Genomic DNA, 72,089 nt, shown 5'->3' with positions numbered 1-72,089 from the left:
ATAAAAGAAACCACTTTAAGGACACTTGTCATTATATTAGACCATCTCTTATAGATAATTATTAATTTAGTTTAATCTTTTCTAATTAATTATAAATAACTCTCCTACTAAATATTATTTAATTTAATATATTATATTATAGATAATCCTCCTACTAAATATTATTAGTTTTAATCCTCCTACTAAATATGTAAATTTTTATTTAAGAAAAGATCTACTTGAAATCGAATCATATTAAAATATTGGTACTTCAAAGTACATAATATTGTAGTTTGATGCACCTAATTATGCACCACCACCTTAGGCTTATCATTTTCACAAACCAAAACGTATTTTTAATAGAACAATGATACAAAGATTTTGAGTAAATGTTGTATAGATTTGTATTTGTAATGGTTAATATTATAGATAATTAATATTAATTAAAAGATAATTATAAAATTAAATTTAATATAAATTTAAACAATTCATATAGGATATAATATAAATATATAATATTTTGAAATTTTTGTTAGATTTTAAAATTATTTATTCCGAAATTAACAAAAGACGTACACTAAATATAAATTAATATAATGTAAATGATTTATAAGAACCATCACCGCAATCACCTCATTCATCATATATCGAGTATATCCGTTAGTTTTTTAAAGATATAATTTTTTATTATATTAATTCAACGCGTGTAATAAACGAGGTTTTTTAAAGATATAATATTTTTATTATGTACTATACAAAATTACATACGAGGTTTTTAACGATATAATATTTTTATTATTTACTATACAAAATTACATTTATGCAACTCGTGTAATACACCGGGTTTTTAAAAATATAACTTTTTTTTTATTATGTGGTATATAAAATTAGATTTATTCAATCCGTATAATACACATAGTTTATAAAGATATAACAACATATAACTTTTTATTGATTGGTATATAAAATTACATGTTCTCAACCCATACAATACATGAGTTTCTTAAAAATGTAAGTTTTTTCATTTTAATATATAAAATTAAATTTACTCAACCCGTACAATATACGGAGTTCTTAAGGATATAATTTTTTTATTATTTAATATATAAAATTACATTTATTCAGCCCATGTAATAAACGAGATTTCTAAAAATATTTTTTTTATTATTTGGTATATAAAACTAAATTTATTCAACCCATGTAATAAACGTGGTTTTTAAAGATATATTTTTTTATTATTTGGTATATAAAAATACATTTATTCAAGCCGTGTATTACACGGGGTTCTAACCTAGTAGTATATTATAAGTAATGCTTGCACTTAACGAAGTATTTATTTTATTTAATCTATAAAAATTATCTGTGTATTTATGAATTGTATATTTTACATGACTTTCTACAGTTTGATACATCACACGCATCTTTAAGTGGTCGCTCTATGAGTAGAAACGGAGCGCTTATGATACGACCCGACTCTTGACCCGACCCATGAGACCATAACACATTCAACTGTTGCACGTTTTATTTGCATGCATGTAGGAGTAGTTTAGTTACCCATGTTTCCACTTTCTTGTAACTTGCATTATTTCCGATTAGTTAGGATTGCATGATTATTTTCATCCTTTAAATTGTAAGTTTGATTCCAAGAAGGAGAACAGAAAAAAATGGCAAAAAGTTTCATTTAGTTTATGTTATATTTACAGTCTCGTTATTAATTTGTTTGGGAGACCGCCGATCTCGAATCCGGCTCTATCAGCTTACAATCTACTTGAAGAACCTTAGCAAATACAATATTCCCTTCCGTTCCCTGATTTTCAATGTTATTCTAGGTTGGAATGAGAAGCGTAAAATCAAGAATGCTCTAATCTTGAGTAGTAAAAGGTTAGACGTTACTAATATTTTTTTGTGTTGTAAAGTTGAAGTTGGTGAAGCACAATGCAGGATCGGAGACATCAATACAGAAGCCGAAAGCAATGTGCATTTGACAATGAGAAGTCATTTCGTGTTAAAGAGTAGGGGGTGTTAAACTATGTTATTAATCGTAATACGGAAACCAATTGTTGTTAAAGCAGCATCTAGATTTATGTGTAATTTATGAAATTAATAGATTTATAAAAAATATTTCCTTTATACAACCCGTATAACACACGGGAACTTAAACTAGTTAATCAATATATTAACTAAATATTTAGAGCCACCTTAACCAATATATTACCAATTTCACATTTAACATGCACCACAATACACCCTAACCGGAGTGAAAGGTGAAAGCCCCTCTTGCTCATGTGGTGCACTTTGAGGTCACCTTTCACATGTACCAAGCTCGAGTTTGAGCTCTTATAAATTAAATGTGAGTTCAGACTTCACTTAATTTGTTTACAACCATACGGTGTACTTCAATTCTTCAATATACAAAATGATTTTGGCTTTGTGTTATTATGCCATTTGTGCCAAGTGATTTATGTGAAGTGCAAATAGCCGGTAGTTATTTTTAGAGAAAAATGCTTGGATATTCTGTGTGGTTTGTCCATTTTTCAACTTTAGTCCTTAACTTTCTAAAATTACACCTATAGTCTCCAAGTTTTTGGATTTCGTTCGCAGATAGTCTCTGACGTGGATGGGAGTTAGTTTTTGGTGTTAGGTGCGTGTGAAATGACGAAAATACCCTTACCGTCAAATTAATAACTAAAAAGTTAAAAGAAATATAATTAATATTTTACAATTTATGTGGGACCCACCACCCACCCTACCCACTTCATCTTCCCCAATCCCCACTCCACAACACCACCACCATCTCCACATTCAACCACCACCACCATCTAACACCCCCCCCCCAACTCACCGTAATCATACACAGAGATGACGTGTACTTCAATTCTTCAATATACAAAATGATTTTGTCTTTGTGTTATTATGCCATTTGTGCCAAGTGATTTATGTGAAGTGCAAATAGCCGGTAGTTATTTTTAGAGAAAAATGCTTGGATATTCTGTGTGGTTTGCCCATTTTTCAACTTTAGTCCTTAACTTTCTTAAATTACACCTATATTCTCCAAGTTTTTGGATTTCGTTCGCAGATAGTCTCTGACGTGGATGGGAGTTAGTTTTTGGTGTTAGGTGCGTGTGAAATGACGAAAATACCCTTACCGTCAAATTAATAACTAAAAAGTTAAAAGAAATATAATTAATATTTTACAATTTATGTGGGACCCAACACCCACCCTACCCACTTCATCTTCTCCAATCCCCACTCCACAACACCACCACCATCTCCACATTCAACCACCACCACCATCTAACACCCCCCCCCCCCAACTCACCGTAATCATACACAGAGATGACGTGTACTTCAATTCTTCAATATACAAAATGATTTTGTCTTTGTGTTATTATGCCATTTGTGCCAAGTGATTTATGTGAAGTGCAAATAGCCGGTAGTTATTTTTAGAGAAAAATGTTTGGATATTCTGTGTGGTTTGCCCATTTTTCAACTTTAGTCCTTAACTTTTTAAAATTACACCTATAGTCTCCAAGTTTTTGGATTTCGTTCGCAGATAGTCTCTGACGTGGATGGGAGTTAGTTTTTGGTGTTAGGTGCGTGTGAAATGACGAAAATACCCTTACCGTCAAATTAATAACTAAAAAGTTAAAAGAAATATAATTAATATTTTACAATTTATGTGGGACCCACCACCCACCCTACCTACTTCATCTTCCCCAATCCCCACTCCACAACACCACCACCATCTCCACATTCAACCACCACCACCATCTAACACCCCCCCCCCCCCAACTCACCGTAATCATACACAGATGACGTTTTTCCTAAGTCGAGCAAAATATTTGTCTTCTTTTCCTAAGTCGAGCAAACGCACAAACATATCCACACCAACAACCTATAAATATAAAGAAAAAAAAGTAACTCATATGAATATATAGTCGAACTAATTCCTTACCTAAAAATAGGCCAAGAAACCCCAGTGAAATCGCAAGTGTCTCCAAATGCAAACTCCTCAACGCTTTCCTTGAATTCTTTGATTACTTTTCCAGTTCTCACATCAAATATGTTAAGCACTACTCTCTTATCACGAGGGAATCTTACAGTCGTTAACGAATAAATATCATAATAATCATTAAAATTTGGAAAAAAAAAATGGCATTCTCACATGAGTGTCGCAAGGATTGCTTGGTTCTTGACTATTGCAAGTCACCAAATATTTCTCACCAGGAGAGAAGTCAATAAGTTTGACCTAAAGTTAAGAGCACAGTTTCAGGATCATATGCAAATAATCAGAAGAATAATTAAACTTGAATGGTGGTGGTGGTTACGGTGAAGTGTGGTGGGGGTGGTGGGGGGGTGGGGGAGGGGGGTAGATGGTGGTGGTGGTGGTTGAAGGTGGAGATGGTGGTGGTGGTGGTGTGGAGTGGGGAAGATGAAGTGGGGAGGGTGGGTGGTGGTTCCTACATAAATTGTAAAATATTAATTATATTCTTTTAACTTTTTTGTCATTTCACACGCACATAATACCAAAAACTAACTCCCATCTATGTCAGGGACTATCCGGGAACGAAATTCAAAAACTTGGGACTATAGATGTAATTTTAGGAAGTTATGGACTAAAGTTGAAAAATAGGCAAATCACAGGGGCTATCCAAACATTTTTCTCTTATTTTTATGTATGTAAACATGGGGTGAGAACTTTGATAAGTAGTTAGATTTATATGACTACTTGGTTTGAAGGGGCTGAAAAGAGAACATGAAGCGTCACGTGGTAGTCACGTCAGCAAGCGCATTTAAGAAAAGCACGAGGTGGAAAGGGCTTGAAAGAGACGTTTTAAAAAATAACAATTAAAACCCAAACGTCAATCAAAAAAACCCAAACAACAACCAACTACACAACACCACGTCACCAACCACCAAGCCCCCACGCCACCCCACGGGGTGGTGTTCCGACGTGGAGAGGGCTTTCACGCCCATTTCAAGCCTCTACGTCGTCCAGTCTTGTCAGATATTATGTCTGGTTCGATAAGTCAACGCTGCCGACCGGGTCTTGACCCGTAAGAGTTACACCTTGGGCAACGAACTAAAATCCACTTAACTTGTTTAACAGGTAATTACGAACAACATACGAGACAGATCATCATTATATTTATGATCATAAGCGGGTATTAACTGAGAGACGGGTACATGGACCGGGTGACACGGGTATACTCACCCATTGCCACTTGTCGCGCACCAAACCTTTGGCCAATTACAACACATGCATTTTTGCATGTATACCACTTGGCTTGCATGCAAAAAGGGTTCATGTCTTTTAAAAGTGTGGGTCTTGCATTTTGGTAGTATAGTTAGATGAACAAAAGGTAGAACACAAAAAATGCTCTCAACAACACCCACATACACAACCGGCCACCAAGCCACCTCCGCGGGCCGCCGTCGCCGCCCCCGACTCCGCCGACCTGCCGCTGCCAGCAGCCACCTACCGTCGCTGTTGCCGCCGGCTGTCGCTGCCTTTTGTCACCGCCTCCTTCTTCGCGTTTCGTTAGTTCGTAACACTAGCCCTTGTTCGTTGAACCTTGGTGTCTCGACCGGTTAGTCATTAACCGAGGTATATCTTTCTCATCGTTAGTTAAATATATAATTTCACTGTGCTCGTACTTGTATGTAACTGGATCCTGTCGGGTTTCGTTTACGTTGATCATTAGTTTATATTTCCGCTGCATTTTATTAATTAACTCGTTTAATTAATTAACTATTATTTATTGAACCGGGCTTTGATAAATAAAATTTTGACCGATCACCACGGAAACCCAACAGTGGTATCAGAGCCTTGGTTACAACATACGAGTCGGTACCGGTCTTTTAACTGGAATTAGAACACAAACTTTAGTTATTTAAAGTTTCTGATCTAAGTATTTTTTTAAGGGCACTTTATTTTTGGTCAATATTTTATTTGTTTTGCTTGACCAAAACATTGCCCGATTTATTTTGTGATTGTTGTGCGATGTGTAAATCCGGCCCGACCTTATTTTTTGTAGTTGTATATTTTATTCGGTTTTGTAATTATTATTTTTGGCCACTGAGATGGCTCAAAGTTGTAATAGATTAGTTTATGGTTTTCGCCCGTCTTGTGGTTCAAAGTTGTAATAGATAGGCCTTTTGTCTTTGTTGTATTTACTCGTTAAATATTGTTGATACGAAGGCCCGAAGCAAAACGGAATGTCAAGAGTAGTCTTGGAGTTAGTGGGAGTTGCTCAAGACAACAAGATGCACTCAAGTCCATCCTTGTGGTTGTTTGTGTGCTGTGACCCCGTGACCCGTTTGATCTTGCTATTAGGCTCTAGCAAGATCGAACAATTTTTGGCCATATGGATTTACATATTTATCTTGCTATTGTAGTTGCTTTTATCTTATAAATTGTTATAACGTAACCAACCTAAATACCAACATGATTTTAAAAGGAGTTTTAAAATATTAAAAACAATCACATTATAACAAGTTCTAAATTGTTTTTACAACTTGTTAAAGTTTTTGTTATAAAACAAAGGTTGTTTTTGAAACAAATAATATCCAATTAAGTTTTGCAAATTAAACTAGTTTTTATTTCTAAAACTATTAACTTAATAGTTTTCTATTAACTTAAAATTGGTTATTCCAAGTCGTGACAAACTTAGTTTTATAGGTTATCTAAAACTAATTGTCCCGAGAGGTGAAAGGTTTTTTTGGTTATGTCGCAAATTTAATATCTAAATTAAAACCGACTATAACGACCCTGTTTTGTAAAAATTAAAATCAATAGTCTATGCCATCCTACTACTAGTAACACTTGGGGCATAATGCGAACCATTGGTGTTGGAGCCACAGCACGACACTTGGTGTCTAGTTTATCCTTCCAAGGTGCAAGGGCTTCGTCGACACATCCGACCCTTCCACATGTGACCATTTTAGGATGACTATTACTTTTCTTCTCGTGTTTACATGCCCCAGCTGTCTCGAGAACAAAAGTGACATAGATGAGGCCAAACATGTCAATGCAAGGACAATAGGTTATTCTCGCAGCCTCATGAACCTCGGGAGTTGTGCTTTTCTCACAATTGACAATCGTTGTCAGTCCGCTTGAACCTCTTGCTAATGTTGCGTGCCCCAGCCGCCTTTAGAAAGAGGTTCTAACCGGATTCTCATTCCTTATCGTCTCACTTCACGAAATAAGGAGATATACATCGAAAATACTAATTAAAATCACCTTGCTTATATAACAAATGTCTAATGAAAACAACTCCTTCATTTTCAAGTCTATACTTGAAAAGGAAAAGAAATAAAAAAAATGTTTTGAATAACACCATCCTTCTTGAATGGCACCGCAATCTGAGAATAGTTCTCAAGATGGAGGAAAAGTTGTATATCTTAGATGGCCCAGTCCCTACCAAGCCTGAAAGTAATTCTACTACTGCTCGCAAGGCACTGGAGAAACATAACAAGGATGCCATTGAGGTAGCCTGCCTTATGAAAGCCACCATGTCTCCTGATCTTCAGAAGAACATAGAAGATATGGATGCTTATGACATGATCCAGCAACTGAAAGGCATGTTCCAGAAAACAAGCCCGACAGGAGCGATATGACACCATGAAACAACTCGTAAGCTGTAAAATGCTGGAAGGATCATGTATCTGTACTCATGTGCTAAAGACGGAAGGATACATTGACCAAATGAACAAACTTGGTTATTCCACAAAACCAACCATGTTCTAATGGTCAAGTCTAGTGGTGTTAAGAAGCCCAATAACAAGAAAACATAAGAGCAAAGGCAAGAGAAAAGTTGTTGTCGATGCCAGAAATGCCACCAACAACAAGCATGTTGCAAAAACCACCCCCTCCTAGGAGTGTCAGTGCTTTGAAAGCAACCAAATAGGGCACTTGAAAGGAAACTGCCCACAGTATCTAGCCAAGCTGAGGATGAACAAGGCCAATAACATTGGCACTTCTTCTGATATTCTCATTTATGTTATCGAACTTTTCACTATTTCTAGCAACATATGGGTATTTGATACCGGATGTGGTTACCACATCGTCAGTGTCTTGCAAGAGCATGAAAAGTGGAAGAAACTGAAACAAGGCCACATGGAACTCATAGTTGGTAATAAGAGTTCCAGTTCTGACAACTGGAACAATTGTTTTTCATGTCCCTCGGCCTTGTAGTTACTTTAAATAAATGTTTATATGCACCTGGTTTGACCAGAAACATTATTTCAGTTTCTTCACTGTTTGAACAAGGATTCAAGTACGTTTTAATGGTTTTTCTATTTTAGCCTACTTGAATGATGTCTTTTATTTTGAGGCTAAACCTCGAAATGGTATTTATGAGATTGATGTTCAAACAAGTAATAACATATATCATCTTTCTAAACGTAACAAAGCTGGCATAAATGAAATATATTTATGGCATTGTAGACTTGGCCACATAAGTAAGGCACGCATAAAATGGCTCCAGTCCAAGGGGATTCTTGAATCCACTAGACATGACTTTTTTGATGATTGCGAATCTTGCTTAGCTGGCAAACTCATAAAGCACCCCGTCACCGATGTTGGTGAACGGATCAATAGTATTCTAAAACTCATTCACATGATGTATATGGCCCATTCAGAACCATGACTAGAAACCATGACTAAAACCAGCTTGATTGAAAGATAAAAGTACTTCAATCAGATCGAGGTGGTGAATACCTCAGCTTTGAATTTCTCAATCATCTGAAAAAGTGTGGAATAGTTTCACAACCCTCTCCACCTGAGACACCCTAACTTAATGGCGTGGTTGAAAGGAGAAATCGAACTCTACCTGATATGGTTTGATCGATGATGTGTAGAACTAACTTGCCTCACTCCTTTTAGGATCATGCTCTTATGATCGCTGCCCGCATTGTCAATTTAGCTCCGACTAAAAGGGAAACAAAAACGCCATATGAGATATGGCATAGGGGTAAACCCAATTTGGAATACCTTAGAGTATGGGGATGTGATGCATACATCACAAGTAATTCTGATGATAAGCTCGATCCTCGAGGCGAAAAGGTAGTTTTCATCAAATACTATAAAAGAAGCGGATATTATTTCTACCATCCTGATGCAAATGTGATTTCCATCAAACGGAAGGGACACTTTCTCGAGGAAGAACTTCTTAATCGAGAAACTGGAAATAATGTGGTTGATCTTGAAGAAATTCAAGAACCACAAACAATCGCTAATGTAGTCGGACTGTCTAATCAACAAGTAGTTGTTGCCAATGAATCAGACATAAAACACAAGCGTTTGCAGAAGTAGTAGAATTCGCATGAATCCGATAGATGTCTATGGCGTCTGAAAGGTCCCGAAGTCCTATTAGTAGCTGAGTCTAATGATGAACCTGCTAACTACAAATCTAAAATCTTAGATTCGGAATCTGAGAAATGGCAAGAAGCCATGAACGTCGAGATGCAATCTATGCATGATAATCAAGTATGGGACTTGGTTGAGTTACCCCCCCCCCCCCGAATCTCGGGCAGTGGAGAGCAAATGGATTTTCAAGAGAAAAACCGATATGCATGGAAATGTACACACCTATAAAGCACGGCTAGTTGCGAAGGGTTTCACTCAAACTCAAAGTATTTGTCACACCCCCAAAATCCACCATGTGGAGTATCACTGCTTGGAGGCATGACATGACCAGGATCGAGCCACCAATCATATTGAACAACGTAATTAAGTAAATAAAACCAACCACAATACAATTGGCGACCAAAAGCTAGTTAACCAAGTTCAAATTAAACAGCGGAAGCATTAAAGGTAAAACCCAAAAAATAAGTTCATAGTTCATAAGCTTAAAGTCCAAAACGTAGGTTTAATAAGTTCATAAGGATTAAATGTTTAACACCGATCATAACAATCCATAATCCACAACAACCGCCTCCTCGTGCAAGCTCCATAAGCATTCAACGACCTGTAAGGCATGCAACAACGAGTCAACAACAAAGTTGAGTGAGTTCACGTTTGGTTGTTTAGTTTTAAGTTGTTTTCGAAAATGTGGTTGTCTTTCGTTGGCTTATTTACCGTGGGGGTTACCCCATAGTTGAAAGTATGATTAACCAGTTCCTTCTTTATTACCCAAACCATATCCATAATCAGTGGGGGCTTCCCCATGTGAACTACTAGACCGTACCATATCGACAACTGACGAACATTAAATGTGCCATACGTCAATGTCTATCATCATTGACAGTTTGCCATAGTCCATTAGTACACGCCCGTCCGAACGGCACGGTGTGAGGTTTGTTAAACCTAATATCGCTATTAACTAATGACCCGCTCGCCATCGGCCTCGGCGATTAAGTCGATATAAGATGAGGGACTGAATGATAGAGTTTTGTCTAGTAAGTTTTAAGGTTGTTGTCCTACCCAAGGAGGACGAACGTACGTATTCTACCCAAGGAGAATACGCAGAATTATTATTGGCATCCTACTTATGGAGGATGGCCGTACATATCCTACCCAAGGAGGATATATAGATTCTGTTTTAAATTCTTTAACCCATTCCCAACCACCGGGAATCCCATGCCTTAGAAAGTGTGTGAACTCACCTCGGTTTGCTCGGTTAGATTAATTACTCAAATAATCAGGAAATCAAGCACGTCCTAATAATGTACAGATAACAATCAGTTTCTCATGCACAACACGTATCCTACATACGGTTTAGTTACTCATTACTTCTACCACATACCACACAATTCAAATGTCAAATTATATTGCTAAGTTGCATTATTTTACCCTAAAATGATATAACTGTCTCACAAAATAAACAAGTATCCACACAAGTGTTCTAGTATAAGATATATATTCTAAATATATATATTTACCTATTTTTATTTATAAAAACCAACCTCCGACACTTTGTATTTTGTTACCAAAAATTATGGCGAAGTTTATATTCGAAACACAAGTTATAAAATATACTTGTAATGCTTGTTTAGAAAAATATTTTCTAAGTGTTGGATTTTCAGAAATTTCGCCAGAGTTTCCTTTGTAAATGGAGGTGTCCATGCTTACTAGCATATCATTTTCTTTTCAAAAATTCATTCAAACAATTCTCATTCAACAATATGCAACCTCTACTTACCGAACTTGCCAAAAACAAGCATAAACTATAAACTTGTGAACCTGAAAGTTTATAAAAATATGTAGTAACTTACTAGCATACTTAGTAAGTCTTGTTACCTTTTAAAATGTGATTAGTTCTTTAAAAACTTTATTTTTAAAGAGTTTAAGTGTTTACAACTTCCACCATATTTTCTAAAAATATTTCTTCATGAAAGTTTCTAGTTACACAAGTGTTTCTACACTTGTTTATCCACCAAAAATGTGATTAGTTTATGTAAGATCCAAGTTTTAATGAAACTTATATTTTTCACTTGGTTGTTTTGAAAAACCACTCATGGATCTTTAGATCTACAAGATTATCACCTACTTTGATCTTTATTTTTCAAGAAACCATTCATTCATTCATTCATTCAAGTTCATGGTTTATGTGTGGATGATTCCATCATCCTACAACATTCTCACTTTCTCATCTTGCTAGATCATGTTTTTAATCATGATCTAGCAAGACCATATGATGATCCATATCAACAACATGAGTAAACAATAATCAACAAACATCACAACACATGAATATCATGATTTCTACATCTAACAAGTTTATGTTCATGTCTTCTACATAAGATTCATTAGGGTTCTTAATATTTTGATCAAGATACATCATTAACCACTTAAACAAGATGAAAATACAAGGATCTAAGTTCTTACCACTAGTTCAAGACTAGGGAAGTTCAAGTGAAGAAATGCGGTGGATAAAAGAAGATGAGAGTAGTCCTTCAACTTCCGAACACACCGAGCTTCGTTGTATGCACTATAACACCTATGTATGCCCTTAGTTTGGTTGAAGATGATCAAGTGATGGTGGTGAGGGTGGTGGTGGCTCACGACCGAGCAAGAGGAAGAGGGAGAGAGTAGGATGAAGTGTTATTGTGTGAATGATGAGAATGATGGTGAACTTTTGGTTTTATAGAAAATCCTCCAACATGTTAAGGACTCTTGGATAACATGTTTCAAATGGTGAGACAAGATCTATTATAATATGCAAATAAAATCATGGTGTGTGGGCTACCTTGTAGCCGTAGGATGGGTGGGGGGGTATAGGGTTGGGTTTCAACTATGTAGTTTGTGATCTTAGTTAGATTCTAAGTATGTAGTTAGTGTTATAAGTGGGTTATGTAATATATAGTGTGTTAGGGTGTTCGGAGACCCTAACTAGCTTAGAAAAATAAAACAATGTGTTTAACAATATTTTTGTGTTCCGGGTAATGTCCGGTTGTTCGGTTTGATACTGTTCCGTTAAAGTGCTTAATTAATCCGTAAAGTGTCCTATATATATATTTTTGTAACATTTTTAATTTTCAACACTTCTGTACACTACTAGTATGTTAACAAGCACATGTAAGTATAACACAGTAATCAGAAAGCAGTTAAGTGATTCAGCACAGTCATCAAGCACTTTAATTATCATTAATAATTTGTACGGATACATGGAATTATGAGGGTTGTCACATTATTGACTATGATGAGACCTTCTCGTCCGTTGTTATGATTAAATCAATCAGGATATTGCTTGCCATAATCGCGTATTGTGATTACGATATATGGCAAATGGATGTCAAAACTGCCCTTCTAAATAGACATCTCTCTGAAGATGTCTATATGGTTCGGCCTGAAGGTTTCGTCGATCCTAAATATCCAACTAAGGTGTGCAAACCCAATAAGTCCATTTATGGACTCAAGCAAGCATCTTGTAGCTGGAATCTTCATTTTGACCAGAAGATCAAATAGTTTGGTTTTGTCAAGAATGAAGATGAGTCTTGTGTTTACAGAAAGGCTAGTGGGAGCACCATATCATCCTGTATGTGGATAATATACTAATCATTGGAAATAACATCCCTATGCTTAACGAAGTTAAACACTATTTGGGATCTTGCTTCGCAATGAAAGATCTTGGAGAAGCTGCTTGCTTTCTAGGAATGAAAATCTATATGGATAGATCTAAGCGGCTTCTAGGGCTAAGTCAAAGAACGTACATACACAAAATGATGATACACTTCAAGATGGAAAACTCCAAGAATGGAGGTGTTCCTATGACTAAAGGAACCGTGTTGAACAAATCGCAATCTCCTTCAACGGACATTGAAATTAAGCAAATGGAAGTAGTTCCATATGCTTCAGCGATTGGTTCAATCATGTATGCTATGTACTAGACTTAACGTCTCGTATGCTTTAAGCATGACCAGTCGTTTTCAGCACAGTCCTGGCATTGCCCATTGGACTGCAGTAAAAAACATTCTAAGGTACTTGAGAAGAACCAAATATATGTTCTTGGTGTTTGGAGGAGTGGAAGAGGAGCTCACTGTAAGGTGTTACACTGATGCTGGCTTCCAAAGTGACTGAGATGATTCTCGCTCACAGTTAGGATTTATATTCACTCTCAATGGAGGAGCGGTCTATTGGAAAAAGCTCCAAACAGAGTATAGTGGCGGATTCAGACACCGATTTTGAATGTATAGTTGCATCAGATGCTGCGGAAGAATCTGCTTGGATGAAGTAGTTCGTCAACGACCTCGATGTGGTTTCAAGTGTTCAGAAACCGATCTAGGTATTCTATGATAACACAGGAATCATTGCTCAAACCAAGGAGCCCGGATCACAGGGTTAAGCACATTCTAAGAAAGTTCCACTATATACGGGAAATACTGGAACAAGGAGACATCTTAATAAGCAAAATAGACACAGATCAAAATCTAGCAGACCCGTTCTCTAAACCGATGACTCAGGACAAGCTATCGGTCTTAGATTGGATAACCATTTGTTTTGATTTAGCATTTGGATGTACAAACATTCAAACAGTTATACCTTTTGAATTCACCTTTGATTTACTAGGCTAAATACAAAGTTTGAATCTTATAGCTGTGTTCGATTTTGATACGTTTAATCCATGAACTTGTATTCTAAATTATCCGTAGTCGGTCAGACTCGTGGGAACGACTCTGAATTAAGACTATTCTGGCTTTGGACTCAAGGAGTTGACTTCCAAATTCACAGGCCTCATTGTGAAGGACGCTGGATGTAACTCGCATCAAATCATCTTCATGGTTCTTAGTCATAAGATGTTTTGATTTAGGTATACTCATTTAGTATCCTCTGACCTGAGATACATACTAGAACTTTCGTTTACTAAAGACTATTCTTTGATCAGTGTTAGACGCTGTCGCGTAACTGCCAGTCATAAAGGCATTGGTTGGGAGTGGTTCTGAAGTTCAGTGGGAGTTGTATGTAGTCAAGATGGGATTCTGTACTCTTACATTATATGTAACAGTTAGACATTTGGGCGCCCTCTTTGATTCAAACTGGTGAAGTGTAAGGCCTTACCCAAACTTACTGTGTGTTTGATTGGACCACTTTGATTCTGTAAATGAGAACGATAATTGTTAAGCCAAACATTTAATTGTCATAAGTTAGAGGGTTGTTATTGTAACTAGTAGAATATATATAAACCCCTTTGTATTCGATATTGAATTAATGAATGAATTATGAGTTGATATGGTATCAGAGCCAATCAACTTGTAAACCCTAAACAACCCCTACTCGCCGTCAACCAACCGCACAAGAAAATCAACCAACCGGCGATCAACCAACAAATCATCAAACTGTTGTTGTTACCGTCAACAATAATAATTGCTGTCAGCCAATAATTATCCACTGCCTTTAATGTTTCTCGAATTAAACAATAATAATTGCCTTTTGTTGGAGAAAATAAATTGCCTTTAATGTTGGAGAATTCAACAATTATTTGCTACCGTTAAATTGTTGTTGTCGCCCCCACTTAGTGTTTTCTTTTTTTTTTTTTTGAGAAAATCAATTGCCGTCAACCAGCCTTCTCGACGAACAATAGCCGACGAACAACCCCCGTGGAACGAACAATCAGCCAACCTTCGAAATCACTGTTTCTATCATCAGGTATCAAAATCACTGCCTTTCTCATCATGACAACGATTACTGCCTTCAGTATTCAAGAACGTACATCCCATAATTCCCACAAGTTTGCATTCAAATCTTACACCAAACAATTATGGCTACTGGAAAGCCATGATGGAACCGTTTTTAAAGGCCAATAGATTATATTGTTATGTTGAAAACACGTTATCTTGCCCGGAAGAGAAAATTACAACCGGTGATGCTACTACTACAAACCCTAATTTTACAAACTGGATTGCTAATGATGCACACGTTCGCATGAATATTATCTCCACTGTTTCCGAGTCTTCGTTTCAACACATCCAAGGTGACACGGCTCGGGAAGTGTGGTTAAGTCTAGCACGTGCATATGCTCCTTCGAATTCATCTCATGAGTTCACCCTAAAAACACAACTTTTAAAGATTTTAATGAGAGATGGTGAAAAAGGTATCGATTATCTCAGTCGTGCTCAAGAATATGCAACGGCTCTTGCAAATATTGGTGAACCCGTCAAAGACAAAGATCTTGTCATGCTTACTATAGCCGGTTTACATGAGGAATACCATGGTTTGAAAAGCAATCTTTTTGCCCGCTCCCCACCGGTTCAATTTAACGAACTTCACGGCTTAATTGGTGATCATGAATATATCACTCGGTCCGCTTTTTCTTCATTATCGGCCTCTCGACAAGTCTTCAATGTTCCCACTGCCGCAGCAACTACTTCCCAGGCCCCCGATTTGGCTTCGATTCAGCAGCAGATTACCAACCTTCAACTTTTGGCAAACCAACTTGCTTCCACAACTCAACCATCGGCATCACCATAGGTTCCTCAGGCAAAATATGCCAATCGGTCTGCTTCTTCAAGATCGACCCGTGGATACGGTCGGGGCCGTACGTTTTCTCGCGGGGGCTGTGATCGTGGTGGTTCACAAGGCTCTCACCAATTTGCTTGGGCGTCCACTCAAAATATGGTTTACGGTCATTGCAATAGGTGAGGTATTGGCCATATTCCCTCACAGTACCCGAATCACACTGGTTCTTCTCGTGGATCACCTCAAGCGAATTATGCTAACTCTGAAGCGGGCTCATATACTACTTGGACATCGGATACAGGCGCTAATTCCCATGGTACTCCTGATCTTGCTAATATGGACAACTCGGGCGTCTATTACGGTAATGACTCCCTCTATGTTGGTAACGGTAACTCTCTTCCAATCCTTCATGTCGGTTCGAAATCCTTTTTTACCTCAAACAAAAACTTACAACTTAATCACATACTTCATGTCCCGGGCCTACAACGTAACCTACTTTCCGTTCAAAAATTTTGCAAAGATAATAACGTTTTCTTTGAATTCACACTTCCTTTTTTGTTGTGAAGGACGAAGCTACCAGGGCTATCCTCCTCATGGGCCCCAGTGACCAGGGTCTCTACACCATTCGCCTACCTTCCTTTCAACCGGTTTCCAAGATGGCGTTCACTGCTTTTGAGCTCTATCTACTATGTGGCATCAACGACTTGGGCATCCTCACTTTCGAGTTTTTCAACATATTGTTAAAACATTTTCTTTACCTGTTTCTAACAAACTTTGTTCATCTTTGTGTACTTCTTGTCAATTGGGAAAAATGTCGAAACTTACTTTGCCTATTTCATCTTTTCGTAGTAAAAACATACTTGATTTGGTTTATTGTGATGTTTGGGGCCATACTACCACGTCCTTTGACAGTTATCGTTATTTTTTGTTATGTGTTGACCATCATGCACGCTATACGTGGTATTTCCCGCTCATGCAAAAATCTGACCTTTTTACCACCTTTACAAATTTCGTTCGCCTAGTTGAACGCCAATTTAACACCAAACTAAAAAGTGTTCAAACTGATTGGGGTGGCGAGTTTCGGAACCTTACTCAGTTTTTTACATCCCATGGTATTTTACATCGTCGCTCGTGTCCTCATACGAGGGAACAGAATGGTATTGTCGAGCGTCGCCACCGCCACGTCGTGGAAACCGGTCTCGCCTTACTAGCCCAATCCAAACTACCTCAAACTTTTTGGTCATTCGCTTTTCAAACCGCCGTCTACCTCATCAACTGTCTACCTTCTCGTCTTTCCTCAAACAAATCCCCATATCAAGTAGTTTTCCAACGTCCTCCCGATTACCCATTTCTTCGAGTATTCGGATGTCTCTGTTTTCCTTATTTACGTCCATATAACTAACACAAAATTGATTTTCGTTCTAATCCTTGTATATTCCTCGGTTATAGCCCATCTCATCATGGATATCAATGCCTTGATCAAACTACTCACCGAATCTACATTGCTCGCCATGTCCGATTTAACGAGCATGTTTTTCCCTTCGTTACTGAACCCTCCATCGACCCTCCTTCACCCACCACAGCCGCCACTTCTTTTTATACAATTCCTGATCCACCATTAACCATATTTGATAACCCATCCACTACTACAACCGAACCATCGCTACCCACCCCTCCTATTTCCGAACCTGTCCAAACCACCCCTATTCCACAGACCACCACCACCCAACCTACTTCCTCTCCTTCGCAACCATCCACGCCCCGATACCGACCTCCTCACCTTCGGCCCCATCCTAAACCACGATAATTTTTTGACCCTTCAGCCAATATCGCCACTGTTAGGGCTGGATTTTTATTATAGGTGATCCTTATACGTGATCCTAACCAGTGATCCTTGTTTCTTTGACAGACAGTGATCCTCAGCAGGACTTCAGGATCAGGATCACGGGACATTATAGTGATCCTCATACTAACGGCCACTTCCGCTTAATACAATATTGTTTTGCAGGAACATCTAGCAGGATACGCTCTAGGCATCATGATCAAGGGACGCGTCTACACAATTATGGCAAGAGCTTAATTGAAGATAGACGTTGCACATGATATGGAAACTCGGCTTGATTTATGGGCGGCTATTTAGGCTAGATTGTATCTCATTTCTAAAGGGGTAATGAGCTGAATATTAGTTTAGCTACCTAAAATAGGTCACCTACACTTGTATAAATACCACTCTCCGTCATTTGGAAGAGGACACACGACATACAACACAACTCTCACACACTTAGACACTCGAAACAATAGTGATCCTTGTACTCAGCTCATTATCATCCAAAGTTGTAACTATATTTTTCTTATATTGAAGTTGGTGATCGGTAGTTGCCATCACCCGAGGTTTTTTATGCCGGAGATCATACATTGATCAAGGGCTTTTTCCTCGTATAAATCATTGTGTCTTTGCATCTTTATCACAGAAGTGATCCTTTACTTTCATAATTAACCAAGCATCATACCCCGTTTACATAAAGTTTGGTTACATTATCCTTGTGTGATTTTTGACCAAAACAGTTTGGCGCCCACCGTGGGGCAATTGGTGCTTCATTCATAAGAAAATCTTTTGTTCGAAATCATTTCAAAGAGTTACATGGCTTCATCATTGAAGAACACGTCCACGACGATGTCTGCAGTCACCTCATCACAGACCACTTTGCCTCCTCCACCGGCAGGATCTCAGAAAAATACTGAGAAGAGATCAACTCCCACTTTCTCTAAACCTCTATCTTCTTCTGCTATGAATTCTTCTATTCCCAGTACTAGTGATGTATTTGCTTTAATTTTGCAGATGAAGGATTGTATGCAGCGGCAGGATGAGACTAATGACAGGATCCTCAGGGAAATTGGAGACCTCAAAAGACAAAAGAAAGCGGCAGAGGATCATTCCCCACTGATGCCCAAATCCTTGAGCTTCGATACTCCAATGATCACTTCCCAGCCATCAGGGATCCCGGACGTGCAAATCATAGGGGAGTCAAGAGGATCACATCTCAAGTCGGCAGCAATGACTCAGACATCAGGCTCACATTTTCAGCCAGTAGGATCCTATCCTCAGTACATGGGATCCTTCATGAATTCAGGAGCCTATCCGGGGGCACAGCAGTTTCAAGGATCCTACCTTGTTCCAGGATCATTCCAGGGCCAAGGATCCTCCTTTGTTCCAGGATCATCCCAGGTTCAAGGATCCTCCTTCGTTCCAGGATCATCCCAGACACCAGGATCCTTCCAGATACCAGGATCCCTAAAAAGTTTGCAAACAGGAAGTCTAGATGTCCATCAAGGGGACTTCATTCCAATGCAGACCATTGCTTCCACTGGTCCCTCCGTTGTTCCAGAATCCCAGCAATATGGGTTCCCTAACTTGAACCCAATGGGAGGTAACACTTTAAATAATTATCCTACCACTAACCATGGATTCATGCAGGATACAGGTACCAATCATGCTATGGCCAGGGAGTTGCAGAAGCTAAAAGAGATGATCTCAAGTGTTCCAGGGGTAGTCAAGCCTATCCCAGAGATTGCAGATGGGAGCCACAAAGTATCTCGCTTTGCACCACCAATTTGTGATGCAGAGGTACCCAAAAGGTTCCATATCCCTACCATGAAGCTGTATGATGGCACAACGGATCCAGAGGAGCATATAGCACAATACAGGGAGAGGATGGAGATCAATCCTATCCCAGAAAAGTTGAAGGAAGCATGCCTATGTAAAGGATTTGGATCTACTCTTACTGGATCAGCTCTTAAGTGGCTGCTAAGTCTTCCCCCCTACTCTATTACTTCATTTGCTAATTTAGTTAATTTATTCAATAACCAATTCTCTTGTAGCAGAAAATTTGAAAAATTAACTAGTGATTTGTACAGGATAACTCAAAATCATAATGAATCATTAAGGGATTATATAACTAAATTTAGTAAAGAATCCTTGGACATTCCCAACTTGGATATGGCTACGGCTGTTGAAGCCTTCAAGATGGGACTGCTTAAGGATTCATTATTCTATGATGATCTTGTTATGACACCATGCAGGAATCTAGATGAAGTAAGAACTCGAGCACTCAGGTTCATCCGGCCAGAGGATGACAAGAGGATCCAGGAGAGACAAGTAGGATCCTCAAAACAGGAGAAGCAAGGATCCTCCTTCAAGAACAACAAATTCAAATCCTACCATAGAAATGAGAACAAGAATGTGCATGCTGTTGACCAAGAAGAGGATGATGAAGAATATCCTCCAATCTCAGAATATTGTTTTTCCGTTGATAATCATGAACTAATCCTTGCAATGCAGAATCTAGGTGAAAAAGCTAGGTGGCCCAGGAAGAATGATAAACCATCCGGGACTAAAGACAAGTCAAAATGGTGTGCATACCATGAGGATTTCGGGCATCTAACTGAAGATTGCATAGCCTTAAGAAAAGAAATTGGATACCTGCTAAGCAAGGGGCATCTAAAAGAATTATTGGGAAGAAAAAAGCAAAGGACTCAGGATCCTGAAAGGATCCCCGAAAAAGCTCCAGCACCTCCGGCAAATGCACAAGTGATCAACTTTATATCCGGAGGATCAGACATCTGTGGTACATCCTTCTCGGCGGCCAAAAGACATGCAAAAGAATCAAAAATGGATAATGGTGAAAGGCCTATTAGAACATCAAGTGTCTCAGAAGGGAAGATGATAACATTTGATGAGGATGATCGCATTAACATTCAGGATCCTCACCATGATAGTTTAGTTATCACTCTCTTTATCTCTAACCATTTTGTCCGCAGGATCCTTATTGATGGAGGGAGCTCAGTGAACATTATCCAGCTTGATGTTCTGAAGAAAATGGGTATCCCAGAATCAGACATCACACCGAGATCCTCCGTGCTTGTAGGATTCAGTGGAGAAACGAAGAAAACTCTGGGGGACATCAAACTCCCAATCTACGTGGAAGGGTTACATAATTATCAGAAATTTTGTGTTATTGACTGTTTATCTTGTTGCAACGTTATCCTTGGCAGGCCTTGGATACATGATATGAAAGCAGTCCCATCCACCTACCATCAATGTGTGAAGCTCCCTAGCCCATGGGGGATAATCAAGATCGACAGTGATCAGCAGGAGGCTAAGGATTGTTATACCTCATCTATGAAGCCAACCTCGAAGCCAAGGGAGCAATAGCAATTACAGTATCCTCCGAGGAATGTCTTGGAGGCAAGGGAACAAGATGTGGATGAAATCCTCTTGGATCCTAGTGATCCTGAATCAAAAATCTATATCGGATCAGGGATCCTTGGCAAGATGAAAGAAGACATGATATCCTTCCTCAAAAGAAGAAAATCTACCTTTGCTTGGAAACATGAAGATATGACAGGTATATCTAAGGATATTATTACTCACAAACTTGGCATTGACAGGTCTATCAAACCAATCCATCAAAAAAGGAGGAAGTTTGCACCAGAAAGGAATGCCATTATCCAAGAAGAAGTAGAGAGACTACTTCGAGCAGGTATGATCAGAGAGGTAAAGTATCCAAAATGGTTAGCCAATGTGGTTGTTGTCCAAAAGAAAAATGGAAAGTGGAGGGTATGTGTCGATTTCACTGATCTGAATAAGGCATGTCCCAAGGATCCTTTCCCATTACCCCACATTAACTCCATGGTGGATGCAACAGCGGGGCATGAACTGTTGACCTTTATGGATGCATCATCTGGATTCCAACAAATTCAGATGGAACCATCTGACCAAGAGGATACAGCCTTTATGACCCCAACAGGTTTGTATTGTTATATTGCCATGCGTTTCGGATTAAGAAATGCAGGTGCAACATATCAAAGGCTGGTGAATATGATGTTCAAAGATCAAATTGGACAAACTATGGAAGTATACATAGATGATATGGTAGTCAAATCAAAGAAAGCTAAGGATCACCTAAGGGATTTAGAAGAAGCATTTGATATCCTTGATAAATATAACATGAAGCTTAATCCTTCAAAGTGCCACTTTGGTGTTAAGGCAGGTAAATTCCTAGGATATATGGTAACTCAGAGAGGCATTGAAGCAAGCCCGGAACAAATCAAAGCATTAGTAAATATCAAATCTCCTGCCAATGCCAAGGATGTTCAAAGACTGACAGGCAGGATAGCAGCTTTGAACAGGTTCATATCGAAATCCTCAGAAAAATGCAAAGAATTCTACGATATCCTAAGGAAGAATAAGAAGTTTGAATGGACTGAGAAGCATGAGAACGCTTTACAAGCTCTTAAAGAATATATGTCCTCAGCACCAGCATTAGCAAAACCGGAAAAAGGAGATGTGTTATCCTTATACCTGGCGGTATCCTCAACCGCTGTAAGTGCTGTCCTTGTCAAGGATCATGAAGGTACACAATATCCTATCTACTATGTAAGTAAAAGTTTACTTGATGCCGAATCCAGGTACTCACACCTCGAAAAACTTATTCTTGCATTAATCATGGCATTCACTAAGTTAAGGCATTATTTTGAAACCCATACTATTGTTGTTAAAACTAATTTTCCAATTAAGAATGTCCTCGGGAAACCGGAGATGTCAGGGAGAATGGCTAAGTGGGCAGTGAAGCTTAGTGCCCATGATATAAGATATGAACCAAGAACAGCCATTAAATCACAAGCCTTAGCCGACTTTGTGGCTGATTTCAGTAGTAACCTACAAAGAGAAGCAGAATTGGAGGTCCAACAGCTGGATGAGACCAAGGATCCTTAGATACTACACACTGATGGATCCTCAAATGTTAAGAGCACAGGGCTCGGGATACTACTAAAATCGCCACAGGGGGACATAATACCCCACTCCATAGCCTGTGAGTTCCAAGCAACTAACAATGAGGCTGAATATGAAGCCTTAATTGCTGGCTTACAAATTGCTAAGGATATGGGGGTAAAATATCTTAAAGTATATGTAGACTCATTATTGATCACCAATCACTTTAATGGATCCTATGCTGTTAAAGGTGAAAAACTAACCAAATATTTAGAGATAGTCAAAGAATTGGCACTCTCTTTTGTTTCTATCAGCTTAACACAGGTACCAAGGGAGGATAACACGGAAGCTGATGCATTGGCCAACTTAGGATCATCCTTAAAAATTCCAGAAGACATAAGTATCCCTATCATCCACATCCTGGCTCCTGCTATTGAAAGTCAAGTGGCCATGGAAATAGAAGAGGATACTGCAGTAATCCCTAGTGAAGAAGCTCAATCTTATGCAGGATCATGGGTCTCACCAATCATGAAATACTTGCAAGACGGAGAGATTCCAATGGGAGAAAATCCTAGAGCTTTCAGGATCAAGGTATCTCAATTTACGATCTTAAATAATGTGCTATATAAACGATCCCTTGCAGGACCATATTTAAGATGTATTGAGGATCCTGAAATTGAAGAAGTGTTGAGAGACTTCCATGAAGGAGATTGTGGAAACCACACTGGGGGCAGGGCATTATTCTCAAGGATCCTTAGAACAGGATACTACTGGCCAACCATGAAAAGGGATGCTGTAGAATATGCTAGGAAATGTGATCCTTGTCAAAGACACAGCAATATCCTTCATCAACCAGCTGAATTACTACACCCCATACCATCCTCTTGGCCATTCATGAGATGGGGAATGGATATAGTTGGCAAGCTCCCTAAAGCACCTGGTGGAAAAGTATTTATGCTTGCCATGACTGACTATTTTTCTAAGTGGATAGAAGCTGAAGCCTTCGCCCAAGTCAGAGAAAAGGAAGTCATATCCTTCATCAAAAGAAATATTATAACTAGATTTGGCATTCCCTCTGAAATTGTATGTGATAATGGCTCCCAATTCATTGGAAGCAGAACCACTAACTTTTGTGACAGTTGGGGAATCAAGATGATAACATCAACACCAGTTCATCCACAAGCCAATGGTCAAGCAGAATCATCCAACAAGATCATCATCAACAATCTGAAGAAGAAGCTAGGATCCAAGAAGGGGAAATGGGCAGAGGAGTTACCTTATGTGCTATGGGCTGATAGAACAACTCCCAAGAATGCCACTGGTCAAACACCTTTTTCTTTAGTATTTGGGGCAGAAGCAGTGATCCCAACAGAGATGGTGATCCCAACTGCTAGAACAAGTGCTCGTGATCCTGAAGAAAATGCTGCAATCCTGGCTCAGGATTTGGATACTATTGAGGAAATCAGGGATCTGGCTAGGGTAAGGATGGCTAGCTACCAACAAAGAATGGCTGGTGCCTACAACAAAAATGTTAGGATAAGGAAGTTCCAAGTCGGAGATATGGTGTTGAGAAAAACATTCCAAAACACTATTAATCCTGCTGACGGGAAGTTAGCACCAAAATGGGAAGGCCCTTACTTAATTGAAGCTGAAGCAGGAAAGGGGGCATACAGATTGCTAACTATGGAAGGAAACTTGTTACCAAGAGCCTGGAATGCTGTTCACTTAAAGAGATACTTTATGTGAACATGATCCTTCAAGCATGTGATCCTCACACTGAAGTATCCTCGAAGGATCCCGATGATGTCAGTGATCCTTACTCTGGTAATGTCCTTATCTTAAAACATTTACATTTCCTTACTTTTTACCAAAGGATAAGGATCCTGTATCCTTCATCCTCTTCTCACGAACCATTTGAGTTATGATAGTTCAGGTATCTTCAGCATATCGTCAAAAGATCTTCAAGAGCAACGCAGATCCTTGGGCTTGTCCCCAGTTATCCTTGGGATTATCCCCAGTTTCCGCCAGCAGCGCACGATGATCCTGATATAGTTCACGTCTTTGGGACCAGTACCCACTTCCGGGGCTGACAACCTCATCGTACTGGCTATACCCAGGATCCTCCGTATAATGGTAGACGTACCATACATCCGTTCCTAAGGTTTCTAACGTTTTCACGTTAGCTAAGGTTTTGACATTTTCATGTCACTAAGTTTGGATAGTCGCCAGTAAGGGCCATACTCCAGTTTACATACGATCCTTTGGGCTTGTCCCCAGTTATCCTTTGGGCTTGTCCCCAGTGATCCTCCGGGATCATTCTCAGTTATCCTTTGGGCATGTCCCCAGTTACTAATTTATTTCTTACATTGGCTTAGTCCCAAGTTGTGCTTCGTTTTTCAGGATTGTCAAAGGTGAAACACATAAGGATCCTTAATCCTTATTATCCATCAAAATCTTATCTACGATTGTCTCGATTGAAGGTTAGGATCCTAACTTGGATCCTCAGGTATGATCCTTGACTATTTTGATTATACTCATTATCCTAACCGACCCTTATACTTTGACAACCAAACCTATGGTCCTTGAACTAAAATACTTTGAATATTTTCAATATCAGGATATTTGATCTAGGATCATATCCTAACTTTATTAAATATATTTCCAACTCTTGCCACTTTAAACAAATATACTACAAAAACAACTAAGAAACAAGAAGATAAGGATAACAACACGAGATAAGCCAGAAAAGTTAAAGTTATATTATTAAACAAAAGGATCATTAACCCTTTCAAAAAGTTGTCAAAATTGCCAACCCACATTTCTACCAGCAAAACGTGGCCCGTCCACATGGGTTGGCAAAGGGTGTCCATTGTCTATGCGGTCTTAGCATTGTGCAGGAAAGTAAAAGCGGCAGGATCACAAAGGCTTCATCCCCCAAACAGAGGATCCCTCCACCTTTTGTAATCCTACCTATTGTTCGAAGGATCCAGGATCCTTTACCCTAAAAACTATTGTTCGAAGATTACAGACCATAATTGTTCACAAACACCACTACCACAAAAAACCACTACCAATCCTAAAAAATTGGGCTCCGGCCTAGTCAACAATATCCATCATCGCCCAATCATGCAGCCTACTCCTTCGCTGCTCCATCACCACCAGCCTCTCCACCCTGATCCTTTTCAGCATCACCGCCTTCCAGCATGGGAATATCCTCAGCCTCATCCTCGTCCTCCAGGTCCGCCAGCCTTGCCTTCCAACCTTCAACGTCCCACGAGCTTTTGTCAAAGGTAGGATCCTGAGCCTCCTCAGCCATCTGAAGTTGTATCTTGTACATAGCAATTGCCGCGGAGACCTTGGCATCTTGGGTGATCTCCTGCTTCTCGTTATCCATATCGATCAACCTCTGAGCAGCCTCATCCTTCGTGGCCCGGAGTTCCTTCTCAAGATCCGCTATCTTGAGATCCTTAAGCACGCCCATTTGTTGGAGGTCGGCAATTTGGCTCTCTTGATCCTCAACATGGCCAAGATAGGTCTCGATCTCGGCAAGTTTCTGCAAAGAGGGAAATAAGGTAAGTTCAGAACCGGATGATCCTCAAAGAAACAGGATACACAAACAGGATATTCGAAACGGATAACCAACAGGGGCAGTGATCCTTACCTCATTCACGTAGTCAAGGAATTGCTGACGGAGGAGGGGAAATCCTTGGAGATCTTCAGAGGTTTTCCTCTTTTTTCCCTTGCCCCGGATAGGTGCCTTGGGGGCTGAAACTGAAGGACTGGCAGCAGGAGCCTTCTTCCTCGAAGACTTGACGGTGGTGAGATCATCTATTCCAAATTTAGAAGCAGATTTGACAGACCTGGCAGACTTTCCAGCACCTACACAATCAAAAAACAAGATAAGTTGCTTTATTAATCAAACAATCCTACATATAATTTATTTTCTATAAGGATACTTACTTGACATAGTGGCAGATGCAGAGGATACTTCTTGAGAATCTTGGACGGTGACTTGGAAACTTCTGACTTCAGGATTAAGCTTTTTAAAAGCTAGGACTCTCTCTTTTGCAGCAGGGCTTAATTTCAGATGAGCAATGGATATAGCTGCACAAGAGATAAAAAGAGATGTTAGTGATCCTCATTATATGAGACAGGGCCGATAGTGATCCTTCGAGGATCCTCTATCCTACCATGAGTGGCCCATTCCTTGGGCAGATCCTTCCCATCCGGGATGGAATCCCTCCTAACAAAGAAAAAGCGACGCTTCCAGTTTGTATCGTTCTTAGTGACCTTGAAGACAGGATGATCCTCCCCGGCTTTCCGTTTCAACAAATACCGGTGAGAACCAAAGGTGGTGAGATCATAAAACTCAGCTAACTCCGCCATCCCCAGATCAATCCCTTCCTGCTCGATGATCCTCTCAAAGGTATACAGAACCCTCCAGATCATCGGCATAGCTTGGATATATGAGATGCCGGTTAAGGAAAAGAAAGATTGGGTGAACGATGGAAAAGGATATGAATACCCTATGGTGAATGGAGTAGCAGGAAAAGCCACCCAGGTATTCGAAACAGAGTCACTCAGAGCGGTAGGTGTGAAGGACTTGAAAACAGCATTCGCCGGAAAGCAATGACGAATTTTGTCTATGTGAACATCAGTAAAGCAGCACCTCTCCGTAGGAGAATCCTTGATAATCCCCTGGCTTTTTAAGGGACTATCCTTCTTGGAATCCTTGTGTGGAGAATTCCGGAGCAACATATTTGTGACGGGACGGAAACAGAGTTGGAGCAGAAAACAGAGCAAAGAGAAAAAAGAGAGAAAGAGAAGAATACCTGATCAATCTTCGGTGCAGAATATAAAGGGAGTGTATCTTGAATTTAAATACAAACTGATCCTCACCCTATCTCCTATTTATAATCATGATCTGCAGGGATTGTCACATCTATGACGTGATGATCGGAACGGCTAGTCCATGTGTAACGGCTAGTTATTCGGAGTCGCCCGTTAGAGATAAGATCGAAACAAAATATAACTCGTCTATTTACAATTAACTCCTTATATTTTGGGGGCAATTGTTAGGGCTGGATTTTTATTATAGGTGATCCTTATACGTGATCCTAACCAGTGATCCTTGTTTCTTTGACAGACAGTGATCCTCAGCAGGACTTCAGGATCAGGATCACGGGACATTATAGTGATCCTCATACTAACGGCCACTTCCGCTTAATACAATATTGTTTTGCAGGAACATCTAGCAGGATACGCTCTAGGCATCATGATCAAGGGACGCGTCTACACAATTATGGCAAGAGCTTAATTGAAGATAGACGTTGCACATGATATGGAAACTCGGCTTGATTTATGGGCGGCTATTTAGGCTAGATTGTATCTCATTTCTAAAGGGGTAATGAGCTGAATATTAGTTTAGCTACCTAAAATAGGTCACCTACACTTGTATAAATACCACTCTCCGTCATTTGGAAGAGGACACACGACATACAACACAACTCTCACACACTTAGACACTCGAAACAATAGTGATCCTTGTACTCAGCTCATTATCATCCAAAGTTGTAACTATATTTTTCTTATATTGAAGTTGGTGATCGGTAGTTGCCATCACCCGAGGTTTTTTATGCCGGAGATCATACATTGATCAAGGGCTTTTTCCTCGTATAAATCATTGTGTCTTTGCATCTTTATCACAGAAGTGATCCTTTACTTTCATAATTAACCAAGCATCATACCCCGTTTACATAAAGTTTGGTTACATTATCCTTGTGTGATTTTTGACCAAAACAGCCACCACCGCTACCGTTCCTTCTGAACCGACTTCTTTTACTGTTGCCAAGGAATCCGCGGAGTGGCGTCAAGCCATGGCAGCCGAGTTGCATGCACTACACAGAAACGGAACGTGGTCGTTAGTTCCTCCTGTTCCAAATTCTAATGTTATTGATTGCAAGTGGGTTTACATGTTGAAAACTGATCAGCATGGGAACCTGACTAGACACAAGGCTCGATTGGTAGCAAAGGGTTTTTTACAGCAGTCTGGCATTGATTATCATGAGACGTTCGGCCCCGTGGTCAAACCAGCTACCATCCGCATGGTTCTTTCTCTTGCCATCACTAATAATTGGTCTCTCAAACAACTTGATGTGCAAAATACGTTTTTACAGGGTGATCTACATGAAACGGTCTACATGCGTCAACCACCGGGCTTCGAGGATCCTAAACATCCTCATCATGTTTGCAAGTTGCACAAATCCCTTTATGGCTTAAAACAGTCATCCAGGGCATGGTTCACCAAACTCTCAAACGTCTTACAGCATCTTGGTTTTCATGGTTCCAAAACTGATCCATCATTATTTATCCTTAACCACTTGGGTACATAGGTTTATCTACTCGTTTACGTGGACGACATCATCATTACGGGCAACAATCCCAACACAGTTAATCGCATTATTGCCTCACTTGGTCAGCAGGTGTCTCTCACTGACATGGGTCGTCTTACTTACTTTCTTGGTATTGAAGTTCTTCACACCCCTTCGGGTCTTATCCTATCTCAAAGGAAGTATATTCATGAACTTATTGATCGAGCTAGGTTAAAAGATTCGAAACCGCTTGCAACACCTACAAATGCCAAAGCAGATACGATAACCAAGGACGACCCACTTATGCCCGATCCTACAAGATATCGTCATTGTGTTGGAGCACTTTAGTATGCTACTTTATCTCGGCCCGACATTGCCTACGCTGTCAACAGGGTCTGTTAGTTCATGCATGAACCTCATGAATCCCATTGGATGGCTGTTAAACGTATAATTCGCTATCTCAAGGGAACGTCTCAACTGGGCCTTCGTTTTACATCGAGCACAACGTCTACATTACATGCCTTTGCCGATTCACATTGGGGTGAGCGGTTGGTTCCTATTACAGCATATTCGGATTCCGATTGGGCTGGTTTCCCGGTCGACCGTCGATCCACGGAGGGCTATGTTATCTTCTTGGGTTCAAACTTAGTATCATGGTCAGCTCGTAAGCAGAAAACTGTCTCTAGGTCGTCTCCTGAATCCGAATACAAGGCTATTGCTGATACGGTTGCTGAACTAATCTGGCTAAAGTCTCTTCTACAAGAACTGGGAGTTAAGTTGAATAAACCCACTCTATGGTGTGATAATCTTGGAGCCACGTATCTTTCAGCAAACCCGGTGTTTCATGCTAGAACCAAACAAGTGGAGGTAGATTTTCATTTTGTTCGTGAGCAAGTCAGTCAAGGAAATCTGAAGGTTCAATTTATTAAAACAGATGATCAAATTGCCGACATCTTCACGAAGCCGTTATCAACTCAAAGATTTGAATTTTTAAGATCCATGTTGCAGGTCGTTACCCGCCCTCAACTTGCGGGGAAATGTTAAGCCAAATATTTAATTTTCATAAGTTAGAGGGTTGTTATTGTAACTAGTAGAATATATGTAAACCCCTTTGTATTCGATATTGAATTAATGAATGAATTATGAGTTGATAATAATGATTGAACGCCATGTGAGATTGAATCTGATCCATGTCTCATTGTTCAATTAATGTCTTTTACAGAAAGGATAGATGATGAGAATTGCCATAAGTCTACTGTCTTCATGTATCAAGTCATTTCTAAAGAGAAGATACCTTGGATAATGACTTTAAAGTGTCATGACCTGTTGGGGGCAACCATGTGTAGCTAGAACACCGTTGGCTGTCTGCGTTGAGATCTTATCAGAGACCGTCCAAGTGGGAGCTGTTAGATATTATGTCCAGTTCGATAAATCAACGCTGCCGACCGGGTCTTGACCCATAAGAGTTACACCTTGGGCAACGAACTAAAATCCACTTAACTTCTTTAACTGGTAATTACGAACAACATACGAGACAGATCATCATTATATTTATGATCATAAGCGGGTATTAACTGAGAGACGGGTACATGGACCGGGTGACACGGGTATACTCACCCATTGCCACTTGTCGCGCACCAAACCTTTGGCCAATTACAACACATGCATTTTTGCATGTATGCCACTTGGCTTGCATGCAAAAAGGGTTCATGCCTTTTAAAAGTGTGGGTCTTGTATTTTGGTAGTGTAGTTGGATGAACAAAAGGTAGAACACAAAAAATGCTCTCAACAACACCCAGATAGACAACCGACCGCCAAGCCATTGCCGCGGGCCGCCGTCGCCGCCCCCGCCTCTGCCGTCCCGCCGCTGACCGCCGCTGCCAGCCGCCACCTACCGCCGGCTGCCGCCGCCTTTCGCCGCTGCCTCCTTCTTCGCGTTTCGTTAGTTCGTAACACTAGCACTTGTTCGTTGAACCTTGGTGTCTGGACCGGTTAGTCATTAACCGAGGTATATCTTTCTCATCGGTAGTTAAATATATAATTTCACTGTGCTCGTACTTGTATGTAAGCGGATCCTGTCGGGTTTCGTTCCTGTTCCTGTTGATCATTAGTTTATATTTCCGCTGCGTTTTATTAATTAACTCGTTTAATTAATTAACTATTAACTATTATTTATTGAACCAAGTTTTGATAAATAAAATTTTGACCGATCACCACGGAAACCGAACAAATCTAATATATTTATAAACTAAATTAGTAATATTAATTTTAAAATGTTGGCTAATATGAAAATGGGTTGAAATTCAATGGAAGTATAGTGATATGTTTTGGAACTCCATTTTTTATTAGACTTAAGTAGTGTTAGAATTTTAGACTAACTAGTTAATTTTCTGCCCGCGCGTTGCGACGGGGACCCAATAACTACAAAAGGCGTGTTAACAACGGCAAGCAGATACCGAATATTAAAATATAAATAAAAATGACGTGGTAAGAATAGTTACTCCATTCTAAAAAAACGATTTAAAATAACCTAATATATAATAATAGGACCCACACGTTGGAAATTCGGTTGTTTTTCAGTTCAGTTATTACGGTGCTAACACGTTAAATATGGATGAAAGCTCGGTACCGGTAACGCCACCGAAAGTACCAATCCGGAAAATCATCGAAATTAGGTACTGGCAACGAAAATGCTCGGTACAATACGGAAATGTATTTGAAGGTAAAAATCAATAAATACAGGTATGGTGCTAGACCAGTGTCGAACCGAAAGTAACGATTCTGAAAACGCTAAAAGGTGGGTACCAAATTGATACCAAAAATGATTTGGTATAGTAAATTTGGTACCGATACGTTACCGGTTTGATTACAGGATTTGATACGATTTGCTCAACAATAATCTAAATATCCAAGTGAATTTTGCATGCTACAATTCATTCATTACAGAAAAAGACAAAAAAGAAAACAAAATAAGTTGTTGTGTATATAAAACCTCATTTAAACGAAATACAGATTACTTACTGTGTGTATGAAAAGTAATCTAAACGGTGCAATTACTTGCATTGTTGCGTTGCTACAGGATTTGATGAGCTCGGTACCAACCGGTACCAAAAATACCGTTACCGAAATCCCCAAAAGTGGGTACCGGTGCCGAATATACCTGGTACGGTACGGTTCGGTACCGGTTGGTATTGGTACGGCACCGGTATTCGAGGGTAAAAAGTGATGAATACCGGTGCCGAACCGGTACCGAAATACACCGGTTTGATAAATTTGGTACCGGTACGAGTACCCAATACCATTTGCTCATCTGTTAGTTTTTATTTCTAATTTCAATATACATATATTACTGTTCATTCCTTTCTAAATTTAATATATAAATATAACTAGTTTTGCCCTCCCGCGTTGCGGGGCACTAAGCCGAATATTTCTCTCATAACATATACGTCTGTATTTTGGTTACTTGTACATGCTACTCATAACACGATCTCAAAAAAAATTACATCGAGCCAACCAATTGAAACAAAACATTACCATACTTTTGCTAAAAAAACTAAAACGATAGAAAGACTATAATTTTAAACTGGGGACAAAATTATAGTTTTTCATGACAAATGAGTGTGTGTTAGGCAGTCACCTGACACGAATAAAAATTACACTGAGTCAAACAATTAAAAAAGCACTACCATAGTTTTGTAAAAAGGAAAATCAAAACGATGGCATGACTATAAGTTTACACTTGTGGCAAAATCGTAATTTGGCAGGGAAAAAAACAAAAACGATGGTAAAACTGTAAATTTGAACCAAGGGCAAAATCGTAATCTAGCTGGGAGGAGAAAAAAACCATTGGTAAAACTGTAAATTTAAACGGAGTAAAATTGTAATTTAGCTGGACCAATGGAGAACTGCAGGCAGCTAGTTGCCTGACACTGTTCGTCTTCATGCTCTTTGTAGGTATATAAAATAGGTAAAGGTAAAATATATAGGTAATTCAGACCTCAAAGTGAGCCTTTTGAGAAGTATATCGTTGTGATTAAAAGCATCAAATGGCTTGTGAAACCATGTGTTGGACTCGTAAGGTTAATGGTGAACGCTTAATCTTGATAAGTCGAGAGAATTAAAGGGTTGAACCTGTCATTTGATTAAAAAAGATTTGAGTTAGAAGGCTAAAGGGTATGGAGAGACTCATCCCCAAGGGGATGGGCCGCCACGTAGGCTCGGCTTGGAGGGGATGGACCTAGGGGGTAGGGGATGAGCCCCTTTATATATATATGTATGTATGTATAGGTATATGTGAGAGAAGGAGAGAGGAGGCACGGCACATCCGGCTGTGGGGAGCCGATGTTGCCGAGCCGACTCTATGGGGGGCGGTGTGAGGGACCGGCGCCGGTCCTAGCCGGGCCTCAGCCGGCCCCCATACCCTTCAGTCGAATAGGTTTATTAGTTGCGTGAATTATCTATTTCAATTGGTTTGTGTCAAGGTAGGATTAGATTTAAGTTACTTGTTCATCAAAATTGTTTTAGTATAAATAGATTGACAGAGTATTGTATTTTTTTGTTTCAGTTTTTCGTTAGATAAATAAAATAATAAGAGAGGCGTGAGGAGTTCTCACAAATGCCAATGATCTCTAGATCAAGTGGTAGAATGTTTGCATTTCTCTTGAGAGATGCAGGTTCATCTCTCACTCGGTGCAGAATGAGGCGCTGGTGTGGGCAATGATAAGATAATAAGGACACTCGCTCTCTGCAATGTAGGGGTGTTCATGAGCCGATCCGATCGAATTTGCAAAACCGAGCACAAAATTGATGCTCATGCTCGGATTGAATTTGAATCGAGCGGATCGTTTTCGCTCGGTTTTCCTCAGCACTGAAAATTAAAACATGTGTAGCAAAACAAAAAAAAACTGAAATCAAGACTATTATAAAGTTACGTTCAACAAAAACAAATTCTAACTTAATTAAAACATATCTTACTAACAAAAGCAATACATAACTAAAATCATGATTCTAAAAATGTTCTTAATAATATCAAGAAGCACAAAACAAAGTGTGATATGTGATTGTGTAATAGAAAGGACTTTAGCAAGTTATACCAAGGACTTCACCCTCATCATGAGATCGAATAATCAGATTATGAGATTGTTTTAGGAATTAGGAATTTAGGGTTAGATTTTGGTGTGTGGCAATGCCGAGATATGCAGATCGAACATTCGAACAATCAGTTTATGTGATTGTTTTAGGAATTAGGAATTTAGGGTTAGATTTCGTATTAACTATTAAGTTGTGCTGATATATTTTTTGGGCTTTTAATTTTTCTTGGGCTAGTATATTTTTTGGGCTTTTAATCTTTAAAATCTATAATATATATATAGGTAAAGAGTAAAATACAAATGCGCTTATCGTACGATACGTACGCGATCATCCCAGCCGTTCGATCAGGTGCAGATCTGGTGCGAATTCAATACATATTGCATGTGAAAAAATGGTTAGCATAGGGTAGTGTGAAAAATGGCATGGGGTGTGTAGATGGACAAAATCGCATGTGGAAGATTTGAATATCGCATGTGAAAAAATGGCATGGGGTAATGTGAAAAATGGCATGGGATGTGTAGAATCGCATGTGGAAGATTGAATATCGCATGTGAAAAAATGGCTAGCATGGGGTAATGTGAAAAATAGCATGGGGTGTGTATAATTGCATGTGGAAAATTGAATATCGCATGTGAAAAAATGGCATGGGGTAATGTGAAAAATGGCATGGGGTGTGTAGAATCGCATGTGGAAAATTGAATATCGCATGTGAAAAAATGGCATGGGGTAATGTGAAAAATGGCATGGGGTGTGTAGAATCGCATGTGGAAAATTGAAAATCGCATGTGAAAAAATGGCTAGCATGGGGTAATGTGAAAAATGGCATGGGGTGTGTAGAATCGCATGTGAAAAATCTGTGTGTGTGTTACTGTTCATCTTCTTCGATTGTTGGTCGATCATTGTCAGTCTTCTTCCATTTGACCCTTACAACTCCCAAATTAGTAGTTCTTATTATCGATATCGCACTAAAAGGAACGAAGGGAGGTTGGGGAAGAAGATTTTCAGGTTTTTGAATTTAATTTAGGGTTTGATTTTGAACTATCATCGGTCAATTAAAGAGATTTATGACCTCGCAATGACGTTTAACCTTCCTGGTATGATTTAGATATATTAAAATGATTAATTTAATCATTTTAATTAGTTTCGCTCGCGTTTGATCGATTGAAGATCGTACGGCTGAGGGCATCGCGTACATAATGTAGGATAAGAGGTATTGTACGTTAAACGGCCTCTACATATATATATATATATATATATATATATATATATATATATATATATATATATATATATATATATATATATATATATATATATATATATGAAAAGTGTAAAATACATTACGGCTTAACGTACATCACGTACGACAACGTGCGTGATTATGTGTATAACGTGCGTGATTAATGTTTACATCATGCGTGATTAATGTTTTCTAACATGCGTGATTTGGGTTTTTTAGTTTATAACGTGCGTGATTTTGAAATGAACGTGCGTAATTACCTGTCGTACGTGATGTACGTTAAGCTGTAATGTACGTTAACTGGCCTCTATATATATATATATATATATATTATTTAATAAAAATAATTCGAGCGAAACCGAGCGATCGACGAGCGAGCGGACCTTTGCTCATGCTTGGATTGAATTTGAATGGAATCGATCCGAGCGGCTCATTTACAAACTAAGCAGGAATCGAACGAGCATTTTTCGAGCGATCGTCGAGCGATCGTCGAGCGATCATCGATCGTCGAGCAGTTTGGACAGCCCTACTGCAATGTACAAAACACTATAGGTAGATCAAATAGGAGGAAACACTCTAGATATGAATACATGTATGCGAGTAATTTTTATAAGATGCAATATTTTTCATATTTTACTTTGATTATACGATAAAACATACAAAAAAGTATAAAGATGTGTCACATAATTTTGTGTAACTTATGGATTTGCAATTGTTTTATAGACGAAAAACTATACATGATTTTAGAGCTTAACCACTGAAACATCATATACAGGTGTATTATTTAATGGGTAAATGGTAGTTTGAGATACCTATTGCCGTATAAATATCCTAAAAGATGTCGGTTTCAAAATTCGTAGAATTTGAATATATCTTATGAATCGTGAAATATTTCAATGGTACTCTAGGAGGTTCAATCGGATAAGTTATAGAGAAAATAAGAACAATGATGCAGTTTTGTTATGAAAATAGCGTGTTACTGAAATCAGACCAAAGATTCTCAATTTAAGATTGGAATCATCACAATGTTTCAATTGGCGGCTAACGGTTAAAACAGTCGATAATTATTCATTTACACCAGCACGAACTACATCGACAGAAACTCCATGTGTAGTAACTAAAGTATTGTTGGTCTTGGAAATTACAACCGCTCGCAGTTGCTATATTGATCGGCGCATTTTAGGTACACTCTATTTTATATTAATTATTATAATCTAAATGTATTGATCTTGATACAAAATGTGTTACTTTAATATGATTTCATCTTATATAGGTTTTAATGAATAATGAATTAATCAATCACAATTAAAGATAAAATAGAAAAGTATCATATAGTAAACTAAATGGCTAAATGGCATAAAGTTGAATGAATTGAAATAAGCTCATTTATAATTTTGGTCGATTGTTTTGGTGGGATTTAACTTCGTAGAATAAATATGAAGGTTCTAATATATTATTAAAGATGTGATGATAAAGACTTATTTTTTTACCGTATTAAATTAATCAACTTTCCAGCATCATGTCTATGTGGTGGCCAATTAACTGAGTTTTGTAAAACCTAGAACCTGAAGTTTGGAGGAGGTTACGTTTTATAAATCTTATATCTTTTCTCTTAATTAGTTTAAAGTTTCCCTTCAAATCAATCAAAACCCCCAAATTAAGATTAATAGTTAAGTAATTAGATAATCTAGTAAAACACTAACCACATATTCGCCGTAGATACGATACGCTACTTAAGCTATCTATTTAGTTTAATTAAGTTTTTGCATAACCCTTACGACAGTCATCACTAACCTTCGAAGTTACCAACGCCTGTAGTTGCTATTAATCATTTGCAACTTCTAGGTTGCTACTATTGACCAAGTTGCGTCTAACTAGTAGTAGCTTACTACTAATGACCATTTGCCATTCATGGTAGGGATGAGCATTTGGTATCAAATCCAAATCTCGTCCCGATACCATCCCGATCCCGATCCCAATCTCGAAAATACCATACCGAATTTTTTCGGTACCGGAAACGGTATCCACTTTTTAGCATTTTCGGTATTTTCGGGATCGGTACTGGTTCGGTACAATACCGGTAAAATACCGAATTTTACCCTCAAATACCGCTATCGCACCGATACCATACCGATACCGTACCGTACCGACATATTTCGGTATCTGTACCCAGTTTTGGTGAAATTCGGGATCAGGATTTTCAGGATCGGGATGGTGTCAGAAGGGGATCGGGATTTGCTCATCCCTAATTCATGGACCAAGTTAATGTTGTTCTAGTAACCATTAATGATCAGTAGCAAGCTACTTACTACTGATAATCAACTCCAACTGAAGATCAATCTTATGAAGATTTCCTTCAAGCATGTGAGCTTAATTACCACTAATGATCATCACAACCCCCACTAGGGGGATATCCCAAACCATGCCAAGATAGTGGTACCACCTTGGAACTCTCATGATCTAGGGTGTGCGAATGAGGTTTCTAAGACCATGTATAGTGGTTAAGAAAAACAATGCACCCATCATAGGGCATTATCCGACACGTGTCATCCCAGTCAGCATGGGGCGTTATTGCAAAAGTGGTGTAGTGGGAATAATGCCCCTTCCAATCATTAAAAAAAAGATAGTGCTCATTGGTTAGTCAAACAGTTGACCACTCCTCATTGGTCGTCCTTTATCTCTTAAGCGTTATAATTAAAACGCTTGTATGCAAATTTTCAAAAAGTAACGCCCCAAAACGCTTAGTGTAGTGGGGGAGGGGGCGTTTTTTTTCAATTTTTTTTAAAAATAACGCCCCACTACGAGTGGTCTAAGTGTCCAAAATTATAATAGTTTTGATCGAGCGTCTACTCTATACCTCTAACTCATAAATGGTATATTTGGATTTCTCTTTGATGTTGTGTAATTTAAGCTGTTAGAAAAAATATACTTATCATAATAATAAGAGTAAACTGCCATTTTGGTCCCTGTGGTTTGGGCACTTTTGCCATTTTAGTCCAAATCTCAAACTTTTTACATCTGGGTCCCTGTGGTTTGCATTTTGTTGCCATTTTAGTGCAAAACTCAAAATATCTTATTTTTGACTGTTTTAAGGTCCCTTTTTTGTCTTTATCTGCAGGGGTAGTTTGGTAATTTTAATTTACTCTTTTAATAAATTAAAACAAAATTAATTATATTATATATATATATACATACAGACATTCACACACATACCTGTCACACCCCGATTTCCACGTGTCTCACCGGTGGGCCCGGTGGGGGATTACCGTGACGTGGTTGGCAACATAATAGTCAAACAACACAATTATATGAATGCACAGCGGAAGCAAAAGGTAAAACATATTACAATCCGAATATATGTAATATCCAGTATTACAACGGAGAGTGAAAAGATCCACAGGCGGATTGATAATAAAACAGAAACAATAGTTCAACAGACTTTGACATCTAGAGCTTGCGAGACTTGAGTAATGATGCCTGGAGTAGCCAGCCTATTACGTCTAGCACCTGCACTTAACCTTTTTGGAAAATACGTCAGTTTACACTGGTAAATACAACTCAACTGACTCGTTTTGAAAAGAGTTTGTAAATTGATTTGAATGCACTTCGGCAAAAATATCTTTATAACTTGGGACAATTATTTGTATATAATCTTATATACAGATTTACTTATTTGCCGTCCATTAGTACCGGTTAGAAGAGCCGGTTTAAGTTATCTGACACGCCACCGGTATAATGCCCACAAGGTAGATTCCTTTAGTGGATTACCAGTTTTTACATAATGCATCTGTCAGGTGTACGCCTACACCCCGTGCTTAGGTCGTGGTCATTTCGTAAAATGATGCCAAGGATATCCGGGACATGGTCATTTAACCCCAAGGGCCATACATCAAATAATACAGAACAAAGCGGGTTATGTAAATACATTAATCACAATCCGATTTAAATGACTACATACCCGACCAAGCAGTACTTTTATAGTACCGTATCCCAAGCCCGTATAGGGAAATAAGTTAAGAGTATTTACCTGAGCAAAGTATCAATCCAATACAGTAAATGTAAGTACTTTTACTGGGCTCCTAATCTGGAACAAAGGTTTATAATAACCTATTAGAATCCTAACGGGTCTTTAATTTAGCCGTAGCTTAGACCGATCAGTTTCAAAGGATAATTACGGTTTAATCGCGTGAAATGCGAAAACCAGGAATGGAATGTGATTCGGACCCAACAAGTTTGAAGACTTGTTTTATATGGGTATAATAACCACACTCTGGATTTTGGGGTCAAAACAATATGGTTTGACCCGTTTCGGCTAGTTTATGTAAACTAGTTACATAAGCCGAACCGTGCGCGCAAAAGGCGCAACGGGTAACTGTAAGAGTCCTACACTGGTTTCCTAAGTCAATATGCTTTAAAGAGGTTGTGGTATCTGTAGGATACCTTCCATAATGCCCGTAACGAGTTTAAATCCATTTTATGCCCCGTAGGGGTATTTCGGTCCTTTTTAAAGATTAATAAAGAGGTTTCTGAGTTCTACAGCAAATCTGAGTTTCCCGAACAGTTTATAAAGTCCAAAATACCTTATTTATTATTTAAAATCAGTAGCAACTGGAATCGGGTCAAAAGACCTTGTAGAACTCAAGTTATGTCTGAAAAGGGTATATTCGGTAATTACCGAACCGATGCCATAACCGCAGGTTATGAGCAGGTTAAAAATAATTAAAAATCTTTCAAAATCCCAAAATATTATTTTACATCAGTGTGTAAAAGGTTTGGTGTCGAAATCTGGGTTTAGATAGGCGTTATGCTAATTGCGCTATTTAATTACAAAAGTTTCCGTAATTTGCGCTATTTAGCATAACTCCTATTCTAGACCTCGGATTGACGTGAAATTTTAGGGACATGCTTAGAAATCAGTAACCAAGGTTATGGTCCTTTCACATGTCCGAAATTCTCGTTTTAACTTAAAAAGGGCGTTACGGTCAACTTTTAAGCATTTAACGGAAAGGTGTAAAAGACTCGGACAAACGACGAACCGGTCACAGAGGGTTATACCATCATGTAACCTGGTCCTAAGAGAGTCCTAAGGCATATCTAAATCATACTTTAACGGGTCAGAACTGAAGTCAAAGCAAAAGTCAAAGCTTTGCGACTTTCGGCTCCGAACCGGGTCAAAACAGTAAATGGTCGGATCAAACAAGCTTAGATTAGTTAATATACTTATTATCATGTTTTATGAATGTTAAAACAGGTTACACACCATCTACATTACTGATTATGCGTAATATCGCAAAATAGCATTTCTGTTAACTTTTTCTATGCACGTTTGACTCGACATTCGGACTAGTTAAAGTGGGAATCTGTCACACCCCGATTTCCACGTGTCTCACCGGTGGGCCCGGTAGGGGATTACCGTGACGTAGTTGGCAACAATATAGTCAAACCACACAATTATATGAATGCACAGCGGAAGCATAAAGATAAATAGCATAAAGATAAATATAATTCAACCTTTTGAATGTAATATCAAGTGTATTACAGAAGTCGAATTGTATCCACAGGGGATCATAAATAAAATAAAGTATTGTTCAGTCAGATACAGCATCAAGTTTGCGAGACTATTCGTGATGCCAGGAAGCTATTACCAGCCAAATTTCGTGTAGTACCTGCATTTAATCTTTTGGGGAAAATACGTCAGTTTACACTGGTAAATACGTTCAACTGACACATTTGAAAATGTTTATTAAAATTGATTTGAAAGCACGAGGCACAAACTCTTTTATAACTTGGGAAAATTATTAAAATCTTGTGAACGAATTACATGTCCTTTTATGCGTTCAGTAGCCCGGATCCTGTCCGGGTTAAAGATTAATAGACACACCACATTGCGTAAAACCGTAGTGTAAAAACCAACGGCTACGTCTTTTTATAATAATAATGTCGACATAATATACCGGGTGTACGCCTACACCGGGATGTCGAGGTCGTGGCCATTTCGTAAAATGATGCCAAGGATATCCGGGACAACGGTCATTAACCCCCCAAAGGCTTTTAAGTAACAAGACTGTTTAAATGAGCCGATCACATTATTCAATTAACCACCTAAGCGATGGAAGATATGATACTCAATCAAGCGGTATTAATATACCGTATCCCAAGCCCGTATAAGGGAAAATAAGTTAAAGTATTTACCTTTGCAAGTATATTCCTTAATGGATTACGTCACAGATAGCTTTTACTTGGGCTCCTATTCTGGAACGAAGGTTTTAATTAACCTATTAGAATCCTAACGGGTCTTTATATTGGCCGTAGCCTAGACCGGTTGGTTTCGAAATATAAATACGGTTTAATCGCGCGAAAAGGCGAAAACCGAGAAAGGAGTGTGATTCTGACCCAACAAGTTCAGAGACTTGTCTTATATGGGTTTAAGGTTCACACTCTGGATTTTGGGGTCATAATGATATAATTTGACCCATATCGGCTAATTTACGAAAACTAGTTTCATAAACCGAACCGTGCGCGCATTAGGCGAAACGGTTAGCCATGAGAGTCCTACGCTTATTTCCTAAGTCAATATGCCTTAAAGAGGTTGTGGTATCAGTAGGATACCTTCCGTGATGCCCGTAACGAGTTTTAGTTAATATATCGCCCCGTAGAGGTTTTTCGGTCATTTTAAAGACTTTAAAGAGCTTTTCGAGTTCTACAGGAAATCTGAGTTTCCCAAACAGTTTATAAAGTTTAAAATACTTTATTTATTATTTAGAATCAGTAGCAACTGGAATCGGGTCAAAAAACCTTGTAGAACTCAAGTTTTGGCCGAAAAGGGCATATTCGGTATTTACCGAACCGTAGCCATAACCGTAGGTTATGAGCAGGCTAAAAATAATTAAATCTTTAAAATTCCAAAAATATTATTTTATAACAGTGGGTAAAAGTTTTGGTGACGAAATCTTGGTTTAGATAGGCGTTATGCTAATTGCGCCGTTTATTACAAAAGTTTCTCATAAATGCGCTATTTAGCATAACTCTCATTCTAGACCTCGGATTGACGTGAAACTTTAAGGACATGCTTATAATTTAGTAAGCAAGGTTATGGTCCGTTCACGCGTCCGAAATACTCGTTTTATTTTAAAAAGGGCGTTACGGTCAACTTTTAGGCGATTAACGGAAATGCGTAAAAGACTCGGACAAACAATGAACCGGTCACAGAGGGTTATACCATCATGTAACCTGGTCCTAAGAGAGTCCTAAGGCATATCTATACCTCACTAAAACGGGTCAGAACTGAAGTCAAAGCAAAAGTCAAACTTTTGCGACATTCGGCTCCGAACCGGTTCAATATAGCAAATGGTCGATTCAAACGAGCGTAAACAAGTTTATGTACTTAATATCATGTTTTATGAGTGTCTAAACAGGTTGCATATCATTTATATCACAGATTATGCAAGAATCGCAAAAATAGCTTTTTGTTGACTTTTTAAGCATTCGTTTGACTCGACATTTGAGCTAGTTAGAGTGGTGATCAGAGGGAACCCTTTTAGAGGTTTATTACCCACATAAATACCAACTCATAACTACTTTTGATCTGTCATAAGACTGAGCCATTACGGATTTATTTTGAAGTCAAACCGTAGTTACGACGGTTTGGTTTTTTTTTAGCTACATTACTAAGTAAAATTGAACCACAAAGGATCTAAACGACTTACAGAAGTTTAGGCTTGCTTAGAGAACAAAGAAGAACACTTGGGAGCTTTTGAAGTGACCAGAGAAGTGTTTTTTGAGTTGTGATGAACTTATGCACACAATGTGCTTATTTATAGTGCAAGAAGGGCTTTAAGATCATCACAACACACTCTACAAGTGACCATGGATGAATGGCAGGTGGCCTAGAGAGTTATGGGTCGAGTAGGGGGCGCCCATGCCTCTGGAGAACCCATCATTTATTGTTTTACCGCTTAAAAGTGCCAACAGCCATTTTTCTGTCGCTGGGCATCGCTTACGGACCGTATGGCTTCGGCCTTGCGGTCCGTAAGCCAGAGGCGGATCAAAATCAATCATTCCCCTCCTTACGGTCCGTAAGGCATAACCTTTACGGTCCGTAAGGGGTTAAAATGAATATCTTTTTAAATCTTTTGTAATGATTATAAAATCTTGGTAATTAATTACCTGACCTTTCGGGTTTGAAGGGGTAACTTTGCGATTTGGCCCTCGGTTAATTACAACTAAGGACCTCGCTTTATTTACCCGTATCGTTAAGCCCCCGGTTAATTTATTTATTATCCGGAAAGTCTTAAATTATATTATTGACGCTTTTAACCCTTCTCTTACGAATTTGATCATAACTTTCTCGTTTTAAAACGGAACTTCGCGGAATTTATACAGTATATTCTGGTGAGCGTATAATACTGCTACAAAGCCTCGGGAATGTTAAAGGGTCACTCAGAGGTATAATTTAAACATGTTGACACGGTTAAGCCCTGTAGCTCGTAATCTCTCACTTTCTTCCGCGTTTCGCTTCCGTATGATCCATGATTTATTCGTTTGAAGGTACGAGCATCATTTAGGGTTACTATACAGTATATTTACCCTTTGTTGACATTTATAACCCCCGAATTTACATACTTTCAAGGCTTGTCAAAATTAGTCCTTTATTTAATATCAATGCCACGTGTAATCAAATGACATGTGTTAACACATCATTGGATACAAAAATTCGAGGTGTTACAGAATCAGAGGGTGCCCTTTTAGGAGTTTAATGCCCACATGATTACCAACACATAACTACCTTTGATTCGATAAACCACTGGACCATTTCTGATTTATCGCAAAGTCAACCGTTAGTTACGACGATGTGACTTCTAAGCTAAAATTAAGTGATAACTCAAATAAGAACGGAGTAGAACACTTACTGAAGTCCTATGCACGAAATGTGACCACTTGGGAGAAGGTTTGAGCTCCAGAAGTGATCCAAGAATGCAGATGAAGGTGTGAACAATGGATTGCAACTTATGGCCTTTTATAGTGAAATTCTCACCATAAGAAGTTGACACACAACTCTACCACTGACCACAACTCATCAACATGTGTCCCTAATGTTTAGGGATTGTTTATGGGTCACTTGGAAGGTTTTAAATGCATTTCATGACGTTTAGAAGGCTGAACAGGCAAGTTAGACATCTTTTCTGCATCTGTGACTGTCACGCGGCCCGCATGAAGGATTAGGCAACAGGGACGCGGGCCGCCTGAATCCTTAAGTCAGAAAACGAATCCGCAGGTGGCTCGCGGCCCGCATTAGTTTACATGTTTCATCAACGCTGCCCGCCTGAGGCCTGTAAATCAAGATTTTCAAATCTTTTGCCATGATGAGCCTGACCTTTCGGTTTCGAAGGGGTAACTTTGCGATTTGGCCCTCGATTATTTACGAATAGGGGCCTCGTGACTATTACCCGCATTGTTAAGTCCCCGGTTAGTTTAATTACTATCAGGAAAGCCTTAACTTTTATTGTTGACGCTTTTAACCCCTCGCCTACGAATTTGATCATAACTTTCTCGTTTTAAAACGGAACTTCGCGGAATTTATATCGTATATTCTAGTGAGCGTAATTTGCTGTTACAAAGTCTCGGGTTCGTCAAAGGGTCACTCAGAGGTATAAATTAAACATGTTGACACAATTAACCCCTGTAGTTTGTAATCTCTCACTTTCTTCCGCGTTTCGCTCCGTACGATCCATGATTTATTCGTTTGAAGGTACGAGCATCATTTAGGGCTACTATACAGTATATTTACCCTTCGTTGACATTTTTAACCCTCGAATTTACATACTTTCAAGGTTTGTCAACTTTAGTCCTTTATTTAATATTTAATGCCACGTGTAAACTCATGACACGTGTCAACACATTATTGGACACGAAATTTCGAGGTGTTACAATACCCATCCTCTGTCTTTCCACACTTCTCATCCTCTCTCACTTCACCCCACTTTCTCTCTCTAAACAAACCTCCTCCGATGAAGACGACGACGAAGACCTCAGCTTCCTCGAAGAACCAGAACCTTCACCTTCACCCACCTCAACCCACGATCCAGTTCTCCCAGATTTTGACGAATTCGCCGGAGACGAAGATGACGACTTCGAAAACTACAACTACGACGAAGAAGACGACGACTTCGAACTCCCTTCAGATTTCAAATACGAAGAAGATATATCAACGAACACCCAACGTTGTTTGAAGTGGTTCTTGAAACGGATCTGGTCGTCGGAGAGGGCTTTCTCGGTGGTGGTTGGTGTATTGTGAAGATGGTGGTCAGTGGAGTGGGGTGGTGTTTGATGGTTGATGATGATGGTTTCTGGGGGCGGTGGTGGTAGATGGGGGCGGTAGTGGTAGATGGGGGCGGTGGTGGCTGGTGTTTGCTGCTGGTGGTGTAGAGAGATGGGGGCGGTGGTGGCAGATGGGGGCGGTGGTGGCAGCCGCAATCACCGGCGTCATTCATCGTCTCCGTCAGGTATGTTCTTCTCTCGTTCTCTCTGATGGGGTTTTTGAATGATTCATGTTGCTGGGTTTGGTTCAGGTCAACATTGAAAGGTCAGAGGATGCATGTTATCAGGTTAATGAAGATGTTGCAGATTTAAAGTCAATGAGTTTGACTACAATTAGAAGTTGGATGCTTTGAATTTGATCATGAATTTGGGAAGTCAAACTCAATTTTGCAGGATTGATATGGTATAATAGTGTTCCGATTGCTATTGAGAATCAAATGCAACATCATGGGAGTAGGAAACCGTCTCCGTAAGCTGCAGATGTACCTGACTCGATCTGGTGTTTAAAGAACTCACCAATTTGCTTCTCGATCTGAAACCTTTTGCTTCTCGAACTGGAACAGTTTGGTCTGGACCGGAGGCGGTGACGGAGTACTTTGCCACACGGTGGCGCCGGAAATCGAAGACGCCGGAAAGAGAAGTTCAGATTGGATGATTTTGGAGAGTGATTTGGGGGGGGGGGTTTGAATAGAGTTGTTTCTGCATTTTGGGGATGATGAACAACTTTTATTAATATGTTATATTAATTATTAATATGTTAAATGAAAAGCAAAATGACCAAAATGCCCTTGAACTAAAAGACAAAATAGGAGGTTGCAACAGTAAAAAAATGGGTTTTTGAGTTTTAGACTAAAATGGCAACAAAATGCAAACCACAGGGACCCAGATGTAAAAAGTTTGAGATTTGGACTAAAATGACAAAAATGCCCAAATCACAGGGACCAAAATGGTAGTTTACTCTAATAATAATAACTATTATTATTATCCCCACCAATTTCTTTTAAAGGTGTGAATTATTCGCGAATGTCGGGAGGTCTAGCATATGTTGTCTTAACCGGGTCCGCGTTAGAGAGCCCCCTCGCACAATAGATCCCCAATTTAAACCCCTCAATGAGAAACCTATATCACCCAGACTCGAACTTGAGACCTGGGGGGGGGGGGAAACTCACCTGGGTCCATCATAGGTGGAACTTAAATACCCGTGGCCACCACTAGAGCACTAGTGACGGTTATTATCCCCACCAATGATCTCTTGGTCTTGTAGTTAAAGGGGAGGTGGAAAGCTTGCTTCTCTTTGAGGTCCTGGGTTTAAGTTCAGAGCCAACGGAGTTTTAGTACTAACTTGGTGATACTAACATACTAGCTACTAACCTGGTTAACGATATCCTAACCATATTGCATTAAAAATATATATATCTATACTATATAATAAAAGAAACTACTTTGGGGACACATGTCACTCATTGAAGCCATCTATTTTTTAGCCTATTAAAATTAAATAATAATTATTTAAAATTAAATAATTATTTATAAGATATACGTAGAGATATACTATTTAATATATATAATTATGAGATATACGTAGAGATATAGTATAGATTAAAAACTTATTTAGAAAATATACTATTAATATTAAATTATTATTTTTATAATATATTTCCTTAGATATAGGAATAGGTTACATTATAGTTTTATTATATCATAGAGAGATTTTATTTTAATATTTACGTTTATACTTTTACATCCAAATTTAGGTAACATATTTAAATTGTCTATGACTCTTTATAATCAGTAATATGTTTTAAATATATTTAACTCTTTATAATCAGTAAATGTTTTAAAAATATTTATTTTAAATAAAATATTATATATTTTTTAAATATGTTTTATAAAAATAAGAATATGACTTAAGAAGAGAAAATATAGGAAATCAAAATCTGAAATTAATCAGAACTTACACGAGGTTTTTTAAAGATATAAGTTTTTATTATTTACTATATAAAATTACATTTATCCAACTCGTGTAACACACGGGGTTTTTTAAGATACAACTTTTTTTTACCATTTACTATACAAAATTACATTTATCCAACCCGTGTAATACATGAGGTATTTAAAAATATATTTTTTATTATTTGATATATAAATTCAACCCGTGTAATACACGGGGTTTTTTAAAGATATAACTTTTTTTTATAAATTACTATACAAAATTACATTTATACAACCTGTGTAATACATGAGTTTTAAAAATATAACTTTTTTATTATTTGATATATAAATTAGATTTATTCAACCCGTTCAATACACGAGGTTTTTTAAATATATAAATAATTTATTATTTAGTATTTTTTTCATTATTTGATGTATAAAATTATATTTATTCAACCTGTACAACAATACAAGGGGTTTTTAAAGATATAACTTTTTATTTTTTAGTATATAAAATTATATATATTCAATCCATGTAATAAACAAAGTTTTTAAAGATATATTATTTTATTATTTAGTATATAAATTCATATTTATTCAGCCCGTGTAATAAACGGGGTTCTAATCTAGTATATATATATAAGGGGTGTTTGGGTTAGCTTATTTTGGAGCAACTTATGACTTATTAACTTATAAAAGCTAATAAGTTGTTTTTTGAGTGTTTGGGTTAGCTTATTTTAGAGGATTTTGTGTGTGTGAGAAGTCATTTTTGAGAAGTCAGAATTTCTGACTTCTCACTTATGACTTATATAAGTTAATAAGTCATTTTGAGAAGGAATGCCAAACACCCACATATTATGACCCACTTATAACTTCAATAATTTTGGGCTACAAAACCCCACCTGTAATTCTTATGATTCAATCCACTCTGTCATCTGCTAATCGAGTCCCATATTAAACTAATCGATCCCACAATCCCCAAATTAAACTTTTACAGCTTTCCAAAAACCCATCATTCCATCTTTATCAATTCCTCATTTTTGCCAACAAAAAACCCAACCCTTTTCGATCCAAAGAAAAACCAAGAAAAAACTAAAATAGATTAGTAATGGGAAGAGAAAGTTCATCTTCAGACTCATCAAGCTCAGAAAGAGATTACTGCAACATGGACACACAAGTTATCTTGAATGTATATGATCTTACACCTATCAATTCATATAGTATCTGGTTCGGGTTTGGTATTTTTCATTCGGGTATTCAAGGTGAGTACAGACCCAATTTTGATCTATAATTCCATTTTCATAATCTTGAAATTTGAAATTTCTGAGGTTCAAGATATGGGTTTTGTAGAGTGAGTTAGATCTTTAATGGTTTTTTTTTTATTTTTTTTATTTTTTTTTATAAACAATAATCTTGAAATTTGAAATTGTTGAGGTTCAAGATATGGGTTTTGTAAAGTGGTTTCTATAATGGGTTTTTTTTTATTTGGTAAATTATAATCTTGAAATTTGATTTTTTTTTTTTTTTTGAGGTTCAAGATATGGGTTTTGTAGAGTGATTTAAATCTTTAATGGGTTTTATTTATTTGATTTAGTTTAATGTTGTATGATAGGGTTCTTGGTTGTTACAAGATGGGTTCTTTATGAGGTTCTTGAGCTTAGAAGATGTGAATAATTGGTGATAATGACTTTGATGTTTCATGGTCTTTTTTTTCAATATTTAAAATTTGTGTAAGTACAATAATTAAGGATTTTATTGTTTTGTATTTGGTGATATAATTGGGATTCTAGTTCTCTAGAAGATGCTTTCTTAATGAGGTAAATTGAAGATCATAACTTTCTGCTTTATGGGGCTCTTCAGATTCTATAAGAACAATGCTTTCTTTGGAGTTTCCTTAGTTTTTTATTTGGTGACATGCTGTTTCTAGAATCATTGGTTACTTTCATGGGTCTTTTTTAATTATACCTTTATGTTTTATGAGGTTGTTCAATTTGGGTTCTTGATGAGGTTTTTCAAAGAGAGACTTTCATGTGTTTGTTTCGGTTTTGATTTAATGTTTTTTGAGGCATTTGAATGGTGGTTCTTGAGCTTCAGAAAGCGTCTTTTCTCGTACGGTTAATCAGTGATCATGACTTGATGCTTCATAGGAATCTTTCAGAATTTTAGAATTGTACGCGTACAATGATACGTGTTTCTTTTTGTCTAGATTTTTCTGATATGGGTTTTTGTTTAAGGGACTGTTTGACAACTTCTGAATGGTTAAGTGCTGAACCAGTAAGTGGTCTGAACCAACCATTAAGAGCCAGTATAATGCTTAACCGTTCAGAGGCAAATGTTTGACCAATTCAGATTAGAGGTCTTAACCATTCAGACTCAATATAATGCTTAACCATTCAGAGGCAAATGTCAGAACCATTCAGACATTTGCCCACGAAACAAACAGTCCGAACCATTAAGTGTTGAACCATTAAGAGCCCCGTTAAGAGGTAAACAAATAGCCCCTAAGTTTAACATTTTCTAAGTTTTTGATCATGACTAAAATTATAAAGCATTTGCTATGTCTCTTTGCAAATTGACATGTTTAGGGTCCATGTTAGATAGAGGTTGCGATTTTCAACCTGTTAACTTATAAATGGGTAGATTTGGATTATGTTTTATCTTTAAAGCTAAATGATAAACCTAAAATGGCTGGTCAAACGGGTTGAAAGTCATCCATCCTTAGTGTATTCAAATGCATAAGAATTTCTTGAATCACTTAACCAGAAAAAGTTATATTATTTTGTAATAGTATAGTTTTTAAGATAATTGCGGTATGCGCATATAATGTATATATGTGTGGGCGCTCGGGGGGGCAAAAGTGAAAGTGCACGAATTTTAACGTTATTTTACTAATTTCGTGAAAATAACGTTAAAAGAGGGGGATGTTAATCATGCATCATGTGGTGGCGTTGATAGCCGAAAGACAAGGGGGTACATGCACTAATCGGCAGTTGTCTCAATTGCTGAGTGTTATGTGTCTTATGTCCAAGGCTTGATGCAAAACTACCATCGAGCCGGGGGTCTCACTGGAAGCAGCCTCTCTATTCCTACGGGGTAGAGGTAAGGCTGTCTACATCTTACCCTCCTCATACCCTACCTTAGCTTTGCTATTGGTGGGATTTACCGAGTATGATGATGATGATAGTTTTTAACATCATATTTTGCACATCAACAATTTTAAATATACAAAAAAATGTTTGCAGGCCCGCCCAACACTCATGAAGCAACTACTTTGACCCACACTACAAATTACCAGTTTTGACCCATTACCCAACCCACTTGTTGTGTCTTTGGTTTGAATTAATGATATAATGTGCACTACAAAAAATTGATTATGTGCTTTATCATAGTTGTCAATAGCGGTTGGTGGTCGCTATAGCGAATAGCGTAGCTTATAGGTCGAAGGTCGCCACAGGGTATGTAGCGATAAATGGCGGGATTTCAGTGTTTTTTAAATATAAATAGCGATTAAATATAGCTATAAAATAGCTGGATTTCAGGTTTTGGTTAAATATACATGTAAAATAGCATGTATACCTGGGTATTTTGATATAAACATATAAAAATAATTGATTTTTTTTTCTAGTGTATCGCTATTTATAAAATAGCCAGGGTATTTTGATATAAACATAGCGAATCGCTATTTATAAAATATACATGTAAAATACCTTAGGCTATTTGTCGCTATTGAAAATGAGCTTAATTTGTAGAACTGTTTTTCTTTTTAATAAGAACCCTAACAAACTGTTTTTTTTTTTAATTTTTTTTTTTTTTTTTTTGTGCAGTGTATGGTATGGAATACGGGTTTGGAGCACACGATTTTCCAATAAGTGGGGTGTTTGAAGTTGAACCCAAAAGTTGTCCGGGCTTTACATACAGATGTTCAATCCCATTAGGGCATGTAACCAAATCGCCTTCTGAGTTTAGAGAATTTATTGAAACCGTTGCCTCAGAGTACCATGGGGACACGTATCACCTAATATCCAAGAATTGCAATCATTTTACGGATGATATTTCCCAAAGATTAACGGGTAGAGGAATTCCCGGGTGGGTTAATCGGCTCGCCAAGTTAGGTGTGTGTACAATTTTAATCATTTCCTATATATATATTTTTAAAATGAGTTAAATACTGTTTTCGTCCCTGTGGTTTGTCGAAAATCACTATTTCAGTCCATTAGTTTAAATTTTGCGATTTCAGTCCCTGTGGTTTTACTTTCGTAACCATTTCAGTCCCTGTGGTTTCACTTTCGTAACCATTTCAATCCATTTATTCTGTTAGTATAGGGACTGAAATGGTTACGGGGTGGACTGAAATGGTTACGAAAGTGAAACCATAGGGACTGAAATCGCAAATTTTAAACTAATGGACTGAAATAGTGATTTTTGACAAACCACAGGGACGAAAACAGTAATTAACTCTTTTTAAAATATATGTGTATTTTACTAAAATAACAATCAAGTAGAGGTGCAATTTCATCCAATTTACTTATAATGGTCAGTAAAAAATAGCTAAAAAGGAAATCGATCAGATGGGTTGAATGCTGCCTAAACTTTATTTTTAATGCATCAAACCTCCTATTATCATGTTTTTTAATATTACTAAAAAGATTCCACGGTGGGTAGGGCTGCAAATGAATCAAACGTTCAGGGAACAGATCGTGAACCATTCGACGGGAAGTTTGTTTACGTTCGTTCGTTTAATAAATGAATGAACATGAACAAGAAAGCTCGGTCGGTTAGTTAAATGAACGAAAACGAACAGGGGTGTCGTTCGTTCAATTGTGTTCATGAAGGTTCGGTAATGTGTTCGTGAACGCTCGTTCATTTGCGTTTGTTCATGTTGTTCATTAAAGATTTTTGTACATTGATTTGTTTTATCTAAACTTTTTATATTATTTTTTTCTTTACTCTTTTATTTAAAAAACATGTTGTTCATTGAAGATTTTTGTACATTGATTTGTTTTATCTAAACTTTTTATATTATTTTTTTCTTTACTCTTTTATTTAAAAAACATGTTGTTCATTGAAGATTTTTGTACATTCATTTGTTTTATCTAAACTTTTTATATTATTTTTTTCTTTACTCTTTTATTTAAAAAACATGTTGTTCATTGAAGATTTTTGTACATTCATTTGTTTTATCTAAACTTTTTATATTATTTTTTTCTTTACTCTTTTATTTAAAAAAAAAAATAGGATACCCTATTCCCACCTCGTTATGAACCGTTCGTGAATACATTATTTCCTTAACGAATGAACACGAACAAGGCCTTGTTCGTGCTTGTTCGGTTCATTTGTAGCCCTTACGGTGGGTTAAATGACTTGCTAAACTAGGTGTAAACATTTCTGCCAGATGTGTTTTTCATGTTTAGTTTGCTTCAATGTGCCTGATATGCATGAAATTTTATTACTTTTGAAATTTTGGTATTAACTGGATTATTTTAATCACTAATTACATTAGGTTTTTTTATTATGTTTGTCGAATAGTGTGTGTGTATTTAATTGTTGCACTATTTTTGTCTTGGGCGTGCACTTTTTTAAAATTTTCGGGTCGGGTTTGTGTAAAATTTTCGGGTTCGGGTCGGGTTGAACCCGCCAACCCGCGAACACGACCCGTTTAGCACCCCTACTTTTTTTGCCCCTTGCGGTCAACAGACATGTTATTGAATTCGGTAAATTGAAAAGAAAAAAGAAAACTAGTTAAAAAAAGGAACCGGTCAAATGGGTCTAATGTTCCCTAAAATGGATTTCTGATGCATCCGAGATCCGACCTCCTAGAACAGCTGTGTAAAAGGTGGATTGTTATTGAAGTGATCTGATTTTTGTAATCATATCTGACACACTAATTATTACCGTTAAAAAAAATAAAAATATGGGAAAAAGGTGTTTCGGTTCATACACTAATACGATATGATTTATTTTCATTTTTACAAGATTTAACTTCTTTTTTTGCGTTGAACTTTCAGCTTTTCAAGTATCTTCATTTTGAAAAGTCTAATCATTCGTTTATTCTTAATAAATGTTTTATTGTAAAAAAAAATTTCAGGTGCTCTATGCAGTTGTCTACTTCCCGAAAGCCTTCAAGTAACTACCGTTAAACAGCTCCCAGAGTATCATAATTGTGGTATGTGTTTTTTGCTATGCCCCTTTTTTCCCAAAAATAAAGTAATGCAGTTTGACTTTTGACTGGTCAAACTAACAGTGTTACGATTTCAAGTTATCATAGATGATTACCTAACAAGTTCATAAGTGTAGTACTTTCGCTAAAAGTAGGTTTCATTTTTGTTAGGTCCGGTTTCGCTCCGATTCGATTGCGTAACGACACGTTCAACGTGCGGAATCCGTGAACGTGTGTGACCGAACACACGAGATCATACTAATGTCGTGATTCCATTGATGATGTAACGATTACAAGCTCCGTGAATCACGTTTTGCCACTTTCTCTCTCTAGTTTCTCTCTCTAAGCACCAAGCTTCTCAAAGCTCTAATGTGGCAAAAGTCCTTAAACTAAACACTAAGGCTCCTATTTATAGGCACAAGGTTATAAGAGATTCCCTCTTATTTACAAGTTTGCCACCTTGCCTATTTCTCTATTAATTACAATATAAAGCCTATTTTACTTCTATTTCAGCTACGGTTCTGATTGACGCAGGCGATAGACATCACTGCACTAACAGACTCCCCCTTGGATATTGCCGCAGTCAATCTGTAGTCAAACTCGTAGCGACTAGTCTTTCTCTCTCTCTCTCTGAGTCTTTTTGAAGATTTGACGGTATCAGCAACCATAGACTCCCTCCTTTTAAACAAAATCCCCGTGGATCTGTTTTTGAGGTTCCGTTGCTCCCCCTCTCGCTTAGACTCTTTTTCTTCAGGCTCCCCCTTTCGTCAAGCTTCCGTGCTTTTGGGATCGACACCTGCTTTCCGATTACAAGCTCTTCCAGGAACGATACTTGGCTCTTTGAATCCACGCTTTCGTTTGCGTTGAGCTCGTCTTCAGACTCCCCCTTAGACTCAGCTGTCGGTATCGTAGTCTGGCTTTCGTCGTTTCACAAGTTCAGGATCAATTCCTGGCTTTGTTCTACATCTGCTCAGGACTTGAAACCTGGTTAACCTGCATATCCTCTACCTCACAATAAGTTTCACAAATTTATAACCAATTAATTCCCGTAAACTTACCGGTAGAAATCATTTATAACAAACATATTAGTTACATCAAGTTCAAATAAATGACCTTGATTAACCAATATACACAATCTTTCAAACCATTTATATATGTCTTTTAAAGTTTTCAACATATTCTCCCAAACATGTTCATCATGTTTAGCACTCTGAATTTTGAATATTAGCTTTTCAACATCAGTTGTCAAAAATCTTTTTGAATTTTTCAAAATTTTATGCTAAAACACTCCGAAAATATTTTTGGATTTTTGTATTTGAAAGAAATACAGTAAACAAATATATACAAATAATATTTTTGTGAGTTTGTGTAAGAGGATCATATCAGTTCATGAGACAAATCACTAGCACCGTTAAGCTTTAATCATTTTAAGTTCTAAACGATTCACCTCGATTGACGATATAGTTGTCCTCTTAAATTTTCACACACTTTTCAATCTATTCAGGATACGATTTAGATGTTTTAGGAACTTAGCTCAATTCATGTGTCCCACCTCTTGAATATACTCCCGTATCCAGAATCTCAATATTCAGTCTTACAGGCAAGAATTAAAAAATGATGTCTGTACATAAATTAGGGGTTAAATGCGAGAACTGAGGGATCTCAGGTCAGAACTTCCGTTCAGCAGAGAGATATCAGTTTTCGACTTTTGCAATTTGTTCCCTTTAGAGAATCTTTTCAGCTACAACAGATGATTATCAATTTTATTGTCTAATCAATCTGAGGGCTATAATGCTATGTTTCAAGCATTTTGGTGAAAGTATTAGCCAGGGACTAGGTCAGAACTACCGTTCAGCAGAAGTCCCGGAATAATACCCCAGACATCATAGAGTATTAACACCTAGTATATCAGAATACGAGACCTTTCAAACGAGATTTCAGGGGTTACCTATATATCCAAGTAGTGTTCCCCACAAATTTCGCAAGTTTGAAATTTTAGGTTTATATCCCGAATAAATCTACTAAATGTACGAAAACCTATCGTCACATCATTAGTGAGACCGTTTATCACATTTGACATTACATTTCTTTAGCGTGCTGTGATAGTCCACTGATGTACTATCATTTCCTCTTTTATCAACAAAACTCATTTTTCTTTTTCAATGTTTTTGGAATTTTCAAATTTTCTAATTTTTTTTTTTTCTCCCCCTAAAATCAGAATATGTTTCAATTTTGATTTTCAAGGAAAATTTGAAAACTGTACAAATAAAATGACAAACTGATATTGAATCACTTCAATTCTCCATCCATTTGGCATAAACAATCAGAACTCCCCCTCACAACAAACTATTTTCCCATTGTGATTTCAAAACACTTAAGTTTGTTTTAATCAAAATGGTTTTTCCGGAAAATTAGTTTTGTGTGACATTTCATAAACTCGGGGTTTTATCACATTGTTTTTCATATTATCACTTGTAGGAAAGATGAATCAAGTACAACTTAATGTCCCTGATTTATCTTTTGAAAGACGAAAAATCACCATAGTGAAATTTCTCAAGAAATGTGCCGATTCATGTTCCACGCTTACCAACCTGGGAACTCCGGCAAGTCAGGATTTTTCATTTAAACAGATTCACCCAAGCCTGACCAGCCTTGGGTTTGGTAGTTTTTACCTCAACAACTGGCTCTTCTGGTTTTGTCGAACCAGAATCATTGCCTGAGTGTGGCTTGTCTGACTTTGACCTGTCAGATTCATCGCCGACACGTTTCTTTTTCTCCTTTTTCTCTGTTGTCCTCAAATTTGTAACTGATGAACTCGGCTTGTTTGATTTTGCAGTCGATTGAAGCGATTCATCAGTACTTTTATTCTTACCAAATGAAGAACCCGGGGACAAAATCCTTTCCAGATATTCTCTGGCCTTCTTCCTCTTCTTACGCAGTCTGTCTTTCTGCCCCTGAGAAAGTTTTACTTTTGTTTCCTGAACTTTAGGTTGTTGAACCTTCTGTTCTTTGGGCTTGACTTTGACTGGTTTCTTTGCCTTACTTTGAGATTCAGCCATTGATCTTCCCATTGATCTCCTTGGGCAATCTCTGGCAATGTGTCCTTGAATTTGACAGTTAAAGCATCTTCGCATTTCAAAACTCCAATTCTGGCAGTTAACAGCAATGTGACCTCTAACTCCACAAGAGTAACACACTCTGTTATCATACCATATATCTCCTTCACTCCAAATGCTCAGATCATAACACTGTCTGGCATTGTGGTAATCTGTACTCCTCCTCAATGTTGGATTTGGCTTTCAAGCACTGTGGTCAAACCTGCACCACTTATTACCAACATTTTGTGAGTTTTCATTTTTAACTTTTTGTGGTTTTTGAAAATGATTGGATGATTGATCTGATGAGCTTTTATTTTCTTTTTTAGGATTTTTCAAATTTTTATTTACTTGTTTCTGTTCCACACTCTTCTTTACAGGTTTTTGCGTTGAGCATTCACCTTTCTCAGTAGAATGTAAAACGGTATTTTTAAACATTTCATTTAATTTCAAAAATGTTTTTCGTTTTTCTTCCTTTTCTTTTTCATCATCAGATTTGTCATCACAATCTTCAATTTTGACTTTGTCAAAATTTGTGACATTGTCACTTATTGGAACAGAATTGATCGGTTTTGGACAAGGAAAATTCAACCTGTCTGATGAAGTCACAAAACCTTTCAATTTCGTTTCAAGTTCATCAATCTTGATCCTTGAATTCTCAGCTTCATTTTCAAGCTGTGATATTCTTTCAAGATAAGACTTGATTGATTTTTCATTTTCAATTTTAAGATTTTCAAGAACAGATTTTTCATTTTTCAAGACTTTTAACTGTTCTTGAAATCTTGTTTCATTCTCTTTTAAATTTTTGTTTTCCAGTTTAATCCAGAAATCTTCTTTTTCAAACTCAGCAATTTTCTTTTGAGCATCTACAGCTTCATGCTCAAGTCGAATGATTTTAGCAAGATGAGAGTTTATTTCGCTTTGTTTTTCCAAATTATTCTTGCCAAAAATATCTCTCATCTTGTAAAATCTTCATTTGACTTTTGAAATCATTTTCCAATTTTTTAAAATTGCTGTTTTCCAATAACAAACTCTCAAGACTCTTTAAGAGTTTGTCATTATCAGATCTCAATTTTTCACAGTTTGAACGTAAACCCTGAATCTGTTCATCATCAGCTTTCTTCTCGTTTTTCAGGGTATTGTTTTCCAATGTCAAGCTCTCCACATCCTTCATGAGTTTCACACTGTCGGCTTCTGATTTTTCGCATTTCGAGCATACAACTTCACATTTTGAAGATTCATCCTTCTTAGATTCTTCAATCTTTGTTATTCCTTCTCTAACCCTGTTGATTAATTCACTAAACTCATCCAAACTTATATTTTCTGAGTTTCTTTCTATTTCTTCTAATAACTCTTTCTTTTTCTTTTTCTCTTCTTCATCTCCCCACCATTTCTTCTGCCAATAATCATCCTCTTCTTTGTACTCCTTGATGATGGCTTCGATATCTATCGTTTTGTCATCAATTGCGATGTTGCCATATTGATCAAGGTAGCACTCTCTGTTTGGATCCCAACGATTTGCAAGTTTTGCTTCCTGATAAACACCTGAGAGTCGGATGATCTTTGCTTCAGCAACCATTTTTCGATATTCGTACTTTTGTTGTTCTGTACGATTATCCTTCCACGGAATAGGTTCATTTTTCGCCATGAACTTATATTTGTGAATTACCTTGTAAATTCCCTCGTGTTACCTACAAATCAACAACCAATTCACCTTTTGCAACTTTGATTTTATTAATGATTTAACAGCAATTGACGTTATTTGAATTCTGATTGGACCTCAAACCAAAAAGGCTGCACTTCAACCACTAAAACATGGGCTTAATTATCACCTCAACATGTAGTGGGACGGTGACTTAAATGTGGGTTGTTTTGGGCGGTGGATTTGATTGTGCTTTATGTATAAGTGGACAATGGGACGGTGGGATTAAAAGAATGTGATTTGGTATTAATGGTAATGGGGCGGTGGTCTTTCTGTTGAGTATTAAATGCAATGGGTCGGTGACAATGAGATTATATTGGTTAAGTGGGCGGTGGACTTGAACACTTTTATCATTCAAAATTATTTGATCGAGAAGTTCACGTGGAAGACAACTGCAACTGCAACACTGATAATGTTTACAGAAGTTGCAGTGTTGACTGTGATTTGTTGTGCTGTTATTGGCTAACCGATCGGTGATACTATTCGATTGGAGGATTCCTAGCCGATCGGCTAGAGTCAACAAGTCAAAGTTTGAAAGTGATGTCAGTGATGCTTCTGTTCGATCGGTCAGGGTCAAAAGTTCAACTTTTTATGCTGTTCGATTGGTTAATTGTAGCAGAGGTGCTAGCCGTTCGGCTAGAAATGCTACACATGCTGCTGTTCGATCGAACAGAGTCAAAAAGTCAAAGTGTTTAATGAATGTTATGCTGCTACTCGATCGAACAGGAGATGCTAGCCGTTCGATTAGGCCAATCGATCGAACAGCTGTTCGATTCAAAGGTATGCTTATTCTGTTCGTTCGGCTGAGTGTAGTTGCTGTTCGTTTGAGATTTGCTGGCCGATCGGTTAGCACTTTGCTAGCCGATCGGTTGGGAATATCACACTACTTGCTGTTCGAACAACTTAACCAGCCAATCCAAGAGTTGCTAGCCGATCGGTTAGCACTTTTGCTAGCCGATCGGTTGGCACAATAGGCTGTTCGATCCAAAAATACAAGAGCTGTCCGATCGAGTAGAAAAGAATGCTGTTCGAGTGATAATTTCCTGTTCGAACGGTTAGCACTTTGCTAGCCGTTCGAGTAGCCTAACCGAACGGTTGGCCTACTCGATAGATGAAACTTCCTAGCCGATCGATTATACTAACCGAACAAAAACTCTTCACAACTTATCGCTACACGACAAAATTTTATCAATTTACACTAAGCGACAAAACTTAACCGCTTGACTGTCAATTTTAAGCTCTAGAAACGTATGATTTGACCAAAATTGTCATCTAAGATAGCGGGCGGCTAGTTCAGATTATTTCAATGATTATCATCACATATGAGTGGCAAAAGAAATTCAACGATTGGACCTTTGGAAATAGTGGGTCGGTTCTATCAAAGATTTGTTTTTATTTTTTTCAAAACATCAAAGTGGCCGACAACTGTTTATCATTTAATTGATTCTTATGACCTTCCCTAATGAACGATTTCAGAGATTGTTGACTTTATTGATTTAAAATATGATGTGTTGTGAAAATATTTGCTAACCGAAAGGTCAGAGTTGACAATTCAACTCATTTAAAGGTGTGTCAGAAGAAGGAACATGCTACTTATCGGTTAGCTTTACTATCTCCTGTTCGATTGGTGAAAAAGACGGTGAATCCTAACCGTTCGGCTAGGTCAACCAGTCAACGTTTTTTTTAATGAATGTTATGCTTTGGATCGAGTAGCCTAGCCGATCGGTTAGGCTAACCGATCGGTTGGCATTCAACATGAACAAATGCAGCAACAGTCACCATATCCCAATTTTTTCGAACAGAAAATCCAAGATTTCTCTCAAACGGCTTCGAATTAAGATCTGAAAATTTGTAGGCTTGTAGATCAATCACTTTCGCACAACATATCCGAAAATCAGCAATTTTCGACCGTGAAAACCTGTTCAAATTGTCAAAATTCAGTTAATAACGTGAAGAACAAGTAAAAATGAAGAAAATTGACAAATCTGAATGAAATTCGAATCTGTTTCTGATGACATCCAGTACGAATCTGTGCATTTGATCTTCGCAACCGAGCACCTGCTCTGATACCACTTGTTAGGTCCGGTTTCGCTCCGATTCGATTGCGTAACGACACGTTCAACGTGCGGAATCCGTGAACGTGTGTGACCGAACACACGAGATCATACTAATGTCGTGATTCCATTGATGATGTAACGATTACAAGCTCCGTGAATCACGTTTTGCCACTTTCTCTCTCTAGCTATCTTCCCTTGATCCTTTAATTCAAAAAATCTTAACAGCTTGGCAGATTCTTCTTCACTATAGGGCACTCTATAGGCTTTTCCAACTAATACAAACTTGTCGGTAGAGTACTCCAGTAGTAATACTTCTTTAGCCTTTTTCTTTCTTTGTATGATTTGAACGTCTCTCAAAACATTCTCCGGAATAATAGGCTCTACAGATTCACCAACCATAATAAACTCTGGTTCATGAACTGCTTCATTTTCTGCTTCCACCATTTCTTCATCATTTGCTGTAACATCTTGAGCATCCACCATTTCAATTTCTGGTTGAGAAGATGATCCACCTACCTCAAGTTGATTTTGTGAAGATCCAACAACTTCAACTTCTTCTGCTATACCTTTATTTTTCAGGTTAGCTTCTTCAGCAAGCTGTCTTTCTCTTTCTTTCCTTCTTTCATTTGCCTTGATAATGTCAACTTGATCAAAAGCCTCGTGGATGTTCACCTTCAGATGTGCTTCAATCACAGCCGTAAGCATTTCCAGTTGCTTATCTTTCATCACCTTATCTGCTCTCATAGCTTCCATCTCTAGCTTCATTGCCTTCATTTCATTTGTCGAAGCTTCATTCATCTCATTTAAGAGTTGATTCAAAGTCTGATTGATATTCTGCAAGTCTTTGACTTTGGCGTTCAATGCAGCAATTTCATCAGTAAGTGCACTAATAAGTTCTGCATTATCTTTTATATCTTCCTTCATTTCATTCAATTTCTCATCTTTTGTAAACACTGCATCCATTACGTCTTCGTGCCGTTTCTCCAACTCATCAATCATTTCCTTCAACTTTATTTGTACAGCTTCGTTTTCTTCCTTTTCCCTTTCCAAGGCTTTAACTTTTTCTTCCAATTCTTTCATCTTTTTATCATGAAATAGGTCTCCTTCACTTTCTGGCATATCTTTAAAGAAATCTCCAGTAGCACCACCTAAGCTATCAAAATCTAAGTTGAAATAATCTGTCTTTCGTTGTGATGATTCTGGAATATCATGACGATCAGATGTTTGTTTAGCAGATTTGACTCCGGTGATCTCCACATAATCATCATAAGAAGTTTGTGTTTCTATTGGAATTTCTGTTAAAGGAACTTCTTTTGGTATCTCAACTACAGGACTAGTTTCAGCAGTGTCCTGTTTCTTCTTTCCTTCCTTCTCTTTTTGTGATTTAGCATTCTGTTTCTTTGCTCTAACCACTCTTGGAATATCACCGGTGCGAGTAGCTTTTCTTTTCTTTCTGTTTTTCTGAGAATCCTCAGGATTGTACGGTGAATCTTCATCTTCAGAATTCTTTCTTTTCTTTAAAGGTCTTTTCTTCAGTTGTACCTTTCCTTTTCCCACTGTCTCTTTGACCAGTTCAGATTCCGATAAAGTTTCTTCTGAATCTTCATTACTGGAGTTCTTTTGAGCTTGTGCTTGTTCAGCCTCTTCATGCTTTTTAAAATAGCTTTCCAAAGTCTCTTCTAAACCAACACCTTGATCAATCACCTCCCTCGGTTCTATGACAGGTTCATCAATTAGCTTTCTTTGAGGTTCTTCAGAAGACCCTGCAAAAACAATTATTTAAAGCAAAATTAGTAACAATTTTCATAACATAATCTAAGAATCATATAGCTCCCCCTATCACTGTACCCTTTGCTGTTTCTTTAATTACAACCACAGGGGTCGACTTTGGTGTTCTCTTTCTCTTTCCATCTTTGATACACCACCATCTGGTTTTCTTTTCAATCATATCATTCATCTTATTGTCTTCATTGTCTGAATCACTATTATCATGTCTCCATTTATCATTTTCAGGAGCTACGTATGCTTCATCCTTTAATGCACAGATCAACTCTTTTGTTTTAGCATCCTTCTCCTTTGTGATTCTCAGAATAGCAGTCTTATTCACTTCAGCCATTGCCATAATATCATCATTATTCTTTGGCAAATCCTTAACTTTGTCATCCAAGATCATCATAATGAATCTTGGGTACATAATGTATTTGTCTTTCCCGGCTAAGCAATTTTCTTTTAAAAATTCAAAAATCACTTGTGAAATATTGTATTTCTTGTTCAGCACAATACTTACAACAATGTTCATTATGTAGTCAGACACCTCATCATAGGCTCCCTTTCTGTGAGATAGGGAATGCACTAAGCAATGCATTAAGTATCTGTATTGTTTCGAGAAACTCCTTTTGAACATTTTTCCGTTGATGTGTGAAGAAAATCCCAATCTACACCATAGCCCTTTAGCAAGACGTTCTGACATGATCGTTGGATCATTGTCAGAATCTTGTAAATCAAGAACCCTTCTTATATCCTCTACTCCAAACACTACTTCAACATCAATATCCTTGTTGTTTTCATCTTTCTTCTTGACTACTGCATGAATTTTATTATCCTTTTCTTCAAACCTTGCAGTGTCCCAGAATCTTCTAACATGAGATTCATAAACTATTGTTGTATCAGACAATGCCTTAGCAATTCTGCTTTTTCTTAAGCACTCAGCCATTTTTTCTGCTTCTGTTCCTTTTGTAGAGACCTCATCAATTGCAGATGGAACATTGTGTCCTTTGTTAGTGTCTTTTCCTCGTCCCTGTGAAAAATTTAAACATTAGATATAGAGACTTGAAACACTTGAAACATTTAGAGTGATAGAACAATGAATCGAATGGCTTGTTCGATCGAATAGTATTTGCTGTTCGATCGAATAGGAATGATATGTTGAAAGAACCTTTGCTGTTCGATCGGCTGGTCTGATCGATCGAGTGGTCTACTCGATCGGCTAGCAAAATACTGTTCGATCGATTAGCAAAAGACTATGCAAGATATCTAAGGTCATCAAACAATGCTACTTGAACGGCTAGAAGAATGCTATTTGATTGGTTAGCAAGTTGCTATTCGATCGACTAACAAATCTCTGTTCGATCGGTTAGCAATGGAATATGCAAACAGTTAGCAAAATGCTGTTCGATCGACTAGCATAAAGCTGTTCGATCGGCTAGTAAAATACTGTTCGATCGGCTAGTAAAATACTGTTCGATCGGCTAGTAAAATACTGTTCGATCGGCTAGCAGAATGCTGTTCGAACGACTAGCATTTTACTACTCGAAAGATTAACCAAGATAGTCATGCATATATGAGATAATGCAATGCTGTTCGATCGGCTAGCATTTGCTGTTCGATCGGCTAGACTAACCGATCGGCTAGCAAATGACTAAACAAAAACAACATACATCAGATTCACTCTAACACTTTAAACAATGACAAAATATATCATGGCACACATTTCAAAGCAGAAAAACAAAAGATTTAAACATTATTCATAAATGAAAACATGATGCTGTTCGTTCGGCTGGTCTAGCCGATCGGCTAGCAACATCTTCATCATGAAGAACATTCAAATAATCATGAAGAACAAACTAACAGATATCTCAAAATTGAACACAGATTATTATTCTTCCTGATGTCGACATCAAAACCCTGTTTTCATTTTCTCTAAAAACAACCTAAAACCTGTTCAAATCTTCATCTAAAGTTCCGACTGACGTCACTTTCAATCTTAGATCTATCAAGATTAATTAAGATTTTGCAAAAATTAAACCGGCAATCTTGTAGATCATGTAATTCCGATCAAAACCCTATTCTCAGAATCATCTAACTCTATCTTAATCTTTCCTAATCTTGATTTTTCTAACCGACTCAATGAAGAACATCAAACAGTTAAGAACATGAATGAAATCACTGATTCAAAGATTTAATGACATACCTTTACCATTTGTGATGATGAGTGAGCCAACAACACAAATTTGAAATGAAAAAGGAATCAAGAATCTTCAAGAACAATGAATCGAGTAGCAGTCTGTTCGATCGGAAATGAAAAAGTTTTCTAGAAGCCTTGACTGCCTATTTATAGGTATGACCTGATCGATTGGCCTAACCGATCGGCTAGCCTAGCCGATCGGCTAGCTGTTCGATTCAAAGATCATGACCTCTTTACTCGAATAACTTTTGACCCTTTTTCTGATTTTGAACCTTTTCATATTTTATCAGTGAATGAGAAATCCATTTAAGCATCTAGGTCCAAGTTAATGACCCTAGAAACTTAATTCGTCTACCAAGTTCAACTTAATGACCTTGGTTGACCTGAAGCAAAACACACTGATTGTTTTTCAAAGATTTTTCTTGAAAATTTACAAGTTACAAATTAATGAACTTGTATTTTGATATTTCAAAACTCTCTGTTTTTTATTAGCTCCCAACTCGCCTTTCCATTACAGGATCAACTTTCTGCATTTGCATCAGACTGTGAATCTGATGATACGCTTTCTACCTTGGTTTGTCAAAAATAAAGTAGAAATGTAAAATATATTTTTGTATTTTCAATGCATGAAATAGATCAAAAGAAGACTGAAATATATTTTACATTTCTACTTTATTTTTGACAAACCAAGGTAGAAAGCGTATCATCAGATTCACAGTCTGATGCAAATGCAGAAAGTTGATCCTGTAATGGAAAGGCGAGTTGGGAGCTAATCAAAAACAGAGAGTTTTGAAATATCAAAATACAAGTTCATTAATTTGTAACTTGTAAATTTTCAAGAAAAATCTTTGAAAAACAATCAGTGTGTTTTGCTTCAGGTCAACCAAGGTCATTAAGTTGAACTTGGTAGACGAATTAAGTTTCTAGGGTCATTAACTTGGACCTAGATGCTTAAATGGATTTCTCATTCACTGATAAAATATGAAAAGGTTCAAAATCAGAAAAAGGGTCAAAAGTTATTCGAGTAAAGAGGTCATGATCTTTGAATCGAACAGCTAGCCGATCGGCTAGGCTAGCCGATCGGTTAGGCCAATCGATCAGGTCATACCTATAAATAGGCAGTCAAGGCTTCTAGAAAACTTTTTCATTTCCGATCGAACAGACTGCTACTCGATTCATTGTTCTTGAAGATTCTTGATTCCTTTTTCATTTCAAATTTGTGTTGTTGGCTCACTCATCATCACAAATGGTAAAGGTATGTCATTAAATCTTTGAATCAGTGATTTCATTCATGTTCTTAACTGTTTGATGTTCTTCATTGAGTCGGTTAGAAAAATCAAGATTAGGAAAGATTAAGATAGAGTTAGATGATTCTGAGAATAGGGTTTTGATCGGAATTGCATGATCTACAAGATTGCCGGTTTAATTTTTGCAAAATCTTAATTAATCTTGATAGATCTAAGATTGAAAGTGACGTCAGTCGGAACTTTAGATGAAGATTTGAACAGGTTTTAGGTTGTTTTTAGAGAAAATGAAAACAGGGTTTTGATGTCGACATCAGGAAGAATAATAATCTGTGTTCAATTTTGAGATATCTGTTAGTTTGTTCTTCATGATTATTTGAATGTTCTTCATGATGAAGATGTTGCTAGCCGATCGGCTAGACCAGCCGAACGAACAGCATCATGTTTTCATTTATGAATAATGTTTAAATCTTTTGTTTTTCTGCTTTGAAATGTGTGCCATGATATATTTTGTCATTGTTTAAAGTGTTAGAGTGAATCTGATGTATGTTGTTTTTGTTTAGTCATTTGCTAGCCGATCGGTTAGTCTAGCCGATCGAACAGCAAATGCTAGCCGATCGAACAGCATTGCATTATCTCATATATGCATGACTATCTTGGTTAATCTTTCGAGTAGTAAAATGCTAGTCGTTCGAACAGCATTCTGCTAGCCGATCGAACAGTATTTTACTAGCCGATCGAACAGTATTTTACTAGCCGATCGAACAGTATTTTACTAGCCGATCGAACAACTTTATGCTAGTCGATCGAACAGCATTTTGCTAACTGTTTGCATATTCCATTGCTAACCGATCGAACAGAGATTTGTTAGTCGATCGAATAGCAACTTGCTAACCAATCGAATAGCATTCTTCTAGCCGTTCAAGTAGCATTGTTTGATGACCTTAGATATCTTGCATAGTCTTTTGCTAATCGATCGAACAGTATTTTGCTAGCCGATCGAGTAGACCACTCGATCGATCAGACCAGCCGATCGAACAGCAAAGGTTCTTTCAACATATCATTCCTATTCGATCGAACAGCAAATACTATTCGATCGAACAAGCCATTCGATTCATTGTTCTATCACTCTAAATGTTTCAAGTGTTTCAAGTCTCTATATCTAATGTTTAAATTTTTCACAGGGACGAGGAAAAGACACTAACAAAGGACACAATGTTCCATCTGCAATTGATGAGGTCTCTACAAAAGGAACAGAAGCAGAAAAAATGGCTGAGTGCTTAAGAAAAAGCAGAATTGCTAAGGCATTGTCTGATACAACAATAGTTTATGAATCTCATGTTAGAAGATTCTGGGACACTGCAAGGTTTGAAGAAAAGGATAATAAAATTCATGCAGTAGTCAAGAAGAAAGATGAAAACAACAAGGATATTGATGTTGAAGTAGTGTTTGGAGTAGAGGATATAAGAAGGGTTCTTGATTTACAAGATTCTGACAATGATCCAACGATCATGTCAGAACGTCTTGCTAAAGGGCTATGGTGTAGATTGGGATTTTCTTCACACATCAACGGAAAAATGTTCAAAAGGAGTTTCTCGAAACAATACAGATACTTAATGCATTGCTTAGTGCATTCCCTATCTCACAGAAAGGGAGCCTATGATGAGGTGTCTGACTACATAATGAACATTGTTGTAAGTATTGTGCTGAACAAGAAATACAATATTTCACAAGTGATTTTTGAATTTTTAAAAGAAAATTGCTTAGCCGGGAAAGACAAATACATTATGTACCCAAGATTCATTATGATGATCTTGGATGACAAAGTTAAGGATTTGCCAAAGAATAATGATGATATTATGGCAATGGCTGAAGTGAATAAGACTGCTATTCTGAGAATCACAAAGGAGAAGGATGCTAAAACAAAAGAGTTGATCTGTGCATTAAAGGATGAAGCATACGTAGCTCCTGAAAATGATAAATGGAGACATGATAATAGTGATTCAGACAATGAAGACAATAAGATGAATGATATGATTGAAAAGAAAACCAGATGGTGGTGTATCAAAGATGGAAAGAGAAAGAGAACACCAAAGTCGACCCCTGTGGTTGTAATTAAAGAAACAGCAAAGGGTACAGTGATAGGGGGAGCTATATGATTCTTAGATTATGTTATGAAAATTGTTACTAATTTTGCTTTAAATAATTGTTTTTGCAGGGTCTTCTGAAGAACCTCAAAGAAAGCTAATTGATGAACCTGTCATAGAACCGAGGGAGGTGATTGATCAAGGTGTTGGTTTAGAAGAGACTTTGGAAAGCTATTTTAAAAAGCATGAAGAGGCTGAACAAGCACAAGCTCAAAAGAACTCCAGTAATGAAGATTCAGAAGAAACTTTATCGGAATCTGAACTGGTCAAAGAGACAGTGGGAAAAGGAAAGGTACAACTGAAGAAAAGACCTTTAAAGAAAAGAAAGAATTCTGAAGATGAAGATTCACCGTACAATCCTGAGGATTCTCAGAAAAACAGAAAGAAAAGAAAAGCTACTCGCACCGGTGATATTCCAAGAGTGGTTAGAGCAAAGAAACAGAATGCTAAATCACAAAAAGAGAAGGAAGGAAAGAAGAAACAGGACACTGCTGAAACTAGTCCTGTAGTTGAGATACCAAAAGAAGTTCCTTTAACAGAAATTCCAATAGAAACACAAACTTCTTATGATGATTATGTGGAGATCACCGGAGTCAAATCTGCTAAACAAACATCTGATCGTCATGATATTCCAGAATCATCACAACGAAAGACAGATTATTTCAACTTAGATTTTGATAGCTTAGGTGGTGCTACTGGAGATTTCTTTAAAGATATGCCAGAAAGTGAAGGAGACCTATTTCATGATAAAAAGATGAAAGAATTGGAAGAAAAAGTTAAAGCCTTGGAAAGGGAAAAGGAAGAAAACGAAGCTGTACAAATAAAGTTGAAGGAAATGATTGATGAGTTGGAGAAACGGCACGAAGACGTAATGGATGCAGTGTTTACAAAAGATGAGAAATTGAATGAAATGAAGGAAGATATAAAAGATAATGCAGAACTTATTAGTGCACTTACTGATGAAATTGCTGCATTGAACGCCAAAGTCAAAGACTTGCAGAATATCAATCAGACTTTGAATCAACTCTTAAATGAGATGAATGAAGCTTCGACAAATGAAATGAAGGCAATGAAGCTAGAGATGGAAGCTATGAGAGCAGATAAGGTGATGAAAGATAAGCAACTGGAAATGCTTACGGCTGTGATTGAAGCACATCTGAAGGTGAACATCCACGAGGCTTTTGATCAAGTTGACATTATCAAGGCAAATGAAAGAAGGAAAGAAAGAGAAAGACAGCTTGCTGAAGAAGCTAACCTGAAAAATAAAGGTATAGCAGAAGAAGTTGAAGTTGTTGGATCTTCACAAAATCAACTTGAGGTAGGTGGATCATCTTCTCAACCAGAAATTGAAATGGTGGATGCTCAAGATGTTACAGCAAATGATGAAGAAATGGTGGAAGCAGAAAATGAAGCAGTTCATGAACCAGAGTTTATTATGGTTGGTGAATCTGTAGAGCCTATTATTCCGGAGAATGTTTTGAGAGACGTTCAAATCATACAAAGAAAGAAAAAGGCTAAAGAAGTATTACTACTGGAGTACTCTACCGACAAGTTTGTATTAGTTGGAAAAGCCTATAGAGTGCCCTATAGTGAAGAAGAATCTGCCAAGCTGTTAAGATTTTTTGAATTAAAGGATCAAGGGAAGATAGCTAGAGGAGAAGTGGAAGAAGAATCTGATAGTGATTTTTGGGAGGAAGAAGTTGAAGATGATGATAAAGCAGACGATGAATCCGATGATGATGATAAGCCTGATGATGATGATGATGATGATGATGATCAAGGCACATCGAGTTTGCTAATCAATGATCCATCCGTCCAAAATAAAGTAAATAAACTCATGAATGATGAAGTGAATGAACAGAATGATGATGCAGAGTGTGAAGGGTCATCTTCTGGAAACCAATCTGGTGATCAGGTACATCAACTCACATCTACTTTTATTTCTCTTTCTGAACATCATCAAGGAGAAGTAGATATTATCAGAACAAGAGCTGAAATGCTTGAGGAGTTGGGGTTAGAAGATGGGAAGTTTAAATTTGATATCGAAGATGAAATCCCAGAGTCTCCGATTAAAAACTTTGAACCACAATTTCCACTTGAAGCAGAATTTTATGATAATGTGACCATAGAGACTGATTCAGATTCGGAAGAAGAAAGAATAGATTTTCACTATGAAGGTGAAGACATGGCATTTCCTACATTCACAGAGTTATTTGAAGACATGAATGCAGAATTATTGAAGAGAAAAATTGAAGAAAGAGTTGCATCTGCTGATATGCCTGAACCAGTTCCAAGAGAAATTTCTGCTGAAGAGAGAAAGAAATGGTTCAGATCAATGCCAAAGGAAAGAAAGCCTCTTAGAGCCCTACAGTATTTTACTCATGATAAAGACTTATCTTGGGGTGATATTCTTTCTTGGGGGTATCTGGAAGACTTGAATGTTTATGCAATTCGAAGAGAGCAAGGTGTTCAATACTTCAGGTGCATTTCTGATCTTGCTACCTTACCTTGGTGGGACATAGATGAATTGGTGGTTACAAAGAATATTAAACAACTCTACTACGGTCCTGAAGTAAAACAGAGAGACCAGAAGCTGTGGAATTTCATCAAGTATCAAGCAACGATCAATTATCCAGATTGGAAACCACAGTTTCCTAAAAGAATTGTGAAGTATACAGCTAAAGGTGAGAAGGACGTTACTCTTGATGTCAAACCGCCAAAGTGTTTGAAGAGCATGCCTTTAAGGGCTATTGAGCAGGATTTCTATGATTTATTTCAAGCATGGCTCTATAATCCTTCTACTGCTGAAGCTGTGATCTCTTTGTACGATAAAGACACTGGTGAAGCTAGGAAAATTTGTATTCTAGACCCGATGTGGCTGGTAAATTGCTCAAAGAAAGACATAGATTGCTTGTTTGTCAACAAGATAATCTATGACAAGAAAGACAAAGCCATTGCTCAGCAGTACCAGAGTGTAGTTGATGTCTGTTTTGCTAAAGAAATCAACTCTGGTAAGAACTGGAAAACCTCATGGAGAGAACTAGAGGTTGATGAGTTTCTAAAGGTGTACAAGAGAAGTTTAAGATCCAAGGAAATTCAGAGAAAAGCTGTTGAAAGAGGAAGACGAAATCTTGGATTTGTACCTCCTACTGATCAGACACCCATAGAGTCTGAAGAGAACAAGATCCCTAAGTGGGACAGAAAAAGAGATGGAGATCCAGTGTACAGAAATTGGTGGATAACAGAGGGAAGACATAAGAGAAGACAAATGTTAGCTGATCGAGAAGAGAAGAGAAAACAAAAGGCACGAGATAGAAGACGCAACAGGAGGTAATCAAGACTTTGCTGGAAGGGACTACAGCTTCATCCGAGGGGGAGTCTGTTAGTACATAAACGTCTGTAGCTTCCGTCAGCTTAAAGTCTTTATTTTGTTAAAGTTGTATAGTTTAATGTATAAGGCGTCAGAATACAGGGTTTGTTTTGTAAAAGTGCTGCTTTGTAAGCCGATCGGCTGGCCTAGCCGATCGAACAGCTGTTCGATCGGGTGGCCCAACCGATCGGTTAGCCTAACCGATCGGACAGCACTTAGCTTATTCTGACTTGCCTATAAATAGAAGTTCTGTCAGCTCATTTAGGACTTTTGAATCGGCCTGTAACCTAGAGAGCTGAAGTCTGTGATCAACTGGAACTTGTATCTTGTCATATATTTCAATTGAATTGCAGACTATTGAACATGGAAATCATATGTCTTTCTGTATCTGTGTATGATTTGCTGGATTCCGCACAGCAATCATAGTGTGACATTCATTAACAGGAAGATCCCGTTCAACCAGGGACCAACAAGTGACAAGCTCCGTGAATCACGTTTTGCCACTTTCTCTCTCTAGTTTCTCTCTCTAAGCACCTAGCTTCTCAAAGCTCTAATGTGGCAAAAGTCCTTAAACTAAACACTAAGGCTCCTATTTATAGGCACAAGGTTATAAGAGATTCCCTCTTATTTACAAGTTTGCCACCTTGCCTATTTCTCTATTAATTACAATATAAAGCCTATTTTACTTCTATTTCAGCTACGGTTCTGATTGACGCAGGCGATAGACATCACTGCACTAACAATTTTTGCCCT

General features: G+C 37.7%; 3 protein-coding genes across 3 annotated transcripts; 2 read left to right on the top strand and 1 right to left on the bottom strand.

Moving 5' to 3' along the window:
- The first annotated feature begins 51,069 nt into the window (after positions 1-51,069).
- Positions 51,070-53,727, top strand: LOC110928608 (deSI-like protein At4g17486). Its single transcript, XM_035987957.1, has 4 exons — positions 51,070-51,085; positions 51,425-51,712; positions 53,606-53,613; positions 53,686-53,727. Exons 1-4 carry the CDS (start codon positions 51,070-51,072, stop codon positions 53,725-53,727), a joined length of 354 nt encoding a protein of 117 aa, XP_035843850.1.
- Positions 53,693-71,454, top strand: LOC118490127. The gene is made up of 3 exons (XM_035987375.1): positions 53,693-53,763; positions 67,004-67,952; positions 68,038-71,454. The coding sequence occupies exons 2-3, from the start codon at positions 67,088-67,090 to the stop codon at positions 71,298-71,300; spliced, it is 4,128 nt and encodes a 1,375-aa protein (XP_035843268.1). The 5' UTR covers positions 53,693-53,763; positions 67,004-67,087; the 3' UTR covers positions 71,301-71,454.
- LOC118490364 (interaptin-like) lies at positions 60,717-64,590 on the bottom strand. Its single transcript, XM_035987956.1, has 3 exons — positions 64,582-64,590; positions 62,460-63,408; positions 60,717-62,374 (listed from the first exon to the last, which is right to left on the bottom strand). Exons 1-3 carry the CDS (start codon positions 64,588-64,590, stop codon positions 60,717-60,719), a joined length of 2,616 nt encoding a protein of 871 aa, XP_035843849.1.
- Positions 71,455-72,089: the final 635 nt, after the last annotated feature.

Source organism: Helianthus annuus, chromosome 3 (assembly GCF_002127325.2).
Source record: "Helianthus annuus cultivar XRQ/B chromosome 3, HanXRQr2.0-SUNRISE, whole genome shotgun sequence".
NCBI lineage: Eukaryota > Viridiplantae > Streptophyta > Magnoliopsida > Asterales > Asteraceae > Helianthus > Helianthus annuus.
The sequence above is the reverse complement of the archived record's forward strand: the minus strand, read 5'-3'. Positions and strand labels throughout refer to the sequence as shown.

Coding starts and splice junctions, on each gene's coding strand:
- LOC118490364 (XM_035987956.1), bottom strand. Junction 62,375..62,459: donor AATTAAAGAAACAGCAAAGG/GTACAGTGATAG, acceptor TTGTTTTTGCAG/GGTCTTCTGAAGAACCTCAA.
- LOC118490127 (XM_035987375.1), top strand. CDS start 67,088: ATGGCTGAGTGCTTAAGAAAAAGCAGAATTGCTAAGGCATTGTCTGAT. Junction 67,953..68,037: donor AATTAAAGAAACAGCAAAGG/GTACAGTGATAG, acceptor TTGTTTTTGCAG/GGTCTTCTGAAGAACCTCAA.